General features: G+C 37.5%; 2 long non-coding RNA genes across 2 annotated transcripts; one reads left to right on the top strand and one right to left on the bottom strand.

Moving 5' to 3' along the window:
* Positions 1–11,998: 11,998 nt before the first annotated feature.
* LOC129630430 (uncharacterized) lies at positions 11,999–13,380 on the bottom strand. The gene is made up of 2 exons (XR_008703704.1): positions 13,256–13,380; positions 11,999–12,293 (listed from the first exon to the last, which is right to left on the bottom strand). It is a non-coding gene; the product is annotated as an uncharacterized LOC129630430 (long non-coding RNA).
* Positions 13,381–13,536: 156 nt separating this feature from the next.
* On the top strand, positions 13,537–63,586 carry LOC129630429 (uncharacterized). Its single transcript, XR_008703703.1, has 3 exons — positions 13,537–13,973; positions 48,544–48,758; positions 63,249–63,586. It is a non-coding gene; the product is annotated as an uncharacterized LOC129630429 (long non-coding RNA).
* The last annotated feature ends 8,503 nt before the right edge of the window (positions 63,587–72,089 follow it).

Below are 72,089 nucleotides of genomic sequence, written 5' to 3'. Positions count from 1 at the left end.
TTTCTGATGTTCCAGTCTTAGGGAGATCATTTGTTTAATGCTTAGCAGCTACAAACACACATTTAGAGCTTTTGAGATAATACAATGCACCAGAGAGATTATTATAATTATAATGAGCAAATTAATTCCCAGTGTTTGGAGGGCACTGCAGAGCCATGGTCCCCAAGACCCAAACCAATTAAAATCAACTATGTCAAAGAAAATCATAGGTTGATGTACCATCCAACTACATTATCTTCAATTTACTTTGGAGAGATAGCTTAAAAAATATTTCTATCAGGCTCTAAATATCAGCTTTTGATCTCTTACCAACTCCAACCATAGAGCTACCTAATAAAAAAAATCCCATGAAATATCTTGCCAGTTTTTTAGCTGTTGTTGTTGTTCAGTCACAGTCATATCTGACTCTGTGGCCCCATGGACTGCAGCATGCCAGGCTTCCCTGTCCTTCACTATCTCCCAGAGTTTGCTCAGATTCATGTCCATTGAGTCGGTAAGGCCATCCAACCATCTTATCCTCTGTCACCCCCTTCTCCTTCTGCCCTCAATCTTTCCCAGCATCAGGGTCTTTTCCAATGAGTTGGCTCTTCCCATCAGACAGCCCAAAGTATTGGAGCTTCAGCTTCAGCATCAGCCCTTCCAATGAATATTCAGGGTTGATTTTGTTTAGGATTGACTGGTTTGATCTCCTTGTAGTCCTGGGAGGTATCAAGAGTCTTCTCCAGCACCATAGTTTGAAGGCATCAATTCTTCAGCACTTAGCCTTTTTTTACTGTCCAGCTCTCACATCCATACATGACTACTGGAAAAATCATAGCTTTGCCTATACAACTTTGTCAGCAAAGTGATATCTCTGCTTTTTAATATGCTGTCTAGCTTGTCATATTTCTGGCAATATTGGTTGATTTCTTGGACTCAAGAGATGTCCTCAAAGACAGTGCAAGTGATATTTTATTTTCCTATCTCTTCTGGGTACTAGTGACAGAGATCTGGGAGAGCTGACTCTGGTAGGAATTTTAATTTTTGTTTTCCCTTGGCTATTAAATGGAATAGCATATCAATTCACCAGAGGAAAAAACCCTCAGAGTCTCATCAGCTTTGGGAGAGGGCCATATGGGTATCCTCCTGTGAAGAGAGATATGGAAGTGTCTGTAAGGCCATTAATTGGTGACTTTTGCTTATGATCGTGTGGTCTTTTTAGAGTGAGAAAAACAATTCAGACAGGATTATTAGAATGAGTGCTAAAGTAAAGGAAGTGGGGGAACAATAGGATTAGGTTTGTCTTATAGTCTTTTGTTTTATTTTTTTTTCCTTAAAATTTTTTTTTCTTTTTAATTGAAGGATAATTGCTTTTCAATTTTGTATTGTTTTCTCCATACATCAACATGAATCAGCCATAAGCCTTTTGTTTTAGATGTCTTGTATATTTAATTTTTGCATTAGCATTTTACAGCAAATCTCGCAGTGAAGCTATTTTGAGATTCTTTTGGAGGTTTCTGCACACCAATTACAATAGGTATCCCATTCTGTTTGCTTGATTTGGAAGCCATTGTTTTTAAGTGTGCTTTTAAAAACATTTTTTAAATCTTTTATTAAAAAATTAAATTACTTTCAGTGTTGTAAAGAATTTTACATATAATTTCTTTACAGTGTTGTGTTAGTTTCTGTTGTACAACAAAGTGGATCAGCATAGGTGTGTGTGTGTGTATATATATATATACACATCCTTTCCATCTTTGTCCTCCTTTCCACCCCATCCTCCATCCTACTTCTCCAAGTCATCCCAGAGGACCAAGCTCTTTTTCAATAAACTTATCTTATTCAAATGTTCCTTCTAATGGCCATTGTAATTCCCCTGAGAGCTGGCAGCAGTTTGGTAAGACCCTAGCTGCAAATGGAGTTCAACCCACATTTCTGGTTGGCCATATTTTGAGGCCCCCAACCTGACAGTTGGGCTAAGCATGGGGCTCAGCGGTAAAGAATCCACCTGCAATGTAGGAGACCTGGAGATGGAGGCACAGGTTCCATCCCTGGGTTGGGAAGATCCCCTGGAGGAAGAAATGGCAACCCACTGCAGTAATCTTGCCTTGAAAACCCCATAGACAGAGGAGCCTGGCAAGCTAAAGTCCATGGGTGTCATAAAAGAGTCAGACATGACTGAGGGACTTAACAACAATGGCAACAACCTGACAGTTACCAGGTTAAGTCCTCAGGACACAGTAGTATTTTGCCATTTTCATACATATCTACTACTTCTCAAGGAACTTCCCCAATGACTCAGTGGGTAAAGAATCTGCCTCAATGCAGGAGTCACAGGAGATGTGGGAAGATATGGGTGGGGAAGATCCCCTGGAGAAGGGAATGGCAACCCACCCCAGTATTCTTGCCTGGAGAATTCCATGAACAGAGGAGCCTGGAGGGCTACAATCCATGGGGTCACAAAGCCAGATGTGACTGAGCTACTAAAGACGCACTGCTTCTCTAATTATAGCTCCTAGACATAAAGTAAGTAGATGTTCTGGAAGGTGGCACACTTGACTAGAAATTAGAGATCTCAATTCTTTTAGTTGACCTTTATCTACACAAAGCAAAAAAGACAAAATTACCAACTTTAGGGACTGCTGTTAGCTTCAGTTGTTTCTGATTTGTTAAACAATTGATTTCAAACATACAAACAAAACTTTGAAATGTTTGAAAGCTAAATTGTGAAAAACACTACTAGTAACAGAAGAGTAGCTGGCAGAAGAAATTCTAATAGTATGCCACTCACCACATGTCACTTTATGTGAAAGAGAGTGAATGAGAGAAGAAGAAAAAAGACAAAAGAAGCCCTTCATTATCACAACACTAGTGCACGAGATAAAAAACTTTTATAGAGATGCTCTACAACTGTATTTCTCATCCCATAGTTAGGCAACAAATATTTACTGGATGTATTAATAGTTATTGCCCAGAAAATTTAAAAAAAGGTAGAGATAGGTCATTACTGGATAATTTAAAAAATATTAGCCAGGAAATTTGAGCAGAAAAGAGAATTTTAAAGATATCTCCCAATGAGAAATAGCAAAAGGACATTTCTTTAATTCTAATGATTTTTATTATTTATTAGAACTTCCGTGTAAATAACTTATGGTAAATTGATAATCAAGCAGTAGCATATTCTAGTCCACAAAATACTTGTATAATTAAAAATTAGATCAGTCTTCAGCAGCCATAAAACTCAGTTTTAGCAGAGAATAGAAGATATTTCCAGTCCTGCTCTGACTTAAGTATGTGAAAAAAAATTCAAAACTAAACTGTGAACTAAAATCACATTTTCCCCTTTTATTCAGAAAAAAAATTATTTGAGGAAACATCAAACATAACTTTAAAAATAAAGATAAAAGGCACAAAAGTGAGTGACATTGATGGGGAATTGCATATAGTTGCCAAACTGGAATTCAAAACCATGCCTGCATTTTTAGGAGTTAAGGAATAAAACAACAATGAAGATAATTGGTATTTCCTGAGCTCAAGGACTGGTCTCAACAGGACATGTGGTTTCATTTTGGGGTCTTTTGTTTCTTATGAAAATGTACTATTTCTGTAGGCATCTTCATTTATGGGAACAAGAGAAATAACTAATTAAACCGAGTTAGTTCAGCTGATTTTGGTTTTATCCTTTGGTTTTCACCTTTTAGCATAGTAAATAATTGGATTCTTTGTCGGGGGCGGGGGAGGTCTGTTAAGTAGGGAAAAAGTAACGCATTTAAAAATCATATTCTCAAATACATCCCAAATGGTATGTGTTAAAAAAAATTGCAAATCTCCTTTACTGTATTTCATTGTTGCTAAGAAGTTTTATCCATTTTCAGTTTTACTTTTTCCTGAACTAGAATGTGCTATTTCTTGAATATCAATTTACCACACCGTACTTCCAATAAATAAAAATTATTTCCCAGAAGTTATGGTATCATATAATCAAGACAGTATTTGTCCTATGACACATTCAAAAACAACTAAGAAAAGTAAGACTTCAAAGTTTATCAAGAGAAGTGGTATTTTTTAGGGATAGTAGTTTAGTTTTCTCTTTATTAGAAGGTCTGTACCCAACCCTGACAAGATTTTCTAAAGCCAACTCATCTCAGTTCTTAAATATGTTAACATCAGAGGGCATTATGCTACACTGAATATGAAAAATGTATATGGCATTATATCTTACTACTCAGTGGTTTGTTTATATAAAATATACAGGAACAGTTCTTAAAACAGATCATGTTTAATTCTAAATAATAGAATCATATACAGAATACAAGAGGAAATCATTAGCTATGCTATCTCAATACATAGCTTCAAAAGATTAAACTATTAATATATTTAAAAAACAGGAAGAGTTGTTTTGGTTCATTAAAAAGCAGATTTTCCCAGAGTAATATGACATTTTGCTCTTTATTACCACTGAATATTATATATATAGTATGTATATATATATAATATTATGTAAAATTTGTATATGTTAAAAATATATATGTTGGCCAAGAAACTACCAGCCAATGTCTGTTTTAATTTAAATATATTGACCCTGTTTATACAGTCAAAGAAGATCCTACATTTCTCCCTTCTACTTCCCAACCTTAATTATTAGGAATTACACACTCCAAAATATCCTTTTTGCCATCATATACCCTTGGGTTAACACAATGCACAATTTAAGAGTTTTCCAAACCTGCCTCTTTCAAAGATATTCTAGTTTTAAACTCATTTCAGTTGGACTTTGAGATTAAAAAATAAAACTTTCCCATTAGTAAAATGATTTTCCCATTATAGAAAATAGCAGAAAAGGTACTAGAAAAACTTTAATGAAATATATTTCAAGATTATGGCAAAAAGAGTGGGAAAGATGAAAATCTTTACAGTGGCTCCCATTATCCCAGATTCTTTCTCTGTTTTCCTAAGACTCAGCAAATAAGGTCAAATTCATTGAATAGACTGTTTATTCAAATGAAGTCACACTAGAGCAAGCTTTCTTGAATGGTAACTGGGATAAAGCTATGTAGATAATTTGTCTCATGAAATTGATTTTGACTCTTTCTCTGTATTAGAGAGGAAAGACCAAAATCTACCCAAAGATGAACATTGACAAGAAGAACTTTGGACTTCCACTAGTGAAAGGAAGCTGCTCATCTTATATCTTATAACTCAATAAGAAAAAAGCACATGTCAGAAAGAAAAAAAAAAATAGATTTTTGCATATTCACATGTGTGAGTAATTTTGAGGCTTTTTTTTTGGTAAAATTTCCAAAAACGAACTCTGTGTTATTGCCAATTCATTATTATTTTCTATTTGTGAAATATTCAGTAATTACCTAGTACTAGTAGAAAATAACAAAATTTGGAACACTTCCTAAGAAAATAATGATTTCCAGCTGACTTATAAACAAGCTTTGTGTTAATATAGCTTCCCTTTTTGTGGTTCTGTCTCATTAAGACATCTTTGGTTGGGCACAAAAGGTTTCCAATTGAAAAACTCAGCTCTGAACCAGTGTGGTTACTTGGGTCTGGTCTACATAAACAACATTTGCTGTGGCTATATGGGTTTTTATTTACCTTAGCAGCATTTGTTCCTGTGATCCTGAGATCCTCAGGAAAGAGAAAGGAATGTTCTGGGATTTTACGGTAGAATGACATTTGCTTTTTAGGTTGGCAGTCACCATTAATTCCAGGTTTGTTTCCTCTAGGCTGTTTTTTTACTAATTAGCTTGCCTTTGTGTGATTTTTTTCTCTACATATGGCACTCACAGATCTTTGAAAACTGAAATGCACATACATACAAATGGTTGTGAATTCAACATGCATTCAACTTGCCTATAGAGAGTGTGGAAATTAAAAAATAATGGAGCTATTTTGATGAAGCCTAAAGCATTTACAAACAGTAATGTCTCCTACCCAAGTTTATTGAGGTTTATACCTTTGTGTTATAAAAGTTAGAAAATTAAAAATGGATTTAGAATGATAAATCAGCAGAAGCTGCTGGAAGGGAAGGAGCCATAGATGAAAAGAAGCTATTGCAAGGAAGTGGGAATGAGGTGAAACGTGGATTTATTCAAGGGGCAGAGAGTTGTAGTGGATTGACAATTATATTTAATTAAATAAGAGCAATTTAGTCAGGAAAAGCCCCAAAATTATAGTTTTTTTTTTTTTTTTTTTTCCTAGGGAGGATGTATGGGACTAGGTGAGGGAGACATGTGAAGAGATAAGGGTTTTGTTCCAAGGGACATGAGAATTATTAGAATGATTTCACAGATGACATTTCTATTATAAAAAAAAAAGGGAAATACAAGAGCCCAACAAGAGAGAATGTCCACTGTCACTTGGAGAAATAACAATTTGATCGATTTGATAGACACATAGTTGGAAGAGTATTCTTATCTTAATAATCATCACCCTCCCTGTATTCACTGTACTCCCATGGAAGCTTAATGCTTTCTCTTTCCTAATTCCATAGCATACTAAGTCTTATATAAACTTTTATTGTGACACAACATATTGTCTTGATTTTTGGTTTTATTTACTTTTTTTTTTTCCATTTCTTTCTAGAGATTAGCATAGAACCTGATGCAATAGTAGATCTTCTAAAATGTTTCTTAAACTAGAGAATCAAGTTCATCTGTGTTGTTTGCTATAGTACATCTACCTGTTTATGAATTTTATGCCATAAATTACTTCTCTTATAGAAGGTCCACTGGAGAATAAAATTTTTAATCCAATTATGATCAGAAGAATGAGAAAACAAACTACAAACTGGGAGAAAATATTTGCAAAAGACACATCTAATCAGGGATTGTTATCCAAAATATACAAAGAACTCTCATAACTCAAGAATAAAAAAACAAACAACCTAATTAAAAAATGGACCAAAGACCTTAACAGACATCTCATCAAAGGAGATACACAGATGGCAAATCAGCATATGAAAAGATGTTCTTTATCATATGTCATCAGGGAAATGCAAATTAAGACAACACTGAGATACCACTACACACCTGTTAGAATGACCAGAACCTGGGACACTGGCAACACCAAAGGTTAGTGAAGATGTGGAGCAACAGGGACTCTCATTCATTTCTAGTGGGAATCAAAAATGGTACCAACTCTGGAAGACGTTTTGATGATTTCTTAGAAGGCCAAGCAGATTCTTATCCTACAATCCAGCAGTTGCACTCCTTGGTATTTATCCAAAGGAGTTCACAACTTGTAACCACACAAATCTGTACATGATGTATATAGTGGCTTTGTTCATAATTCTCAAAACTTGAAAGCAACCATGATGTCTTTCAGGAGATCCATGGAAAAATAAACTGGTAAGTACTGAATTTTCATATTTAGTATTATTTTAGGAATATTATTTACTGTTTAAAAACATGTACCATGAAGTCATAAAAAGTCATAAAGGAAACGTGTATTACTACTGAGTGAAAGAAATCAATATCAAAAGGCTATGTATAGTATGCTCCAATTATATGACATTCTGGAAAAGGCAAATCTATGAAGACAGTAAAAAAAAAAAAAGAAATCAGTGTTTGTGAGGCATGGAGGGACGAATAGGTGGAGCATAAAGGATTTTAAAGGCAGTGAAAAATACTCTGTATGATACCATAATGATGGATACAAGTCATTATCTATGTGTCCAAACCCATAGAATATACAATGGCAAGAGTGAACCGTAATGTACACTGATGACTTTGGTTGACTATGATGTGTCAGTGTAGGCTCATCAGTTGTACAAAGGTACTTCTCTAGAGGGGCATATTGATAATAGAGAAGCTGTCCATGTGTGGGGTAAGGGACTATATGGGAAATCTCTATATCTTCCCCTCAATTTTTCTGTGAATATAAAATTGCTCTAAAAGTAATCTTAATAAAAATAAATTTAAAATGCTATTATGATTTATAAAAATAACTGAGAGAAATGGGGAGATGTAACGAATATGAATTTAAGGCTAGACTCATGGTTTGCCTCTCTTACGATGGAGCAATAAAGTACTAGAGCTGTGAATCTTAAGAAGCTTGTGTGCTGGGCTGCATGAAGGATAAGACTAGAATTTTATAACAGGAACTAAAAGACTGGGCCAGGCTGGAGGCAGTGCTTCCCTCCCCAACACTTTGGATTGATTCTTGATGCTAATGGTTCATAGCTGGGAGAATTTAGTGAATAGAGACCACGTAGATGAGATTTAACTGAACTATCTGTACAGCTGAATGTCCATGACACACTTGAGTGGGACCTGGGACCTGATGGATGCGTTTTGCTACCACATAATCACAAGAACCAGTATATTTAGATCTCTGCCACTCAGCATAGCTTTCAGGTTAATTTAATTGGATTGATAAATTTTATTCAACAGCCTAAATGAGTCCGTTTACCCATATGTGTACAACCAATATAAATTTGTATGGCTGTTTTGTAAGATAAGTAGTATGAACTAAATGCAAATAATTACATGTCTGTAAATAAGGAAAAATATATGTGCACTCCAGTTGAATTGACATGGTGATCTTGATAATTGGTTCCGTAGGTGCAAGATGGGAATTTTGGCTTGGCACGTGTTCATAAAACAACAAAGAATCTTTTTATGTTCCTCTCTTGCTGCCACAAAGGTTGATGGTGTTGCCCTGGGATGAACTGAGGAGTAGCTAAAAGTTTTGATGAAATACTCTTAAACCAACCTAGTTGGTAATTTGATCAGCAATGCTGATCTTTCAAATGCCAAATTCAGTAATATGTTCCATATGAAATAAATAAGGAAAATAGTGTGCAAACACAAATACATTCAGAGAAAAGTTTGGTCACTGCAGGATCTTTATCTTCTCATTTGGCTCCTTTCTCTACTGTTTCTCATATTCTCTAGGTCCAAGGATACAACAGTCAGTCTGTGAGCCCTTTAGTCAAAGTCAAGAGGAGGAAGTACACTTCTATTAGATTTGCTGAAATGTTTTAATTTAGAATATACAGGCTTCTCATTTAGAATATATACAACTTAACCCTCAATTTGCCGGGAAAATAAGTAAGTCATAATTTACTCACTCTGGGCATAATGAACACTTTAAATTTAATTTTCAAAATATGCTAAATCATTTACAAGTAATCCGTAGAATTTTAAAAGTTTACTTAATTTTAAAAGCTTAATTTTTACTAAAATTTTAATAATTTTGTTATAGTAAACTATCAAATATTAACAGTAGTATCAAGACATTTACTATTTTTATCAAGTTTGACAAGATGCTTCATAAAATACATATATAATACAATACAGATATATATATCCTTCTAGCAAAATGTGATGGTTTAGGTTTTTGTCAAAAATTTTATGTTATGAAGTCCCTCTTCCTGTTGATTGGCTATTTAGGTGAGAAAATCATATTACCTTTTGTCTTTAGAATTATGTTGCTTCCTTATCAAATTTGAGTTTGAAAACTTCTTGTAAGTTTTCATCAATCTAAACACCTATAGTCTGCGATTTTGCTTATATGATCACTTTTACCACCAAAGTGTAAAGTGCAATTTTCTTTGCCTTTGCATTCACCTTCTGATTTGTCTAATGATTTTGAAATGTCTTTCACTGACAGTTTTCTCCTCTTTGCTCAGATAGGCAGAAAGAAAAAAAAAAAAAAAACAAACACAGATTTTACTGTTTTCAATGAACGCTAAAAGCAGATTACAAAAAATAATGACAGGCAGGTTTCCTTTATGCCTTCTTGAAAGATGATGCATTACTTTGTACAACACAGTAAGAAAGCTAAAGAATAACAATTTATTTCACTTTTGTATTATTCTTCTAAATGTTTCATCATTCTTCTATATTCTTATTATTTTATGATTTTTTGGATAGTTGAGAAAAATTGATGCACAACAGATGATGCAAAAACTGATACATAATGTATCTTTTACAAAAATAAAAGTGTTTAATGAACCCATATGGTAATTACAAAATAGAATGAGTTAACAGTTTTCTGTTTGAACTTTGGAGATTTTTAAGAATAAGACCCATGAAATATCAATCCTTACCAAATGCTCAAAAAAGAAACTCAAAAACTAGAATTGAGTCTAATGACCTCTGAGTCTGATAATTCTGAGTGTTGCTGAGACTTAAAGGAATGAAGCCAAAAGGTCACAGACATACACAAATCAGTAGACAAGGAAACACAATCACAGTCACTGATTGTGTACAGAATGCATCTGCTAGAATGTTAAGAAATTTTGTAGGAGAAATCAAGTTCTACATGAAATAAGGAAACTAATGATGTAATAATAAGCTTGTATATATCCAAACAAATGGTGATTTCTATATGTTTTAAAAGGTCTAGGTGCTGAAAAATCAGAAATCCAACCCTTTGGTGTTAAGAAAAAGCTTATGTAAAGAATCTTACTATATATCATTATTCTGGCTTCACATAAATCTGATTTTGAATTACTTTACCCACCTTTAATTATCAGAGTAACCTTCTATGAGATTATGTATGGTGATCTGAGTAATACCAAGAATTTCATGTTCAGACTCTTAATCTGATAGTTCTTGGAAGGTTGTCTGCTATTTCATCATTATCAAACAGTTTAATTCTTTAGTTATTAATATAAAAACATTCTCAAAATTCATATGTTTAAAGAGGAATAATTCAATTTTGCATTAGTTTTGTTAGTTTTGTATGTTTGCTTTCAGATGGCATGTTCCAAGAAAAGATTTGAGATGTTTGCTTTGCGGACATAGATTTTTCATTGGCTGGTAAATAGAAACACACCCTTTTGAAGGAAGGGGTGATTTTGTATCCAGTCAGAGGCTGCAGGAGGTTGGTGAGAGACCATGTCCCAGAGAAAACTGGTGTTTTGCCAAGGGAGTATTATACAGACAGGAGTGCAGTATCAATACCCCAGGACACTTCCACACTCATGGTGATTTGGTTTTCTCAGCACCTGACAGTCCTGACTTAGAAACAGTTCTCCAAAAACATGTGTATATTTGTGTCAAGAGAGAGTTCTGAAACCACTGCAGTGACAGGTACTTTAACTGTGACAGGAGCCTCGATCTCTTCAACCAAGTACAGAGAGAAAGAGAGAATATTAATGCCTTAATGCTTGCTTCACTTCTTTTCTACGTTTAAGAATAAGGAGAAGGAAGTGAGGAGAAAAAGGAGAGCAGGAAGTCAAGGAGGAAAAAAAGGAGGAAGGAAGGGTAGAGAGGAAAGGAGAAAGGAAGGAAGGGTAGAGAGGAAAGGAGAAAGGAAGGAAGAGGCCTTTAAAAAGTATTTGCAACAAATATGGAGAACTTAAAAGTGAAAATATAGATGTCATTTTGCACTGTCAGTCAGATATGCAAACTGCTATGGTTGCCAGCATCTTTTAGAAATCATGGAGGGATCACTCAGACAGACTGGGGATAAAGCCAACTGCAGGACTAAATATTCTGGTTTAGCTCACATGATATATTCATCTTGAACAGCAGGGGGTACATTTTCTAAATAGGTCACTGGGGATCCCCACAAATCCCATTAGCTGGTAATAGGATTTGTGTGCATAAATTCTCTTGCCCCGAAAATTCAAATTTTGGTGTTTAATTTTCCATATGACCTGCATATCTATTAGTGTAAATTAGAAGGAGAGTCTCTGGGAAATTTCACATAGGTTTTTTTTTTTTTTTCCCCCTTTGTCTTTTCTAAAAAGACAACTTTTTCCAAAGGTTAATCTTTGAAAATTTCTTCAGTGTCTGAAAACTTCTGAGGGAGGATTATGGAGCAGAGAAAATCCTGAAATACAGCTATTCATGTTTGTTAGCTTATTAGGAAAGGCTCTAAAGGAAAAAAGTAACCCATTTCTTCTGCTATACTTTTAACCTGTGAGAACAAGCAACATTATGTTTTTTAAAAGTAGGCTCATGTTTATCAATGTTTGTACAGTCAAGTTAACATAATTTTTGTTTGTGTACAGTGGGTATCCAAGAAAGTGTTACCAATTTTGATTTTGTGGGAATAAAGTCTGTCTTTGGATCCAATGGAGACCTGGGTTCGACCCCTGGGTCGGGAAGATCCCCTGGAGAAGGAAGTGGCAACCCCACTCCAGTATTCTTGCCTGGAGAATCCCATGGACGGAGGAGCCTGGTGGGCTACAGTCCACAGGGTCGCGAAGAGTCGGACACGACTGAGTAACTTCACTTTCACTTTGGACCCAAAGGTTAATTCCGGATCATGAACTTTTCAGGTGACGATGAACTTCTCAGCCAGTTAAGAAAAGCAGTATCAGCTTCTCAGCCAGTCCCTATGAACTTAAGGAAGGAATACAGGAGATAAAGTCACAACTAGAAAAAAAAAAAAGAAAGAACTTGATTGAGTTCTCTGAGTGTTGTTTGAACCCCAAATCAAAGTAAAAGCACAAGGGTTTATTCTCTGAGCATGGACTTGTAGAATGAGGGCAAAAACAAAGCAAAACTGTATGTGCCCTGGGCTTCTTTGGCTGAGTTTCACACAGTTCATTTGACATAATAATATGTGTCTTGCTGTGTAGCAGCAGCAATGACCATGACATGCAATGTCACTTGTTTAAACAAAAATGGAGAGAGTATGGTAAGGATACTATGGGATATATATCTTAGTCTGGTTAGAAAAGAGAATGGAGGCTGCCTGTAACTCCAGTAAATGCCTCCAATATGTCTTTCTCATTTGTCCCTTTTAATAAACTGAGAAAATAGTTTAAGAGAAAACTGTCAAAATATCCTTATTTTGACAAAGGAAGACGGAGATGCTTGGAAAATTTACTTTTGCTTCCCAGGCATACACCGTTAGTTTGTGCTTCAGTAACCTGGTTCTGCCTGGTTCTAAAGATAGCTCTGTGATCATCCAAGAGCACAACTGAGTGACTCTTAACCCCTCCTATTTCATATCATCCCAAGAGATGTGAATGCTAGCACAATGGCAGATTTTAAGTTTCTGTTCTGTTTTGTTTTAGTGGCTCTGCATTCAGATAATCTTAAGTGCTGGATTTAAATCTTTGGCTGTAGAGAATGGTTCAAGAAGAGATGCATATTCCCATGCATGGATTCTCCATTCTTTTTCTTTAAAAGGACCTTGCATTTTCTCCACTATTATTTCAAAAGAAATTTCTTTTAACTATGGCTTAAAAACAGGAATGAAGTTTGGTTAGGGGAGTGACCATGTTGTTGCCATGCAGAGATAATAGACAAATGAAAAAGAGTCCAAGTGGAAAGGGCCCGAAGGGTTTGGTGCTGACCTCACTCTCATGGTGCCAGAAGAAATGATTAACTTTGGAGGGTCAGTGTCTGGATTAACAGTTGCTTCAATAAACCTGGGTAATGCACAACCAAAGTTCTCAGCAGCTCATAAAAGAAGAAATGGTTTATCTCATGCACCTGTGGGGCCTAGAAGGGCTGGTTAACCTAAATTGGGCTTAGCTGGGGCAGCTCTTCCCCACACATCCCTCATCTCCCTCTGATGAACTAAATACTTAAGGCAAGTCTTCCTCATGGTAACAGCAGAGGATTAAGCAAGAGACTTGAAAGTTGCAAGGTGTCTTGAGGAGCCACAGACCCAGAGCGGATACACTATCATTTCTGCTATATTCTGTTTGCCCAAACAAGTCTCGTGATGGTGGTGGTGGTTTAGTCGCTCAGTCATGTCCAACTCTTGTGACCCCATGGACTGTAGCCTGCCAGGCTCCTCTGTCCGTGGGGTTCTCCAGGCAAGAATACTGGAGTGGGTTGCCACCTCATGGCCAATCCCAAAGTCAGAAGAAAGAAAACATACTGTATCCTTTTAGTAAAGGAGGAGCTACAAAGTCACATGGCAAAAGGCACCTATAAAAGGAAAGGTGAAGCACGGTGGGCCCAGATGCGAGTTGTTGCAGCATCGCAGAGTAATCTCTGCTTGAGGAGAGAAGACTGAAGACTTGTTTGACTCCAAACCAGGAAGCTGAAGGATTTATGAACCAGGTAAGTCTGTTGAGTCTTATAACCCCCATGGCAAAAGTTTCAGTTCCCAGTGGTTTGAGGAATATTCAGGCAACTGTGGTAATATGGTTTGTAAGACTTAAAGTGTCACCGACACAGATGCTGTGTTAATTAAAAGATTAAGAGGTGTGTAATATCTTGGGCAAATGGATATTTTAGCATCTACACTACCCTCTCTCTCTTTTTTTTTAATGAGTAAAGAATTTTCTGAACTACAGAAATTACTGAACTACAGAATAATTAATATCTTATTAATTCAAACCTCTCCCATGCCCTCAGGCCTTTCGTTTGGTAAAATAGCTGTAATCACTTATGACTAAAACTTCACATTTGTATTGTGCTTGAATTTTTATGAAATTATTTCACATCTATTATCTCAATGGATTCCAAATAACCCCATTACATGAAAAAGACTAAGATTAATCATGCGGAATTACACATGAACCCACCCACCTAATTGTGGGCACTTGGCTGGTTCCAGAATTGTTCAAACCCTGAAAGTCTCTCCCCTTTACTTCTCATTTCCCTCTCCTCTGAAGCCTTCCTACTCCTCCACCTCTGTTCTTCAAATCTCTCACTGCTTCTAACAACTACCCTAATTGGTTTTCAGCTTCCAAATGTTGTTGCCCAGGGCCCTCTTCCCTCTTGCATGTGTTTCTATTTGGTGGGGGAGAGAGCAAACAAGTGTTAGAGCAGAAGCGAGGATACAAGCGTAAGCAACCATGCTTTCCTCGCCCAGGGCTTTGGGCTTCCAAGTGGATTTGCCCAGGCCCCATTTGCAAAAATTAGTTGGCTCAGCATCCTTTCTGGAATCAGAAGAAAAAAGGGAAAAAAAAAAAAAAAATTACTGGTGGGGTGTGTGTGTTGGAAGTGGAGTGCTGGCTATTTTTTCAAACAGTAAAAATATAGAATGAAGGTGAGTGTTTTTGCATTTTTTAAATAACATCTTATATGATACATAACTATTTTTTATACTCTGGTCCTAGATAGTACTTACCCCTCAAAATGGGCGGGAAAGAGGCTGACTGGATCTTTCTTTAGCAGGGAATATTCATATCACCTTTAAAAAAAAAAGCAACAAAAAAACAGTGGCCATGAAAATTCCACACGGGCTTATTTTGTATAGCCACTATGGATGTAAGCTCTTTGCAAACACTGTTGTAGTTGTTGGAAAAATCTTAGAAACTATGCTATCACTCTGTATCAAAGGTCACCGAGGTCTAGCCTGCCAGAATTGGTGGGCAGTAACAGTTACTTTATTATGTAGTGTGAGAGTTCCTTGAAAAAGGTGTGTTTTTTTTGTTTGTTTGTTTTTTACATTATTGGAGAACAAAGAGAATCATTATCTTTACAGTTGTATTCCTGTGTTTCATTCTTCATGGGTACAATTTGAGTTCCGTTGGGGAGCTAGACGGAGGAATTGCTTTCTTATTGTTTGAATTTGTTAGTCTTATGAATAAGAGCCCTTAAGTACAACATATATCCGTGTGTGCCTGGGTAAATGCTGAAATAGTTCTCTCTGAACACTATGTCACTAAATAATTTGCTTCATGAACAACTTTTTTTTAAAGTACTGGTTATTATGGGATTTTGAGAGAATTTCTGGAAATAGTAGCAGCAGATTGTTTTTTAGCACAATTTTGTCATTTAATCCTGAACATTCTTGAATCGTGAAATAGCCTACTGTTTACACAACACATTCAACACCTGACTCCAGCACTCGTGGACTCCAGCTCAGGGACTGTGGTATCAGCAGAAATTTTAAGAATAGATTTGCTAGAACTAAAATATTTTTATTAATGTGAAACTCTACATCTTTTTGCATGTGTGTTTTTCTGGTATTTAATTTTTTGAAACTGTACAGTTTTACCATAGAACATATGTATTATATTTATTAAAGGTGTGGATTATCTTAATTTTCTAGATATATAAAAATCTATTTAGCTACTTTAAAAATATCTTTTAATGACAATAATGATAACCAGCAGTTATGTGACAATATACTGCTAATACATACTGGCATTATTTCCTCAACTTTCCCAAACATGTTAAGAAGTAGATATTTATCATTGTGTATACTTTAAAGAGGACTTCCCTGGTGGCTCAGATGGTAAAGCATCTGCCTACAATACGGGAGACCTGGGTTCGATCCCTGGGTTGGGAAGATCCCCTGTAGAAGGGAATGGCAACCCATTACAGTATTCTTGCCTGGAAAATCCCATGGACAGAGGAACCTGGTAGGCTACAGTCCATGGGGTTGCAAAGAGTAAACTCCTATTTGGAGGCTTCCCTGGTGGCTTAGACAGTAAAGAATCTCCCTCCAATGCAGGAGACCTGGGTTCAATCCCTGGGTTGGAAAGATCCCCTGGAGAAGGGAATGGCAGCCCACTCCAGAATTCTGAGTGACTAACACACATCAAACTCCTATACAGAGTTTGAGTCACTTTCCAAAAGTCACATAGTAATGTGAGAAAAATCCAGGTTTCAAAAGCAGGGCCAGCTAGTGACATAGGTCACTTTTTTAACCACTATGCTTTATTAATACCCAGAATTGGATGTGAAACTTTAGAGCAATATGAGTGCAGCTTGTACATTTTTTTTCTTTATTCTATCCTAGCCTAAGAAATAGAAAAGCCAGTTGATACTGGAGACAGTTCCTTTGACAGAGTTTGAGATAAATAAAACAATACCTTAAGTAAAAACATATGGAGAAAGGGTTTTCTTTTCTCCAACTTTGTGAGCATTCTCCAGTGTGTTCTAGGCTTCTATGTGGTAGAAAGATAGCACCAACTGTTGGACAAAAAGGAACTATGTTGAGAGGACAAAAAGGAACTGTGTCAAGAGGATAATGTCATCTCATCAGTGAAATGGAAATCCATTACTCAAAGCAGTGGAGCCCGGGATGTATGGCTCCACCAAGAGCACGCTGTGTCTTTGGTCAGGGGATTATAATAGCTTCTAATGTGATTAAGGAGTCTACCTCAAAACAAAATAAAAAACATTATACCAGAGCCAAGGCTGGGCTGTCAGCTTGTGGAGATGGAGCCAACAGTGGGGCTCTTCATTCAGCAGCACACATGACAAAATTCAGCTCAAACCAAAGGGGGCTACATTTTAAAATGAGGCCTCATGGATCTCATTATTTAGTAAGGGGATTTCTGGGTATCGAGTCTCGCACATGAAAAATCTAGGTGACCAGTTTTCCATGTGACAATTTATTCAATTAAAAAACCTGAGCAAAACAGTGCAAATGTTCTGGTAACTTTCACAGTTTTCTTTCTCTTATATCTCTTCTTTGTAAAAAATGATACATTCATTGACTAATAAACAAGCTTAATGGTAAACTTAGTCTAAAATGATGGTGTGATATGAAGTAAATTTTTAAAATTACATGCTGTCTATATTTGGTTAAATTTCTCTGATGGAAATAATAAAGTGAATTGAACCAGCACAGTCACTGGAACCAGGAAAGACCCCTTGCATGTGTCTTGACTCTGATGGAACAAGCTTCTCTGAAAAGGACTAGGTTTTAATTATTTAGCTGCTTCTATCACACAGATGCTCTCTGGGTAGAATTGTATAATTTTGCTTTCCTTAGTGATGCTGGAAGCAGGTTATAAAATATGCATGTTTTATTTATTTATTTTGTCTTGGAATTAGTGGCTGAAGACTGCTTAATTTCATAACCATGAGCTTGTTCATTTCCTTTCCTGCCTTTCAGAGTGTGGAGGGAGATTTTTATACAGGAGCTTAAATTCTGTGATGCCGTCTTGCTCACATTCAGTTGAATTTTTGCCAGGTGTTATGTTCAGTGCAGTCACTGCTGGGGATTGGGTGGGTGTTACTGAAAATTACTTGGACAGAAAAACAATATGTTGGCTCAGGACAGGCTGAGAAAGTGATGATGCAGAGGCACCAGGGAGTGCTTTGCAGTGTGTGGTGGTGGCTGGAATTCTTTCTGCATCATTTCCAACCCAAACGTCTCCACTCAGAGCTTTGTCACTTGTCATTTTACAGTGACAGTATTATTTAGGCCAAACCTTCTTCAGTTAATAGCTTTGGACATTTCTCCTTGCTTCGCACCTACCTAATCCATTAATTTTTAACACTATTTAAAGACAGTATGTCTTGGTTTAAACATGTGAAAATCAATAAAGAAATTAGCAAGGAATGTAGGATCTTGATGAGAACTTTTAAACAAAATATAAGAGCTGTAGCCAATAATAAAAATAGAAGCTTCTCTTCCTGTTTTGTCTCTCTCTCTCTTTTTTTTCCCCTCTACTACTTAGTATATGTCTCTGCTTCTCTCAGCAGGGTACATAAAGGGACCATCTGTTCTTTAGCTGTTTCTCCACATCAGTGACTTTCAAATCCTTTCCTTGAGTACTCTCTCACTCTTAGTTCTGGTTCCTTAATCCAACTAGTCAAACAGAATTACCCTTTCAGACTGAGTGCCTGCAACTTAGTTTACTTTTTTATAAACTTTAGAGATTTATAAACATATAAGTAAATTTTATGTATAAATAAATGCAGTTTTTATAAATTTATGATTTTTAAAGTTTCAAAGACAAGCATGTATTTTATAATCAAAGCCTTCCTGGTTAGCCTGGAACTGTCCAGTTTTGGTACTGAAAGGCTTGTATCCTGAGACACCCAGCAATCCCAGGTACACAAGGGAAGGTAGGTGGTCATCCTAAGAAGATAACAATAGTTCTAAACATCCTGGCAGCCAAGGCAAAGATGAAAGGTTGCGATTTATCATGTAACTCATTATTCGGAGGAATAACACATATCAGTTTTTTTGTGTAACCTAGTGTGTGTGTGTGTGTGTGTGTGTTTGCTTGTTTTATTGCTAAATTACTAATTTTTAATAAAAGTTTGGTTAAGCATTATGGAGGAAGTACTGAATGACATTTAGCATTCTTGTCAGTTTCTCAAAAACAATAAAAGCAATGACAAAATCCCCCCAAACCCTAAAACAAATATGAAACCTATAGGGCTAGTTCTTAGGTTGATTTTTTTGGAAAAGGAAAGATCCAAGTCTGGATCTCACTAAAAAAAAGTAATTCTGTGGGTATCTAAACAGCTGATGCCACTTTCTGGTAAGTTACATATATAAAATACTAAAGCAGTAAGTAGCTAGTTTGTCTCCTTAAGATACTATCCTATGTGTGTTGAAAGTCACTCTGTCATGTCCAACTATTGGCAGTGCTCAGGCCAGAATACTGGAGTGGGTAGCCGTTCCCTCTTCCAGGGGATATTCCCAACCCAGGGATCGAACCCAGGTCTCCTACATTGCAAGCAGATTCTTTACCGTCTGAGCCACCAGGGAAGCCCATACTATTCTGTAACAATGATTTATCTCTGATAGATATTTTGCAGGACCTTGTAGCTCAGTCAGTAAAGAATCTGCCTACAGTGCAGGAGACCCAGGTTCGATCCCTGGGTTGGGAAGATCCCCTAGAGAAGGAAATGGTCAACCGACTCCAGTATACCTTGCCTGGAAAGTCTCATGGACAGAGGAGCGTGGCGGACTGCAGTCCATGGGCTCGCAAAGAGTCGGGCACGACTGAGCCACTAACACTCACACACTAAGTAGCAGAGGTGGAGATTACTGTTTGGTATTTTAAACTGCTCATGGCAGATCAACTGGTGTGATAGCTCAATGTTATCTAAAGCAGTGAGTCCAAAGTCCTAGGCCACTCAAATGTTATTAACACTTAAATTGAATTCCAGTATTTTTATAATAAATGCTTCTCAGATTTACTCAGAGCTTCCCAGTTAGCTCAAATGGTAAAGAATCTGCCTGCAATGCAGGAGACCTGGATTTGATCCCTGGGTTGGAACGATTCCCTGGAGAAAGGCATGGCAACCCACTCCAGTATTCTTGCCTATAGAACCTCATAGACAGAAGAACCTGGAAGTCTACATTCCATGGGGTTGCAAAGAATTGGACATGACTGAGCAACTGAACGCACACAAATTTACTCAGGTGGCTATCCATATTTTCCATCATTTTCTTGGCCTGTTTGATTCTCAAGATGAGCCTGATCTCTTAAAACTAAAAATTAATTCAGTCTTTTTTTTTTCATTCCACATGTTTGCTGAGCACTTAACTCTGTGCCAACTACTGTTTTAGGTGCCAAAGATACAGTGGGATACAGCAGACAGACGTCCCTGCCGTCACGCAGCCTCCAGTCACTGGGCTGATACAGACAATCAGCTAACAAGGCCGTGGTCTCCTTTCAAAGAAAGTCCCATTGGCAAGAGGCCTAAAGGAGATGAGAGAGCAGGCCACGGAGATATAAGTGGAAGATCTGGAAACTAGTGCAGCTCTTTTGTGATGCTGGTTTTCTTTGTACCACTATTCTCTATTACCCATTGGTTGGATATAGCACAAATAGAACAGTCTCAAGGCTTCAGTAAAATTTATTTTACAGTTAAAACAATAAACTAGGCACAAGATTGGAGGCTTATATCTTCCCTGTATCAAAATTGGAAAACAGTTGTAGTTCTAGTAACTAAATTTTTCTGTTATAATCTTGTGGCTTCAATAGGGTGGTTTTATGAAAAATACTACTGGATTAGAGAGTCAGGAAACCAGGGTTCTGATTATGGCTATCCTTCTAATAGACATGACAGAGTGCAACCCATATTCTGATATTCTGGTTCTGTTTATTTTTTTACATGTTAAGGAATATCAAGGTGTATCATACTGAAAATTCTAGTTCTTGAGTAAATAAGATTCTGGAATTAGACCAATTCAAATCATTACTCCACTATAGAGAATAATAATGCATCTCATGACCACTCCCTTCCCACCTCATAAATGTACTATCCTAATACGTTGATGCTTAATCACTCAGTCATGTCTGACTCTTTGCCACCTTTGGACTATAGTGTTCCAGGCTCCTCTGTCCATGGAATTTTCCAGGCAAGAATACTGGTGTGGGTTGCCATTTCCTTCTCCAGGGAATCCTCCCAACCCAGGGATTGAACTTGAGTCTCCTGCATTGCAGGTAGATTCTTTACCCACTGAGCCATCAGGGAAGCCCATGAAACAGTTAAAGAACACCCTAGAAAGCAGTGTGCCATGTAGTGTGAAGCAGAAGATTCCCAATACGTCTCTCTTTTTTATCATTCATTTTTAATTGAAGGATAATTGCTTTACAATATTCTGTTGGTCTCTGCCAATCAACATGAGTCAGCTGTAGGAATACCCATGTCCCTTCCCTCTTGAACCTTCCTTCCTCCTCCCTTCCCATCCCACCCCTTTAGGTTGTTACAAAGCCCTGGTTTGAGTTCCCTGAGTCATACAGCCAATTCCCATTGGCTATTTCTATTTTACATATAGTAATGTGTGTTTTCGGAGAAGGCAATGGCACCCCACTCCAGTACTCTTGCCTGGAGAATCCCAGGGACGGGGGAGCCTGGTAGGCTGCAGTCCATGGGGTTGCTGAGTGTCGGACACGACTGAAGCAACTTCACTTTCACTTTTCACTTTCATGCATTGGAGCAGGAAATGGCAGCCCACTCCAGTGTTCTTGCCTGGAGAATCCCAGGGACGGGGGAGCCTGGTAGGCTGCCGTCTATGGGGTCGCGCAGAGTCGGACACGACTGAAATGACTTAGTAGTAGTAGTAATGTGTGTTTTTCCATGTTCCTCTCTCCATACATCCCACCCTCTACTTCCTCCTGTCCTCCTCGTGTCCATGAGATTGTTCTCTATGTCTGTGTCTCCATTGCTGCCCTGCATATACTCATCAGTACCATCTTTCTAAATCCCATATATATGCATTAATATAAAATATGTTTTTCTCTATTTATTTCTCTCTATATATAGGCTCCAGGTTCATCCACCTCATTAGAACTGACTCAAAGGTGTTCCTTTTTATGGCTGAGTAATATTCCATTGTACCACAGATTTTTAATCCATTCATCTGTCAATGGACATCTAGGTTGCTTCCATGCCCTAGCTATTGTAAATTGTGATGCAATGAACACTGGGTACATGTTTTTTTTCAATGTTGGTTTCCTCAGGGTATATGTCCAGTAGTGGGCTTGCTTGGTCATATGGTGATTTTATTCCTAGTTTTTTTTAATGAATCTCCATACTGTCTTCCATAGTAGCTGTATCAATTTTCATCCCCACCAACAGTGCAGGAAGATTCCCTTTTCTCCACACCCTCTCCAGCATTTATTGTTTGTAGAGTTTTTGATGATGGTCATTCTGACTGGTGTGAGGTGATATCTCATTTTAGTTTTGTTTTGCATTTCTCTAATAATGAGTGATGTTGAGGATCTTTTCATGTGTTTATTAGCTGTCTGTATGTCTTCTTTGGAGAAAGGTCTGTTTAGGTCTTTTGCCCACTTTTTGATTGGGTTGTTACTAGGGGCTTGCCAATATGTCTCTCTTTTAACAGTTATAGTAGGCAGAATTCTAAATTAACTTACAATCACCTAAACCCTTGTGTGATTTCCTGTCCTTGAGTTTGGGCAGGGCCTCTCAATATGATGGGATATCACTCCCAAGATGATATTACTTTCACCATACTGGCAAGAACTACAGGAGGCAATTAAGGACTCTAATCAGTTGACTTCAGGGTTAATAAAAGATAAATTATCCTGGGTGGGCCTGACATAATCAGGTAAGACATTTAAAATCAGGATTAGAATTTCTGAGAGTTCAGAGAAGCCTTGAAGAAGCAAGCCTCCATGAGTTTTATAACTGCAAAGAATTTGATTCGGCTAACAATCTTATGAGCTTAGAATTTTTTTTTAAAGCCTAGTCAAGCCTTCAGATGAGAACTAAATCTTGGATGACACCTGGATTGCCATCTTGTAAGACTCTTAGTAGAGGACCCAACTAAGCTATACCCAGATTTTTGACTCAGAAAACTCTAGGATAAAAAATGGGTTGTTGTAAACCATTCAATGTGTAGTGATTTATTATGCAGTAATAAGAAATTAATGTATCAGTAGAAATGGAGTTGCTACAATAATCCCATCTAACTTTTAAAAGATGAACATACACTGAAGACCAAAATCTCATTTACTATCATAACATAGGTAATTTCAGTGAATTTTCTTCTAATGAATTTCTAGACACAGATTTTTATTTTCCCAATACAAAGCATAAAATACCAACCAATGTGTCACCTGTGGCATTTGTTCTACCTGCAGAGGACTGTGGGCCCATAGACTTTAGCAGATGGAAAGTTTTGTGTGGTCAGCTAGACTACACTTCCCTGTCAATATGCAGCTTTGAGGCTGCTGGTCAGTTATGTCATTGACACCTGTTTCCTATAGTTCTATAACTCAAAGTGGAAAATTTTTTAACTTTTAGGACCAAAACTGAGGCACCAAACTAAAACTTAATGACATCCTACCTACATCTCAATTGTAACTCTTTTAAGCCTTTCAGTGATTTGTTGAAACTCTCAAATCCTTGTATTATTTATTTTGCTTTACTGCTTTATTTTTAATTGAAGTATAGTTTATACACAATATTGTGTTAGTTTCATGTGTAGAGCATTGTAATTCAGTGTTTTTGCAGACTGTACTCCATTATAGATTTTCCTAAGATAATGGTGTAATTCCCCATGCCATACAGTATATTTGTTGCTTATCTGTTTTATATACAGTAGTTGGATTTGTTAATCCCATATTCCCAATTTGTCCCCCCAGTCCCACTTATCTCTCCCCTTTGGTAACAGATGTGTTTTCTATATCTGTAAGTCTTTCTGTTTTGCATAGCATTCATCTGTATTATTTCTTTTTTTGGATTCCACATGTGATATCATACAGTATTTATCTTTCTCTGTCTGACTTATCTCACTAAGCATATTAATCTCTAGGTCCATCCATGTTGCTGCAAATGGCAATATTTCATTCTTTTATATGAATAATATTCCTTTGTGTGTAAGTGCATATGTGTGTGTATATATATATACACACACATATACACACACAAATGTGTGTGTGTGCATATACAATATGTATATACACATACCAAATCTTCTTAATCCAGTTTTCTGTTGATGAGCAAATGGGCTGCTTCCATGTCTTAACTATTGTAAATAATGTTTTTGTGAACACTGAAATGCATGTATCTTTCCAAATTACTGTTTTCATTTTTTCTGGATATATACCCAGAAGTGGAATTGTTGGAGTATGGCAGAAAGTGAAGAGGAACTAAAAAGCCTCTTGATGAAAGTGAAAGTGGAGAGTGAAAAAGTTGGCTTAAAGCTCAACATTCAGAAAACGAAGATCATGGCATCTGGTCCCATCACTTCATGGGAAATAGATAGGGAAACAGTGGAAACAGTGTCAGACTTTATTTTTGGGGGCTCCAAAATCACTGCAGATGGTGATTGCAGCCATGAAGTTAAAAGACGTTTACTCCTTGGAAGGAAAGTTATGTCTAACCTAGATAGCATATTCAAAAGCAGAGACATTATTTTGCCAACAAAGGTCTGTCTAGTCAAGGCTATGGTTTTTCCTATGGTCATGTATGGATGTGAGAGTTGGACTGTGAAGAAGGCTGAGAGCCGAAGAATTGATGCTTTTGAACTGTGGTGTTGGAGAAGACTCTTGAGAGTCCCTTGGACTGCAAGGAGATCCAACCAGTCCATTCTGAAGGAGATCAGTCCTGGGATTTCTTTGGAAGGAATGATGCTAAAGCTGAAACTCCAGTACTTTGGCCACCTCATGCAAAGAGTTGACTCATTGGAAAAGGTTCTGATGCTGGAAGGGATTGGGGGCAAGAGGAGAAGGGGACGACAGAGGATGAGATGGCTGGATGGCATCACTGACTCGATGGATCTGAGTCTGAGTGAACTCTGGGAGTTGGTGGTGGACAGGGAGGCCTGGTGTGCTGCAGTTCATGGGGTCGCAAAGAGTAGGACACGACTGAGCAACTGAAATGAACTGATGGTAGTTCTATTTTAATTTTTGAGGAAGTTCCATCCTGTTTTCCATAGTAGCTATACCAACTTACATTTCAACCAACAGTGTATGAGGGTTCCCTTTTCTCTACATCCTCTTCAAAATCAGTTATTTGTAGACTTTTTGGTGATAGACTTTCTCACAGATGTGAGGTGATATTTTATTGTGGTTTTGACCTACATTTCTTTTAGTTAGTGATGTTGAGGATCTTTTCATGTGCCAATTTGCCATCTGTATGTCTTCTTTTTTTTTATTATTTGATTTTTTTTATATTATACATGTTTTAATGCCATTCTCCCAAATCATCCCCCCCTCCCTCTCCCACAAGTCCAAAAGACTGTTCTATACATCTGTGCCTCTTTTCCTGTCTCGCATACAGGGTTGTCATTACCATCTTTCTAAATTCCATATATATGAGTTAGTATACTGCATTGGTGTTTTTCTTTCTGGCTTACTTCACTCTGTATAATAGGCTCCAGTTTCATCCACCTCATTAGAACTGATTCAAATGTATTCTTTTTAATGGCTGAGTAATACTCCATTGTGTATATGTACCACTGCTTTCTTATCTATTCATCTGCTGATGGACATCTAGGTTGCTTCCATGTCCTGGCTATTATAAACAGTGCTGCGATGAACATTGGGGTACACGTGTCTCTTTCCCTTCTGGTTTCCTCAGTGTGTATGCCCAGCAGTGGGATTGCTGGATCATAAGGCAGTTCTATTTCCAGTTTTTTAAGGAATCTCCACACTGTTCTCCATAGTGGCTGTACTAGTTTGCATTCCCCCCAACAATGTAAGAGGGTTCCCTTTTCTCCACACCCTCTCCAGCATTTATTGCTTGTAGACTTTTGGATCGCAGCCATTCTGACTGGCGTGAAATGGTACCTCATTGTGGTTTTGATTTGCATTTCTCTGATAATGAGTGATGCTGAGCATCTTTTCATGTGTGTGTTAGCCATCTGTATGTCTTCTTTGGAGAAATGTCTATTTAGTTCTTTGGCCCATTTTTTGATTGGGTCATTTATTTTTCTGGAATTGAGCTGCAGGAGTTGCTTGTATATTTTTGAGATTAGTTGTTTGTCAGTTGCTTCGTTTGCTATTATTTTCTCCCATTCTGAAGGCTGTCTTTTCACCTTGCTTATAGTTTCTTTTGTTGTGCAGAAGCTTTTAATTTTAATAGATCCCATTTGTTTATTTTTGCTTTTATTTCCAATATTCTGGGAGGTGGGTCATAGAGGATCCTGCTGTGATGTATGTCAGAGTGTTTTGCCTATGTTCTCCTCTAGGTATTCACAATTTTTGATTGGGTTGTTTGTTTATATGAGCTATATGAGCTTTACCTACCAGTTTCATCATTTGCAAATACTTTTACCATTATATAGCTTGTCTTATTGTTGATGTTTCTATTTGCTGTGCAAAAACTTTCAGGTTTAAAAGCTTTTGGTTTTATTTATTTTGCCTTAGGGGACTGATACAAGAAAATATTTCTGTGATTGATACTGAGTGTTCTGCAAATGTACTCTTCTAGGAGTTTTATAATTTCAAGTGTTAAATTTGTCTTTAAGCCATTTTGAGTTTGTTTTTTTATATGGTGTGAGGGAATGTTCTTATCTCATTCTTTTACATGTAGCTGTCCAGTTTTCCTAGTGCTACTTGAAGAGATAATCTTTTCCTCATTGTATATTCTTGCTTCATTTGTCATAGATTAAGTGACTCTGGTGCATGGGCTTATTTCTGGGTTCTCCATTCTATTCCATTGATCTGTGTGTCTGTTTCTGTGCCAAAATCACACTGCTGTTTTGGTTACTATAGCTTTGTAAGATAGTTTGACATATAGGAAGGTTATGCCTCCAGCTTTGTTCTTTTTTCTCAGGGTTGCTTTGGCAATTCAAGGTCTTTTGTGGTTCCTTATAAATTTTAGGATTTTTTGTTCTAGTTTTGTGAAAAATGTCATGTGCTTTTGAAGGATCACATTATGTTCTGTAGATTTTAGAGTATAGGTTTCACCTTCTTAAATTTATTCCTAAGTAATTTTATGTGATTTTTAAATGGGAGTTCTTACAATTTTCTTTCTAAAATTTCATTATTAGTGTACAGAAACAAAATAGATTTCTGCAAATTAATCTTTTATCCTGGAATCTTACTGAATTCATTCATTTCTTATGGTTATTAGATGGAGACTTAGGGTTCTCAGGCAATAGCACCCCACTCCAGTACTCCTGCCTGGGAAATCCCATGGATGGAGGAGCCTGGTAGGCTACAGTCCATGGGGTCATGAAGAGTCGGACATGACTGAGCAACTTCACTTTCACTTTTACGCATTGGAGGAGATGACAACCAACTCCAGTGTTCTTGCCTGGAGAATCCCAGGGATGGGGGAACCTGGTGGGCTGCCATCTATGGGGTCCCACAGAGTTGGACACGACTGATGCAACTTAGCAGCAGCAGCATATACATAGACTATCTTGTCACCTGAAAATAGTGCCAATATTACGTCTTCACTTCCAGATTTGGATTCCTTATATTTCTTATCTGACTGCTGTGGCTAGGGCTCTGTTAATAGAAGTTGTGAAAAATGGGCATCCTTGTTTTGTTACTGAGCATAGCAGGAAGGCTTTTAACTTTAGTGTTGAGTATTATGTTAACTTGGGTTTGTCATAAATGGTCTTTAATATGTTGAGATATGTTCCCTCCATATCTATTTTTGAGAGCTTTTAATCATGAATAGATGATGGATTTTGTTAATTGCTTTTTCTGTCTATTGAGATGATCATGTAATTTTTCTCCTTCCTTTTTTTTTCTTCTTTTTGTTAATGTACTTTATCACATTGATTTGCAAATGTTGAACCATGTTTTTGACCTGGGAATAAATGCAACTTGATCATGTTATATTATCCTTCTCATGTATTTTTGGAGAAGGCAATGGCAACCCACCCCAGTACTCTTGCCTGGAAAATCCCATGGATGGAGGAGCCTGGTAGGCTGCAGTCCATGGAGTCACTAAGAGTCGGACACAACAGAGCAACTTCACTTTCACTTTCATGTATTGGAGGAGGAGATGGCAACCCACTCCAGTGTTCTTGCCTGGAGAATCCCAGGGAAGGGGGAGCCTGGTGGGCTGCCATCTATGGGGTCGCAAGAGTCAGACACAACTGAAGCGACTTAGCAGCAGCAGCATGTATTATTGGATTCAGTTCAGTCACTCAGTTGTGTCTGACTCTCTGCGACCTCATGAACTGCAGCTCGTCAGGCCTCCCTGTCCATCACCAACTCCTGGAGTCCACCCAAACCCATGTCCATTGAGTCGGTGATGCCATTCAACCATCTCATCCTCTGTCATCCCCTTCTCCTGCCCTCAATCTTTCCTGGCATCAAAGTCTTTCCCAATGAGTCAGCTCTTTGCATCAGGTGGCCAAAGTATTGGAGTTTCAGCTTCAACATCAGTCCTACCAAAGAACACTCAGGACTGATCTCCTTTAGAATGGACTGGTTGGATCTCCTTACAGTCCAAGGGACTCTCGAGAATTTTCTCCAACACCACAGTTCAAAAACATCATTTCTTTGGCGCTCAGCTTTCTTTATAGTCCAACTCTCACATCCATACATGACCACTGGAAAAACCATAGCCTTGACTAGATGGACCTTTGTTGACAAAGTAATGTCTCTGCTTTTTAATATGCTGTCTAGGTTGGTCATAACTTTCCGTCCAAGGAGTAAGCGTCTTTTAATTTCATGGCTGCAGTCACCATCTGCAGTGATTTTGGTTGGTTGGTTAATATTTTGTTGAGAGTTTTTGCATCTATATTCATGAAAGATATCAGCTTGTAATTGTCTTTTATTGTGGTATCTTTGGTTTTGGTATCAGGGTAATAATGGTGGCCTTGTGGAATGACTTTGGGATTGTTCCCTCTTCTCCAAATTTTTGGAATAGTTTGAGAAGGAAAGGTATAAGTTCTCTATATGCTTGACAGAATTCTCCTGTGAAGTCCTGTGGTCAGAAGCCTTGTTTGCTGGGAGGTTTTCTGTTTTAATGATAAATTCTAGTGATCTACCTGTTCTAGTGATCTATCACTTCCAGTGATCCATCTGTTCAAATTGCCTGTTTTGTCTTGACTCAGTCTTGCCATGCTGTATAATTTCTGGAAATTTTTTCCATTTCTCTAGATCATCCAATATGATGGCATATAACTGTTTGTAGTATTCTCATGACCTTTTGTATCTCGGTGATATCAATGGTTATTTCTCCCCTCTCATTTATTTTTTTTATTTGGGTCTTTTCTCTTTTCTTCTAGATGAGCTTGGCTAGAGGTTTACCAATTGTTTATCTTTTTAAACAGAAACAGTCCTTGATTTCATTGATCTTTTTAATTTTTTTCTTAAAACCCTGTTCTAAATATCTTTTTGCTTGAATTACTTAGTGTGGTTTCTATTTTCCTTAATGATCCTGATGCATAACAGTATATACTTGTGTGTACTTAGTCATATCTTGTGTGCACTTAGTCACTGAGTCATGTTGACTCTTTGTGATCCCGTGGACTGCAGCCTACCAGGCCCTTCTGTCCATGGGATTTTTCAGGCAAGAATACTGGAGTGGATTTCTATTTCCTTCTCCAGGGTAATCTTCCCAATCCAGGGAGTGGGTTGCCATTTCCTTCTCCAGGGGAATCTTCTAGACCCAGGAATCGAACCCACTTCTCCTGCGTCTCCTGCATTGCAGGCAGACCCTTTACCATTGAGCCATCTAGGATGCCCCAATACATACTTACTGACACAGAAAAATAAGATCTAATTAGCACTAATCAGTTAGGTAGCTAATTACTGTTATTTTATTAAAATCATAAATGAAAATATAAACAATTAAGATTTTTTATTTTTGAAGATGTGTTGATACTTTCCCTGGTTTATCATTAGACTCATGGAGTCTCAAATGTTATTACATGCTGTTTATACATTTCTCATCTGCAAGAAATCTTTGGCAGAAATAAGGCAGTTTCATAGATTATGGGATGTGTTTACATACAGTTAGAGTAGCTTAATCTAGAATTCTCCTCACATCTTCTTACTTCCTACATTGTTCTTCACTTCCAAGAGAATCACCTTGGAGTGATGATTCACAACTAAAATGAACTCTTTAATATCTTCTTAGCCAGATAGTTAATTTAATGATCAGTACATATATATTTTTAGTTATTCTTTTTGTTAATGGGTTTTACAGTTTTACAAGTAAAAATGTATAGGTAAATGTGGCATATGGAACACTGAAAAAAAAAAAGAACATTGAGAAGTAAATAGATGTATTTATTTATATTGAGATATAGTTGACATATAATATTGTATTAGTTACAGTATTATAATGTTGTACACTTAGTTTTAAGTGTACAACATAATGACTAGATATGGGTGTATTGAAAAATGATCATCACAGTAAGTCTAGTCAGCATCCATCACTTTACATTATTTTATTTCTTGTGATGAGAATTTTTAAGATTTATTCTAACAACTTCCAAATATGAAATACAATATTACTAACTATATTCACCATGTCATTTCATTATGTCCTCAGGACTTATTTTATAAGTGGAAGTTTGTACCTTTTTGTCACCAGAAGTAATTTCTATAGTGTGATAGAGGGAGACCCTTATCTCTTCTGAGACCCCTCAAATGCATATGTAGATTTCTAAATTTTCCCCTACTCTTTAGGACTCCCATGTTTGTCACACAGCTTTTGTGTAACTAATTCTATAAAGGCAATATTTAAACATTCATCTCCAATTAGACTTTAATATATCTACCCTTGCAGACTGAGAAGTATCGCTATGTATATTAAAAATGTTACAGTTTAACCAGCCTGCACTGAGATAGACTATTTTACCCCAACAAACACAAGAAATGGTTTTTCTCTGAATAGCCTCCATCTTGTGGTAGTGAATATGAAATCTGCTGTTTGACAGGGTGAAGCATAACTGCTTAGCTATTTCTTTCAAGCTCCGTATCCCCCTACAAAGGCCGATTCTTTGGGACTGTAGTTCAGTTCACATCAGAAGAATGCAAATCTTGGATGTCTAAAGCTGGTTTAAGTACAGCACAGAACATGAAGCTTGTATCATTCTATGTGTACGCTGCAGTAGTCAAACAATGAATTCATGTCTTGAATAGGGATCAAAAAATTTAATGGAGACATCTTATTTAACACATCTGAAGTATAATTCATAAGAAAATCTGAAAGTTTTTTTTTTTTTAATTTTATTTTATTTTTAAACTTTTGCCAAACATCGAAATGAATCCGCCACGGGTATACCCGTGCTCCCCATCCTGAACCCTCCTCCCTCCTCCCTCCCCATACCCTCCCTCTGGGTCGTAAACCTTCTAGAAGAAAAAATCTTAAATGAAGAGTTTGTAATAAGAAAAGTTTTATGTTTATGTGGCGTTACATTACATTTAACTAAATATCACCCTTGTTAACAAGGATACAGAGTGAAGTAAGCCAGAAAGAAAAACACCAATACAGTATACTAACGCATATATATGGAATTTAGAAAGATGGTAACGATAACCCTGTATGCGAGACAGCAAAAGAGACACAGATGTATAGAATAGTCTTTTGGACTCTGTGGGAGAGGGAGAGGGTGGGATGATTTGGGAGAATGGCATTGAAACATGTATAATATCATATAAGAAACAAATCATCAGTCCAGGTTTGATGCAGGATACAGGATGCTTGGGGCTGGTGCACTGGGATGACCCAGAGGGATGGTAGGGGAGGGAGGTGGGAGGGGGGTTTAGGGTGGGGAACACATGTATACCCATGGTGGATTCATGTTGATGTATGGCAAAACCAATACAATATTGTAATTAGCATCCAATTAAAATAAATAAATTTATATTAAAAAATAATAAAAAAAACGCACAATCAACTTTCACCAGCATGCTTAAATTATTATTAAGGATGTACCATATTTTAGTATCTCATAGCTAATACTTGTTCTTGAAAAATTCAATGCAGCACAGGAAAGCATTGAGGTGAATAGTTTGTATTTCACTGTCTCATACAGAAAGATCTTAGACCTCATATAAGAAATAGAAACATGGATTTCTTTTTGGAGGTAAAAGGAGTTAAAGTTAGATTTAGGGGCTATTGACAAGACATTAAACAGAGATTGTATGTTGGATTCTTACAAGTCTTATCTTTTTTTTTTTCTCATCATCACCTGTTCCACAAAGTAGTTCTAATTGGTTATCTCAAAAAATATGAGATACAGGTTTACCAGGAGAACCAGCCAAGAAAAAGGCCATGAAGTTGGGCAATTTTGTTACCTCTCCTAGAGAAGAAATTACACAGTTATAACTGATGGCAAAAAAACAGAATGCTTATTGTTAAACCTAAACAGAAATTTAAAAGTAATCCAGTTAAGTTCATCCATGTTTCTTTGGCCTTCCCAGGTGGCACTATAGAAATGGAAAATTAATCCAGTTAAGTTCATTCATTTTGCTGTATATTATTACAAAAAGAACATAAAATACATGGTAAAAATATCAAAACAAAGATACACACACACATATCTATATATATATACATATAATATTTATATGCATACAGAGAGAGGCTCTTTTAGGTCTAAAAGCCTAATTCTTTAGGCTTCTTCAGGTGAAATAAGTGCTAAGGACTTATTGCTCATTTTCGGAAGGGCAAAAACTAGAAACCAGGCCTCCTAATTCCTACACTCAGGATAGTACATGTAAGAACAGAATGAAAAAATGTGTTCATTATGACAAAAAGTAAAATTAAGAATTTATTTTTGCTTAAGAACAGAGTTTTATACTATGCAGAGACTGTATTAAAAATTGAAATTCAACTTTTGCAGGCATACATACAACCTACCAAGCCATTGTAGGATACAAACATATCAGAGTTTTCCAATATGTGGTTGGCAAACCATTAGTGGTACTGAGATCAGCATGGTAGATCATAAAGACATTTTTAAAATAAAATTAAATAGAACAGACTAAAAAAATAGCAAGGTGTATTATTCATGGTAAGGGTAAGTAAAATTTTACAAAAGTTTATACCTTTTAAGTTATAACGATATATTTATAACTATATATTTAAGTCTCAATGTATACATGTAGTTGCAATAAAATATATTTTTTTCTTACTAGTCACAGGGAAAAAAAAAATTTTCAGACTACTGGTTATAGAAATTCCCTCAGAAATGTATCCTATGTGAGACACAAAGAAGACAAGGAAATGAGATGTGAAGTCTTACTGCAGGAAATATGGTGATGCCAAAATGCAATATGCTTTTATAAAAAATTTCTTTGGAAACAGGCAGGCTATTTTGTTAATTAAATGCATCCCAGCAAGCCATCTCAAAGAGCTTTACTTTATGGGGATAATTTGTGCTATAGAGACAAGATCTATGACTCTTCATTATTTTGTCTCCACCTCTGTCTGCCTTTTTGGAGTTCACAATTCACAACTCACCTCCATCATCCACAAACTGAGCCAAAAAGAAGTTTATATTAAAAATAAACTATATGAAAAACAAAAACCACCATCACTATGAGTTCTTGTTGGTTCCTAAAGATAGTGTCAACAATGAAGTTTTTCTGGCATTCCCTCACTGTAGTGTTGAAGAGTGAGGAAGATTTTATTTCATATGAACCAACTGAGCTTCCCTTGGTGGCTCAGTCAATAAAGAATCTGTCTGCAATGCAGGAGACCCAAGTTCGATCCCTGGTGGGGAAGATCTCCTGGAGAAGGAAATGGCAACACACTCCACGGACAGAGGAGCCTGACGGGCTATAGTCCGTGAGGTAGCAAGAGTCGGAGACAACTTAGTGACTAAACCATCATCACCACGGTTCCAAGCATTGAATTACAAACTCATTAACAGTCACTTTTCAAATAGGTGATATGGATGTATATTGGAATACAATTGAACACTGGCTTCTTTCTTCCTTGATACAAATGTCAGCCCTTAGCCTAGTGATAGCCCTCTCTTCCTTTGTTACACTGAGGAGTGTGTGATTAAAAGAGGACTTAGGTGCATTAATACAGCCCCTCCAGGAATGCTGTAGCTGGTACACACTAATGATTGACTGTCTTCAGTCAAGCAATAGCGTACAAAGTGTTAAAATCAAAATTTGGTTTAAAACTTCTGATAATCAATAACACAGTCATAGTAAAAGTAACCTGCATAATAATGTTTCAAGCATAAATAGACTATATGATGGACTATATCTTTTATGTACAGAGAGTGATGGCATTTCCACAAGTTCTGATTAAGCTATTTTCAGCTAAGTCATATTTAAGCGTAAGTAGCAAGCAGCCTAGGGTTGCATTTATAGGCAGTCTATGGATCTCAATAATAAATCCTGGATTCATTTAAGCGCTGAAGTTGCAAACTGCAAATCCTGATCACCAGTTCTCAGAAGCAGAAGTTAAACTCAAATTTCAAGTTCTTAGCATACATTCTCTTTTGAATTAGTAAAATATCATAGGTCAAGCTACCTCCCAAATGTAGCTTTCTAATTCCAGGCATTAGAAGGCTGGTAGAAGATTTATAGAATTTGTAACGTGGTTTGGACTGTGATCACATATAAAAAATGAGTTAATTTCAGAGACATACTTTTAGTGTACAAGACATAGAAAATGAAACCTCTTTCTGAAAATAGTTTTGAGATTTATCTGTGATCACTTTTCTGAGTGCCATTTCTATATTGAAATTGAACCTCCTAATTTTCTCCCCTGTAGGGAAAAAAAATGGTGTGTCAAATTTTATGATGCCATTAAGAGACTCTGATTGCTAGAGTTGCAACAACATAAATTGTCATGTCTGCGACAATAAAGACTGACCCTTGGAGATTATATATTTTTAAGTGTGACCTTATCTACACATACAGAGTGAAAATAGAATTGAGACAATATAACTTGATAAATCAGTCTAAGAACATGTTCACTAATTGAATCAAAGGAAGCTTCAATTTTTCTAGATAATATCTAAATTTTCCAGTTTCTTTTTATATTTATAACTGGAGCATTAGCCAAAATGATTATTTCTTGAATGTGATATTATTCCTTATGTCTCAACAGAAAATAAAGTCTGAGTCAGAATCATTTAATAATTTATAGTTGCCACACATGCAATGATTTCCATAAATCAGGAGCTTCTCATCAGCCTCTACTATAAACTCTTAATTATCTAAACAACACATAAGGTCCATATGTGAAATAATATTGATATCCCAAAAAACGGTAATTCTAAAAGTTCTAAGTGAAAGAAGCCAGACCCTAAAGAGAATGTGATGTATGGTTGCTTTTATTCATGAAATCTTAAAAGACAAAGCTGTAGTGATCAGATACAAGAGCAAGATCTGAGTTTGTCAGGGGCTGGGCTTCCAGGAGGGAATGGCTGCAGAGTGACCCAATAGAACTTTGTGTGTGTGTATGGTTGCTGCTGCTGCTGCTGCTGCTGCTAAGTCACTTCAGTCGTGTCCGACTCTGTGCGACCCCATAGACGGCAGCCCACCAGGCTCCCCGATCCCTGGGATTCTCCAGGCAAGAACACTGGAGTGGGCTGCCATTTCCTTCTCCAATGCATGAAAGTGAAAAGTGAAAGTGAAGTTGCTTCAGTCGTGTCCGACCCTTAGCGACCCCATGGGCTGCAGCCTACCAGGCTCCTCCGTCCATGGGATTTTCCAGGCAAGAGTACTGGAGTGGGGTGCCATTGCCTTCCAACTCTTTGTGACCCCATGGACTATAGTCCACCAGGATCCTCTGTCCATGGAAGTTTTTAAGCAAGAATACTGGAGTGAGTTGCCATTTCCTATTCCAGGGGATCCTCCCAAACCAGGGATTGAACCTGAGTCTCCTGCATTGGCAAGTAGATTCTTTACCACTATGCAAATGTTCTAAATCACACTGATGCTGGTGGTTATGGTACTGTATCCATTTGTGAAAGGTCCTCACAAAAAAATCCTCAATTTTATTGGGTGAGAAGTACATCCTAATAGAGTTGATATTTGAAAACTGAAAAAAGATAAACATTACCTGAGGTAAAGGTTGTATATTTGTTTTGGTGTTATTTTTAGTGGGAGAAACAGGCTGAAGTTGAGTAAGTTGAAACTGCACAAGATCACACAGTCTGTGAACTGGACCCACTCATGTTCAGCCCTGAGATGAAGAACTCCACGGAGGCAGGTGTGATATCACCAACTTCTGTCAGTGGGTCTTGTCTGGAGTAGGCACTCAACATACACATGCAGCACATACATGAATGAGTACCTGGAAGCCCCAGTGTGGCCCGCTCTACTGCACAACCTTGCCTCATAATACATTTTCTTCTTCATAGTCTTCTATTTCTTCAGGAGAATCTGAACTGGGAAATCAGAAGCTCCTCAAATGGCAAAGATGGTATAGAAACATACTAAATCTCTTTGTACTACAAAGCCATAAATTATAGTCCTTACCTTTCAAATCAAAAGCTATTTATTCTGGAGGATTAGAAGTATGAATTTTTCATGTTGGTGTTGAAATTCTAGGGCACATTACTTGCATAAAACTCCTTTACTGTCTTACTGAAATCCTGAATAAAAATATTGGAAATGTGTATATTACTTTTTGTTTGTTTTTGGCTGTGCCGAATTTTCCTTGCATCATGAGGTCCGGTTACTTGGGGCATGGAGGCTCATTAGTTTAGACACATGGGATCTAGTTTGGTGACCAGGACTCATACCTGGGCACCCTGCATTAGGAGTTCAGAGTCTTAACTATTTGACTGCCAGGTAAGTCCCTACCGTTTTCTTTTTGAGTTGCTCTATTTGGGCCTTTTCTCTATGGAGTTCCTTCTAATTAGTTTAAAATAGGAGTTCCACATCTTGAAAGTGATACGGAGACTCAGTGCTCGGTCAAGAGGCCCAGCCTTGACTTGTCTGATGGTCAGTCTGTTTATAAATGGTTTTGTATCCTACCACACACTCTCCAAGCATACCCAGATTTTTGATTTTTGTTTTTCTCTGAGATTTCAGACACCACAGTCTCTGCTTGCATCTGGAATACCCCTGGCTTACTGGAGAGTGTTTCTTATAAACAATTTAAATGTGGTTGTCAAAATCCATGCCAGCTGCTTCAGCTTCCTCCTCCATGTTCAGGATAATTACATTTGCAAATTACAAGGAAACAAGGTCTCTCTCTCATTTCCTTCCTCTCTGTATCTCTCTTTTCAAAGACGTCCAGACTCTCTGCCTATTTCGGACTGATGAAAAGTATAATTTAAAGAATGGTCTTTCTTCTTTCCTTCCAAAAAAAAAAGCCCTTTAAAAAGCTTCAATGGAAGTATAGACTGCCTCTACATAAAGTTCATCCAAGATGCCATTAAAAAATAGCAAACAGATTGAGACAAAAAAGCAGATGTAGATTTGGATTGGAAATATTTCTTTATAAGGATCATAAGTCTCTTGCTATCCATTAACTAGAAATACCACCAAATGATGCATTGTATTAACATTTAATGGGAGGAAGCAAAATAGTCAAAGCAATACCAAGGGCAGTAGCAGGACAAGCATGTGTACACAAGTGAGGAAAACTCACTTCATCCCAATTATTTACAGATATGTGTCTAGTCACTTCATGCCTTGCAAGAGGTGTATGATATGTACATAGAATCCAAGGACAAAGAGAATGGATTATTGCATTTACAAGCTTGGTCAAACTATTGAAGGTAATAAATTCCCTTTGGAAAAAAAAAGAATTAATGATGCTTTTCCTTTAAGCACTTTACTTCAAACGAGTCAATACATATATATACACATCAATATCATAAGCATTGCACCTTTCACTGACAGTTATTAGAAGTTATGGTGTTTCTATTTTAGCACATAAGCTGCATTTTTTATAACTAAAAATCCTTATAAGGAAACTGAGATTAGTATAGGAACTAAAAAATGCTTGTTTATAAGTCTGAAAATTACTATGTACCAATGATATTCTTGGTGACAATATACATACATTTTAATAGGTACTTCAGTGTAAAATACAAAGGAAAATGTACATAGGAACTTCCGGAAGGAATTTGGATCAGGGTTGAAAGATTTGGCAAATGAAAATGTTAGAAAGTTTAGTCGTTCAGCCTTGTCTGACTCTCTGCGATCCCATGGACTGTAGCCCACCAGGCTCCTCCGTCCACGGGATTTTCCAGGCAAGAGTACTGGAGTGGGTTGCCATTTTCTTCTCCAGAGGATCTTCCCAACCCAGGGATCGAACCTGGGTCTCCCACATTGTAAGCAGATGCTTTACTGACTGAGCCACCAGGGAAGTCATGAACATTTACTTCAATTTCAATTTCAAGTTAATTACAAATTTTTTTTTTTTTTACTATAAGTATGTCCTATGAAATGTTTGAAGCACATTATACTGAAAAATTATTTGTCTGGAATTGAAATTTAATAGACGTATTTTATCTGGCAACCCTAATTTTGGTATCAAAATGGTATAAAAACAAAACTGAGTTACACTGCACGTACTAAACTCACTTCAAAATTAATATTATACTATGTAATCTTGAAATCTGTTGTCAGTCTTTAGAAGATGTGATAGTGTTGGCAACCTATTCATGAAACTTTCATTTTTCAATGAAATTTTGTCATTGAATGTCAATGAATAGCAAGAAGGAGTTAATCAAGTTTGTAATAAAGGTAAAATGTGATTAAATGAACATTAGAAGAGATGATATTTTTGCTATTTTATTTTTTGTTACTTTTAATTATTTTTTATTGGAGTATAGTTGATTTACAATATTGTGTTTCTGCTATATAGCGAAGTGAATCAGTTATACATATGCATATATCCCCCTTTTTTTAGATTCTGTTCCCATATAGGTCATTAAAGAGTACTAGGTGGAGTTCCCTGTGCTGTATAATTCCTTTTTATTTATTTTATCTATAGTAGTCTGTATATGTCAATTCCAATCTCCCAGTTTATTCCACTCTCCCTTGATAACCATGTCTGTTTTCTACATCTGTGACTCTGTCTCTGTTTTGTAAATAGGTTCATTTGTACCATTTTTTAAGATTCCACATATAAGTAATATATATTTGTCTTTCTCTGACTTACTTCATTCTATTTGTCATTCTCTGACTTAGTCCATCCATGTCACTTCAAATGGCATTATTGCATTCTTTTTATGACTGAATAACATTCTACTGTGTATAAGTACCACTTCTTTATCCATTCCTCCATCAATGGACATTTTGGTTGTTTCCATGTCCTGGCTATTGTAAAAAATGCTGCAGTAGACAGAGATGTATGTATATTTTTGAATTATGGTTTTCTCTTGAGATATATATATGCCCAGCAGTAGGACTGCTAGATCATATGGTAGCTCTATGTTTTTTTTAAGGAACCTCCATATACTGTTCTCCATAGTTGCTGTATCAATTTACGTTCCCACCAACAGTGTAAGAGGCTCTTTTCTCCACACCCTCTCCAGCATTTATTGTTTGTAGTTTTTTTGATGATAGTCCTTCTGACCGGTGTGAAGTGATCCAACATTGTAGTTTTGATTTGCATTTCTCTGATAATTAGCAATGTTAAACATGTTAAACATTGCTTAACATTAAGCAATGTTAAGCATGTTAGATAGCATATTCAAAAGCAGAGACATTACTTTGCCAACAAAGATTCGTCTAGTCAAGGCTATGGTTTTTCCTGTGGTCATGTATGGATGTGAGAGTTGGACTGTGAAGAAGGCTGAGCACCGAAGACTTGATGCTTTTGAACTGTGGTGTTGGAGAAGACTCTTGAGAGTCCTTTGGACTGCAAGGAGATCCAACCAGTCCATTCTGAAGGAGATCAGCCCTGGGATTTCTTTGGAAGGAATGATGCTAAAGCTGAAACTCCAGTCCTTTGGCCACCTCATGCGAAGAGTTGACTCATTGGAAAAGACTCTGATGCTGGGAGGGATTGGGGGCAGGAGGAGAAGGGGACAACAGAGAATGAGATGGCTGTATGTCCATCACTGACTCGATGGACGTGAGTCTGAGTGAACTCCGGGAGTTGGTGATGGACAGGGAGGCCTGGCGTGCTGTGATTCATGGGGTCACAAAGAGTCAGACACGACTGAGCGACTGATCTGATCTGATCTGAAGTATGTTTTCATGTGCCTTTGTATTTCTTCTTTAGAAAAATGTCTATTTAGATCTGCTCATTTTTTGATTGGGTTGTTGGTTTTTTTGATATTGAGTTGCATGAGCTGTTTGTATATTTTAGAGATTAATCGCTTGACAGTCATTTCATTTGCAAATATTTTCTCCCATTCTGTGGGTTGTATTTTCATTTTGTTTATTCAGCTATTGTTTTTAAAATATGTTTAGTTGATGAATAAAAGAGGAAATGACAATATTAGTCCTTTATTTAAGGTTTGCAAAATCCAAAAGTTCTGGTACTACTGTTTTTTTTTTTTTTCATCATTTGAATTCCTGTGATGTTTATCTGATTAGTATCAAAGTAAGGAAACTGTTTTACCTTTTTTAATAACTGGTTTTCTTTCTGTTGACTGATGCTCACATGATTATGGATCTTTTAAAAATTTTTTTTATTCTAGCTCTTTTTTTTTTTGCTTTGGTTCAATCACCACCACACTGAAGTAAAAACTGTTCTCTTATTTGTAATAAAATCTGTTCAAAAAAAAAAAAAAGGCTTGCACTTTCAACTTTCTACTGATTATATTGTGCAGCTTGACTTGGACCACTTATGTCCTTTTTTTTTTTTTTTTTAATTTTATTTTTAAATTTTACATAATTGTATTAGTTTTGCCAAATATCAAAATGAATCTGCCACAGGTATACATGTGTTCCCCATCCTGAACCCTCCTCCCTCCTCCCTCCCCATACCCTCCCTCTGGGTCGTCCCAGTGCACCAGCCCCAAGCATCCAGTATCGTGCATCGAACCTGGACTGGCAACTCGTTTCATACATGATATTTTACATGTTTCAATGCCATTCTCCCAAATCTTCCCACCCTCTCCCTCTCCCACAGAGTCCATAAGACTGTTCTATACATCAGTGTCTCTTTTGCTGTCTCGTACACAGGGTTATTGTTACCATCTTTCTAAATTCCATATATATGTGTTAGTATACTGTATTGGTGTTTTTCTTTCTGGCTTACTTCACTCTGTATAATAGGCTCCAGTTTCATCCACCTCATTAGAACTGATTCAAATGTATTCTTTTTAATGGCTGAGTAATACTCCATTGTGTATATGTACCACTGCTTTCTTATCCATTCATTTGCTGATGGACATCTAGGTTGCTTCCATGTCCTGGCTATTATAAACAGTGCTGCGATGAACATTGGGGTACACGTGTCTCTTTCCCTTCTGGTTTCCTCAGTGTGTATGCCCAGCAGTGGGATTGCTGGGTCATAAGGCAGGTCTATTTCCAGTTTTTTAAGAAATCTCCACACTGTTCTCCATAGTGGCTGTACTAGTTTGCATTCCCACCAACAGTGTAACAGGGATCCCTTTTCTCCACACCCTCTCCAGCATTTATTACTTGTAGACTTTTGGATCGCAGCCATTCTGACTGGTGTGAAATGGTACCTCATAGTGGTTTTGATTTGCATTTCTCTGATAATGAGAGATGTTGAGCATCTTTTCATGTGTGTGTTAGCCATCTGTATGTCTTCTTTGGAGAAATGTCTATTTAGTTCTTTGGCCCATTTTTTGATTGGGTCATTTATTTTTCTGGAGTTGAGCTGTAGGAGTTGCTTGTATATTTTTGAGATTAGTTGTTTGTCAGTTGCTTCATTTGCTATTATCTTCTCCCATTCTGAAGGCTGTCTTTTCACCTTGCTAATAGTTTCCTTTGATGTGCAGAAGCTTTTAAGGTTAAATAGGTCCCATTTGTTTATTTTTGCTTTTATTTCCAATATTCTGGGAGGTGGGTCATAGAGGATCCTGCTGTGATGTATGTCAGAGAGTGTTTTGCCTATGTTCTCCTCTAGGAGTTTTATAGTTTCTGGTCTTACGTTTAGATCTTTAATCCATTTTGAGTTTGTTTTTGTGTATGGTGTTAGAAAGTGTTCTAGTTTCATTCTTTTACAAGTGGTTGACCAGATTTCCCAGCACCACTTGTTAAAGAGATTGTCTTTAATCCATTGTATATTCTTGCCTCCTTTGTCAAAGATAAGGTGTCCATATGTGCGTGGATTTATCTCTGGGCTTTCTGTTTTGTTCCATTGATCTATATTTCCGTCTTTGTACCAGTACCATACTGTCTTGATAACTGTGGCTTTGTAGTAGAGCCTGAAGTCAGGTAGGTTGATTCCTCCAGTTCCATTCTTCTTTCTCAAGATCGCTTTGGCTATTCGAGGTTTTTTGTATTTCTATACACATTGTGAAATTATTTGTTCTAGCTCTGTGAAGAATACTGTTGGTAGCTTGATAGGGATTGCATTGAATCTATAAATTGCTTTGGGTAGTATACTCATTTTCACTATATTGATTCTTCCAATCCATGAACATGGTATATTTCTCCATCTGTTAGTGTCCTCTTTGATTTCTTTCACCAGTGTTTTATAGTTTTCTATATATAGGTCTTTAGTTTCTTTAGGTAGATATATTCCTAAGTATTTTATTCTTTCCGTTGCAATGGTGAATGGAATTGTTTCCTTAATTTCTCTTTCTGTTTTCTCATTATTAGTGTATAGGAATGCAAGGGATTTCTGTGTGTTGATTTTATATCCTGCAACTTTACTATAGTCATTGATTAGTTCTAGTAATTTTCTGGTGGAGTCTTTAGGGTTTTCTATGTAGAGGGTCATGTCATCAGCAAATAGTGAGAGTTTTACTTCTTTTCCAATTTGGATTCCTTTTATTTCTTTTTCTGCTCTGATTGCTGTGGCCAAAACTTCCAAAACTATGTTGAATAGTAATGGTGAAAGTGGGCACACTTGTCTTTTATAAACTACCATCTTGGTCCAGTTTACTCTCTCCTGTACATCTGTAGCAGCCTCTTTAATGGATTCTTCTCCTTTCCCTCCTGTCCTGCTTCACTTCACTTTACACAAGGTAGCTGTCTGACTTTTAAGAGATAAAATCAGATAGTATCACTTCCTTGTGTAAAACCCTAGGGTGTTTTTCCATCTCCCTTAGAATAAAAGCCCAATTAATGACCAACCCCTAATGATCTGATAATTTAAAAATGGTACCTCTCTAGCTATATTTATCCCTATCTCTTGTTTCTCAGCCATGCTCCTAGTTCATCCTCTTTCTGGGCAGTGCTTTTGTATTTCTTCCCTATGGAACGTCTTTCCTATAGGTAGTTGCATTACTTACTTTCTTACGTGAGGTCCACCTCTGATATCCATTTCCATGTATATAATGTCATCACCTAGCTCCATCCCTCATATGCATACTTCTTCACTTTTTTCCTCCTTATCTTTATTTTTCTTTACAGCATGTCAGAATACCCAACATTAATTACTCATTTATTATGTTACAGTTGTTGTTTCTTCTCTTAGTCATGTCTGACTCTTTTGCCACCCTATGGACTGTAACCCACCAAGCTCATCTGTCTATGGGATTTTCCAGGCAAGATTACTTGAGTGGGTTGACATTTCCTCCTCCAGGGTATCTTACTGACCAGGGATCGAACTTGTGTCCCTGCATCTCCTACATTGCAGGTAGATTCTGTACCAATGAGCTACCAGTTCAGTTCAGTCACTCAGTCATGTCCAACTCTTTGCGACCCCATGAATTGCAGCACGCCAGGCCTCCCTGTCCATCACCAACTCCTAGAGTTCACTCAGACTCACGTCCATCGAGTCAGTGATGCCATCCAGCCATCTCATCCTCTGTCATCCCCTTCTCCTCCTGCCCCCAATCCCTCCCAGCATCAGAGTCTTTTCCAATGAGTCAACTCTTCGCATGAGGTGGCCGAAGGACTGGAGTTTCAGCTTTAGCATCATTCCTTCCAAAGAAATCCCAGGGCTGATCTCCTTCAGAATGGACTGGTTGGATCTCCTTGCAGTCCAAGGGACTCTCAAGAGTCTTCTCCAACACCACAGTTCAAAAGAATCAATTCTTCGGCACTCAGCTTTCTTCACAGTCCAACTCTTACATCCATACATGACCACTGGAAAAACCATAGCCTTGACTAGATGGACCTTTGTTGGCAAAGTAATGTCTCTGCTTTTGAATATGCTATCTAGGTTGGTCATAACTTTCCTTCCAAGGAGTAAGCGTCTTTTAATTTCATGGCTGCAGTCACCATCTGCAGTGATTTTGGAGCCCCCCAAAAATAAAGTCTACCAGGGAAGCCCTTATATAACTATATATATTAGAAAATAAGACAAACACACACTAACCTTGTCTTTTTTGGTTTTTGCTTTAGCTCCATCACCTAGCACCTAGATTTTTTTTGTGTGTTTGTGGTTGTTGTTCAGTGGCTAAGTCCTGTCGAACTCTTTGCAACCCCATGGATTTCAGAACGCCAGGCTCCCCTGTCCTTCACTATCTGCTGGAGTTTGCTCAGATTCGTGTTCATTGAGTAGGTGATGCTATCCAACAATCTCATCCTCTGCCACCCCCTTCTCCTTTTGCCTTCAGTCTTTCCCAGCATCAGGATCTTTTCCAGTGAGTAGGCTCTTTCATTAGGTGGCCAAAGTATTGGAGCTTCAGCTTTAGCATCAGTCCTTCCAATGAATATTCAGGGTTGATTTCCCTTAGGACTGCCCAGTTTGATCTCTTTGCAGTCCAAGTGACTGTCAAGAGTCTTCTCTAGCACCAGAATTCAAAAGCATCAATTCAGCATCCAGCCTTCTTTATGGTCCAACTCTCATATCCTTACATGACTACTGGAAAAACCATAGCTTTGACTAAATGGACCTTTGTCAGCAAAGTGATAAATCTGCTTTTTAGTATGCAGTCTGTGTTTGCTTCCAAGGAGCAAGCATCTTTTAATTTCATGGCTGCAGTCACTGTCTGCAGTGATTTTGGAGCCCAGGAAAATACAGTCCCTGCTTCCATTTTTTCTGCTTCTATTTGCAACAAGTTGATGGGACTGGATACCATGATTTTAGTTCTTTGAATGTTGAGTTTTAAGCCAGCTTTTTCACTCTCCTCTTTCACCTCATCAAGAGTCTCTTTAGTTCCTCTTTACTTTCTGCCATTGCTTAATAACTATTTGTGGAATAAATAAATGAAGTGAACATCCCTAAGCATAGAAACCTGGCCTAAGTCTAATGAAGTCTGGATTGGAAGACAGTTTTAGTAAAATAATTTTAGTTATATTAAAATTCTCCTTTCTGTATGATCTCAAACCTTGTTCTTATCCTTTCCTTTCTGAAAGAATTTTAGTGTCTCTTGAAAACAATGACCTAGACATTAAGAAGCGTCCATTGCATAGAGGTATTTGCTCCAGGGGTTAAAGGGATATTCTTGGTACTTATCCTACTAGCCTGTCATATCTTACCAAACTGAATATGAAATTACAGGAGACAGACAGAAAAGGTTCTTATTCTGAAATTATTACTATAAATATAAAATGAAATAAAATATGAAATAAAATGAAAAACCTTCTCATTTGAAGCCACAGTGATTGTTCTTCCAAGTAATTAACAGGAGTTTCATAAAGAGCTTTAAGTATGTTTTTCCAACTGGAGCCAAAATATAGTCCTATAGATAAAAATCTTATATGAACATTTTGTCAAAGGCTTTTCTACACCAAATAATCCAAAGAGATCACAGTATTACTGAATAATTTGAATACGAGTATTTATACTTACTAGAGATAAACATGCCATTAAAAGTTAAGGCTGAATGAGTGTTCCAAGGTGTTAGTCATAAGTAATATGCAGAGTACATCATGAGAAATGCTGGGCTAGAAGAAGCACAAGCTGGAATCAAGATTGCTGGGAGAAATATCAATAACCTCAGATATGCAGATGATACCACCCTTATGGCAGAACGTGAAGAGGGACTAAAGAGCCTCTTGATGAAAGTGAAAGAGGAGAGTGAAAAAGTTGGCTTAAAGCTCAACATTCAGAAAATGAAGATCATGGCATCCGGTCCCATCACTTCATGGGAAATAGATGGGGAAACAGTGTCAGACTTTATTTTTCTGGGCTCCAAAATCACTGCAGATGGTGATTGCAGCCATGAAATTAAAAGATGCTTACTCCTTGGAAGGAAAGTTATGACCAACCTAGATAGCATATTGAAAAGCAGAGACATTACTTTGACAATAAAGGTCCATCTAGTTAAGGCTATGGTTTTTCCAGTGGTCATGTATGGATGTGAGAGTTGGACTGTGAAGAAGGCTGAGTGCCGAAGAATTGATGGTTTTGAGCTGTGGTGTTGGAGAAGACTCGTGAGAGTCCCTTGGACTGCAAGGAGATGCAACCAGTCCATTCTAAAGGAGATCAGCCCTGGGATTTCTTTGGAAGGAATGATGCTAAAACTGAAACTCCAGTACTTTGACCACCTCATGCAAAGAGTTGACTCATTGGAAAAGACTCTGATGCTGGGAGGGATTGGGGGCAGGAGGAGAAGGGGATGACAGAGGATGATATGGCTGGATGGCATCACCGACTCGATGGACGTGAGTTTGAGTGAACTCTGGGAGATGGTGATGGACAGGGAGGCCTGGCACGCTGCAATTCATGGGGTTGCAAAGAGTCAGACATGACTGAGCGACTGAACTGAACTGAATATGAAAAGCATCAATGGAATATGCCTAGCACATTGTAGTTGCTCCATAACTGTTAAATTATTAATTTATTCTTTTCTTTATTGAAGTCTTTAAAGTGAATGGAAAACTGTTTACTGAAAATAGAGTCTGGAAACTCAGACTTTTCTTTTTATAATAATCAAATATCTATTTTAATTCTTCTTATTTTCTACTTAATAGATAACTTCCTCCCTGAAGTTGCCTTTTTATGCGTTACTCTGATACTTCATGAAACTGAATCCCTTTCCAACATTTTTTTCCTAATCTATCTCTTTTGATTTCTTCTCTTTCTCTTACTGGCCCATATGTCTAAATTTCTCCAAGACTCTGTATTTACCAATGACCTTTTAAGTTCATGCCCTTGGAGAGTTCATAAATTTTCATAGCTCTAATATTTCCTCTATGCTGATGACCCAAATAGCATTTCCAGTCTTCACTGTTCAATGAAGCTCCAGCCTCCAGACTTAGAATGCCTGCTGCCACATTACTGATTCCAGAGAAAAAACGTTTTTCAAGAATTCACAGTGACTCCAGCTTATTTCCTAAATTATATTTAGGGAATGATCCTTATGTTTAAATTCTATTTCTCCAGGTGCTTCTCCCAGGGTGCCCCAGTATGAACCCTCTCCCACTGAAGTCACTATAAATTATAATTACCTTCTCCGTATCTATATATTTAACATCATACTATTCTTTTCTCAGAGTGCCTCCTACTATTCTTAAATACCCAAAACCAATACAAAACCATAAAAGAGATGATTTGGTGGCTAAAAGATGGGAGAAGGTGAAAAAATAGGAATCTAATCTAATTTGCAGCTAACTGGATGACCCAGCAAAGTAATTTCTCCTTAAGTCTCAGTTTCAACATGGTGTGTTTTGGGGTTAAAACTTTAACTCAGTAATTCTGTTCAATCTCATTAGCTCTTTTTCATATGATTATAATAATTCACCATTTTTTCATATTTCTCAATGAGGAAGTACTAACTGCCAAGCTTCTTGTGAAGTTTTTTCTTCATTGAGAAAAGGTACCTGAAGCCAGATCAGACCACTTAAGTACTATAGTCAAGTGACATGATGCCAAGTGTGTCTTCCCCTCATTGCAATATAAAGACCATATCAGTATGAAATAGAGCTAGAATTAAACCTGTGTACATGTGTGAGATGAGAGTGTGTGTTTGTGCATGCACGTGCATACCCGAGCGTACATGTACCAGGCAACTGTTCATGGAAACTGAAGGTAAGTTACGTGTGGTAGAGTTAGAGGTCATAACTGTCAATAAACCCAAAGCCTTGGGAGGTTTTGAACATTTTACCAGTAAGAAAGGCAACAGGTTTTCTTTAAAAAATAATATCCCATTTTTTTTCCTCAAAGATTCAGGAAATATCAAGACCTAGAAATGCACTACCTACCTGTGAATAAAGAGCTCACTATTTTCAGTGTCAATAAGTAGGAACTGTGAAAATGAGATTCCATAATCGCTTAAGTCAAATAGATTCACTCCAAAACTGAACTATCATATATAATGGGTTTGTTGAGCAATCTTAAATGACCAAGTTGTAAACATGAAACCAGTTTATTTTGTTCAGTGACTGCCCACATCTTTGTAAAATTGAGGCTCATATTCTTGCTGGCTAAAAGCCACATTTGTTAACAATTCTTTGGCCCAATTTCACTGTTTTTCAGCTGCTTTCAGTTACTTAGTCTCCTCTTGGTCTATATGACTCATCCTTATTTAAAACTTTATTTCATTTTCTAAAAAATTTTTTCCTTACCCCCAGGTGAGTATAAACTGAAGTTCTAATGGCTACCACACAAGGGGGTTTCATGCGGCTCTTCTACTACTTCTTACTCACTTTTCATGATGTTGGCTTTTCAGGTACTGGTGGGTGGAAGAGGAGAATGCAAACACAGATCCCTACTCACGTGACAGCTGCCACCCTCCTGACTGCCTCCCAGGGCACTGCGCAGGCCCACTGTTCCAGCACTTTATCCACAGCGTCAATGCGGATGGATGGAACCTCACTTAAGAGCGGTGCCCTGAGGCACTAGTAATTCCCTGAGAGTCTACGCTCTCCAGTTGAACCCCAGAAGGTAGGTGGTTTCCAACGGCGAACCTCTCGGCAGCAATCTCAGCAAAACCACCAAGCCCAACTGCATCTGTTTGAGGATTAATCCTAGGGCCTGTGGGCACCTTTAGGCTCCATCTCCCATATTCTTTGGGAAATGGGAACTGCTGGGGGAGGAGTGTGGTGGTCCTCGACAATGACTCCCTCTGCAAGGCCTTTCTCAGTTCATTTCTCTACTGTACCATTAGCATAAAGCATTACAGACAGCAGATTTCCAAGAACGTCATACCAGATTTGCCTTCTTGCCATTTTCCCTAATTGCTCAGGGAAAAGAAAGCAGCCCCTAGTTTCCAGAAGAATTGGGTTACATCTTTAGATTAGATAGCATGGCAAGAATCAGGAAATCTTTTACTCATGCAGACAGACTTTCTAAGACAGACAATAATGCCTCCTTTTTTTTTTTTTTTTTTTCCCTTCTTCTCCATCTATTTTATTCTATAAAGTTTCCATGGCTTTATATAAGACAATTTGTAGCCCTTGGCATCTTAGCATTTTTACAGCCAAGAAAGGCAGAGCTATGCACTTCTGGCAAGACAATAGTATTTGAAGCTCAGCAGGCATGTGATTTTATAATCATGTCAAAGGACCAAGCAACTATAACTTTTAACCCTTCATGTTTGGGGTGATAATTCCAGGCAGTTGTATTATTTGACTTTTTGCTTCTCTCTTTCCAAAGTTCAATGTTGAAGCTTGATTCCCAAGGGAGAAAAAAGTACTTCCTGCATCTTGAAGCAGGATGGCATTAAGTTTCTTACTTCCTTCCCATTGTTTGGTTTAGCTGGTTGACACTCTGAGCTTACTGTGAACAGCTTTTGGAGTTTTAGGGAGGTTAACTATTGGGTTTCATCTCTAGCTTCAAGAAGCATCTGCAAATAATCAAGATACAGAAAGAAGCTCAGAGTGGGAGCAGCCTCCGGGATTTGATTTAACTAAACCTTCCTGTGAGCCACATTTCTTTGTTTACATACATTCTTGCTCTGGAGGCCAACTTCCTGTCATAAAGCTGCATACCAAATTTGAGCATTTAGAAAACAGCGTTGCTCAAACCATTATAAACTATGGAAGCAGACTTCAAGTAATTATTATTTTTAAAGGATATGTAAAAAAAAGAAAAAAAAGTAGCACCTAACCCTCACTTTCTTTTTCTTATCATCATATACATTCACACACTTATATATAGAAAGGAAAATTAGCGCTATTTTCTGCACAAAAATATCTGTCAGTACAGACCTAGTGTGGAGACATCAAAGTGCCAGAGTACAAAGACTGAAAGGAAAGGAACTTACTTTTCAAAAGTGATGAATCTCCAGGAGAAGAGACACAGTGTGACCAATCCCATACGGTATAAATTCGAGCAATACAAGTCTCAAATAATTCTGGTGTCATGGTTCCTTCAGCTCCTTCAGTGTATCATCCTTTACCAGCAGTTATTTTCTACTTTTTTGATCTATTTCTGCCTTCTTTTTCAAAACCTCATTTACTATACCCTTTCCTTCTTTCTCTTGATTCTTCCTTCTCTCTTTCTCCCAATAAATCTCTTAGTTTTCTTTCTTAGGTGATATCTATTTTTAGCATAAATGTGAGTATATGTGTACTTTCCTAGCCTACTGCTCTCCAAGATACACATCATAAGGTTCAGTGTCCAGTCTATGATTGTTGTTCAGTCGCTCCGTTGCATCCAACTCTTTGTGACCCCATGGACTGCAGCATTCCAGAATTCCCTGTCCTTCACCATCTCCTAGAGTTTGCTCAAACTCATGTCCATTGAATCAATGATGCCATACAACCATCGTATCCTTTTATTCCCCTTTCTCCTCCTGCCCTCAATCTTTCCCAGCATCAGGGTCTTTTCCAATGAGTTGGCTCTTTGCATCAGGTGGCCAAAATGTTGAAGCTTCAGCTTCAGCATCAGTCCTTCCAATGAATATTCATGGTTGACTTCTTTTAGGATTGACTGGTTTGGTCTCCTAGCTGTCCAGAGTACTCTTAAGAGCCTTTTGAACTGTGATGTTGGAGAAGGCTCTTGAGAGTACCAGCGTGTGCTTCATTCAGCTCAGCATTTCTATGCTAGGTCTGCTACTACTGCTGCTGCTGCTAAGTCGCTTCAGTTGTGTCTGACTCTGTGCGACCCCATAGAGGGCAGCCTACCAGGCTCCCCAGTCCCTGGGATTCTCCAGGCAAGAACACTGGAGTGGGTTGCCATTTCCTTCTCCAGTGGATGAAAGTGAAAAGTGAAAGTGAAGTCGCTCAGTCGTGTCCGACTCTTAGCGTCCCCATGGACTGCAGCCCATCAGGCTCCCCCATCCCTGGGATTCTCCAGACAAGAATACTGGAGTGGGTTGCCATTTCCTTCTCCAATGCATGAAAGTGAAAAGTGAAAGGGAAGTCGCTCAGTCGTGTCCGACTCTTAGCATCCCCATGGACTGCAGCCCACCAGGCTCCTCCGTGCATGGGATTTTCCAGGCAAGAGTACTGGAGTGGGGTGCCATTTCCTTCTCCATGGTTCTCTTGATAGTACCCTATTTAAAATCTATTCCCACCTTTGTATCTATGACAATACTAATTTCTGCATTAATCACCATTATAGGCTCCTTTTCTTTCCACATACTTTAAATCTAGGGGCTTCCTAGTATACCCACTTTTAGATGTAGTCTTTTTCTAATCTACACATGTTCTCACTTCCTTTCCCATACCATTAGTTACACAGTATATGCTGATGATTCCCACATCTATATATCTAGCTTCTGGTTTTCCCTCACTTACTGCATCCTTTTAGTGACCAGTTTCTCTCAGTCCTGTCTACAAATCTCTCTTGAATCTACCATTTATTACTCTCTCCAATTTTGCCTGTGTTCTGTGCTCAGTCGTGTCCATTTTTTTGAGACCTCATGGACTGTAGCCCTCCAGGCTTCTCTCTCCATGGGATTTTCCAGCCTTCAAAATAGTATAATATAAAAGGACCCAGACTCAAGATTCCCTGTGTGTAAATCTTGGGTCTGTCTCCTGCTAGCTTTGTATGTCTGGGTAAGTAACTTAACTCCACAGTACCTCAGCTTCCACATCAGTAAAATGAAGATAGAGCAACATTCACAGTGCATGTCAATGTTATTATTATCATTATTTTAATTCATCATTTTTAAGAATCTCAATAGTTGTAATGACCACTGAACAGAATTCCCCCACTGTTGGCTCTCTTCACCTGAAACTACCAAAACATTGTTAATCAGCTAGCTATACCCCAATATAAAATGTTTTGGGTGTTAAGAAAAAAAAAAAGTAATATGTTGGCAAACAGCTCTATCTTCCTAAAGTGTTAGAATATCTTTTCAGTTCATTTAGTCCTGGGATGGCGCCCCTTAATTTTTATAATCTAATTGTGATGAGCCATGTTTTATGTAGTGATTCCTGCCAGCCTTTTGAACCTGAGAGTCCCTTGGACTGCAAGGAGATCCAACCAGTCCATTCTGAAGGAGATCAGCTGTAGGTGTTCTTTGGAGGGAATTATGCTAAAGCTGAAGCTCCAGTACTTTGGCCACCTCATGCGAAGAGTTGACTCATTGGAAAAGGCCCTGATGCTGGGAGAGATTGGGGGCAGGAGGAGAAGGGGACGACAGAGGATGAGATGGCTGGATGGCATCACTGACTCTATGGACGTGAGTCTGGGTGAACTCCAGGAGTTGGTGATGGACAGGGAGGCCTGGCGTGCTGCGATTCACGGGGTCGCAAAGAGTCGGATGCGACTGAACGACTGAACTGAACCTGTTAGCGCAGAGCAGAACAAAGAATACCAGATCTCCCCTCCAACTTTGAAGCAGCAATTATGATGCCATATATGCAGCCTCTCAGTAAGAGAATTATTTTCCCTTTGGCAAAAATTTCTATTTGTCTGTTTCTTAAACTGCATTCTAAACAGACAAGTTGAAAATGAGAGTTAGTAATTTTTATGGGTACAGCCAAGTCATGTATTGAGCCAGCAGTACTCAAATACAAATATCATTACACAACTTCTAACCATGCCCACCTGTCATTTATATTCTTTATTTGTCTTACCTCCTTTACATTTTGTTCCTAGCATTGCATTCTACTGTCATGCTTTACTGTACTGAAAGCAATAACCATGGACATGAAATAAATTGATTGCATTCAAGAGAGATAGCGTAGATGGTAGAAGTAATTAAGTATAGAGGTAAATCTTCCTACAAAACAAAAACTGACATTTTTTTTTTGTAGTCCTGAAACTTTAGTTACTCCACTTTGAAACTGGTATTTACTTAAGTGAAAGAAAAGAACAACCCAGTATGCATAGCAATAATGTGAGTTCTAGAAAGTGGACGATGAGGATAGTCATGAGCTAGCATCCCGAGAATCACTAAAATTGTAGAGAGAAAAATAATTAAAGAGTTGGTTGGAACATTGCAATATACATGTGTACCATACTATCCAGTTTCTCAGTATTTGAAAGGACATATAAATGATATTTGTTGCAGTTTGTTATGGACAACTTCTATAGTGTTTTTTTTTTTTTCCTTAAAGTAACTTGATTAGATTTTAAAAGTGTTGTGTGGTTACCCATCATTTTATTTGTGATAGCAAACACAGAAAGACACAGTGACTTAATAGACAGAAATCGCAAAATTGGGGGAAAAAACACATCTATGCCAATTTCTGGGCTTTCCTGGTGGCTCAGACAGCAAAGAATCCATCTGCAATGCGGGAGACCTGGGTTTGATCCCTGGATTGAAAAGATTCCCTGGAGGAGGGCATGGCAACCCACTCCAGTATTCTTGCCTGAGAATCCCAGTGGACAGAGGAGCCTGGCAGGCTGTAGTTCATGGGGTCGCAAAGAGTTGCACACCACTGAGCGACTAAGCACACATATCAATTTCTATATTAATTTTTTAAAAAGTGTTGATTTCCTTCATGTTTGTGCAACTGACATGACATACTTGAGGCAACTTTATCAAATAATATAATTTTTAATTTGTAACGAGAATTCTCTGTTGAGTTTTTCGGATTCATTAGAACAGAATTTGGTTAGTGTCAGTATTTTTAGGTATTTAAAAATGTAGAGTTATCTCCTCATTAGAGTTACTTACACTACTTAAATCAGTTTTTTTTCGATGTTACTCAAAGCATCTTGTTATCATGATTTCTGAGATGACAGCATTACACATTTATCTTCTAGAACTGGTATGAATTGATCATTGGCATATTTCTGTAGTACTTTGTTTTGAGGGATTTTTTGGGGGGAAGAATAACTATTTAATTTAAAGCTTCTCAAATTATTTAGACAATATATTTTAATAAATAATATTGCATATACTTACTATATCTCAGTGCCCAGAGACAAGAGAGATGACCTCTATTAAAGATAAAACTGAATGAAAATTTCTTTCTTTGTTTACAGGTGTATGGCTCCAGAGCCATAATGTAGAATAGTTGAAAATGCAGCAAAGGAAGGACTTCTTTGTTTAGCTATGTCTTCTTACGTTTGTGAATATGGGTTGGGTCGTAATGGCAGTAATAACAGGAGCGCCGGTGTTCAAGCGATTTGCTAGGAATGGTGCTGCCTTATCAGCCCCTCATACCGCAGAAGGCAACTGCCAGCAGAACTGTTCCAAAGTTTGCTTTGTGGAAGGTAGATAAGTGGTCCCTCAGGTAGGAAAGACTCAGACAGTAAAGCCTTACAGATTCCAAGTGACACTGTAGCGGTGTTTGGATGTGAACAGGAAGTTCATGCAGTTCTCTGCTGTGTAATGTGAAGTTTAGATTCCTCAGTAAGCATGTGCTTTGTTCTGTTCCCTTAGAAACTTCAGAATAGATGCCAACACGATATTAATATTTGATCATCTTTAATTTTTCAAAAGCTTTAATTTGAAACAATCAAGAGGCACATGGAATATATCATCTTCCTGCGTGTTCGTAATACTGTTATGCTGTAACTGGGTTTGTGCTTATCCAGATTTAATGAAACTTATGTAAAGAGGAAGACTGCATATCAAAATATTCTATCTTTATCACATAACCATCCAAGTCCTTCCTTTGCTGTATTTTAAACTATTCTACACTATGACTCTATTTATAGGTTTTATTTTATTTAAATATCTTATCAATTAGCCTCTAAGGTCTTTGAAGACAAAAATCTATGCCTGCCTATGCTTATTGCAAATAATCAGAAACCAGTTAAAACTCTGAAATTGGAGGGATAACTATCAGTTGAATGAATTAAAGCTTTTTTAAGTGTTGTTTTCAAAGGTGTGAGGAAGACAGTACTGTTTGATTTAATCCTAGAGCATACAGTACAGTGAAGAAACACACCCAACGCATGTTTACTTTTAATATATGAATAATATTAAGCCAAGAATTCCTTTATAACATTTCTTATATTCTTACTATGAAAAGCTACAACAAAAACCAAAGCTATTTGTGCAAAATAAAATGGGAGAACAAATACAATATTTGTAAAAGTGAAAAAAAAATGTGTATGTAGAATTTCAATTATCAGCAATATTTTTCCAGAGTCTATCCTGATATTCTTTGTAAACAGAAGGAAACATATAATAGAAAAATAATATGGCTATGTCCTTTGTGCAAAATAATATTGTTACTGATCTATCAGTATTATTCTAGGTTTATAGAATTTTCCTTGTCTGGTTCCCATTGTGACCAATAGCAGAGGTTTATAAAATGACTGGCTGGAGAAAAGGGAGACAATTTATGTCCATGGAGTGTAGAAAAATTAACAGACCTCCACAGGCATTAAACTCACGGTTTCATTGTGTTAGCTCAAGGCTTATCCCAAAGGAGCAAAGCTGCCAGGGTTTAGGGTCTGTTTCTTTTCTCATACAATGCCCTTTATAGCTCATCATTGCACTCAGCTTTTTCATAGCTTTGCAGCTTGAAAATTCCACCACTTTCTGGTTGTACAACTAATGTAAACTCCAAACTATAATCGACTTCTTAGTATAAGCAAATGTTCAAGACCATTTCCTAATATAGAAAGATATGCTATTTTGATCACGTTCTGCAGCTTTTGGCTATTTTGTTTTGTTTTGTTTTTGGCCCACCCTGAAACCTCATTTTAATGTGGAAAGCTCTCAAATATTTAGATAGGAATATAAATAAAAATGACTCCTGTCTTCTTTTATAAATCTATTGCTACTGTTACTCCTCTGCCATCATTTTAAATTTTTTGTATTTAACTACAATGAAAATTCTTAATTTTAGAGTGTTTTTTTCCCCTCACATATAGCACTTAAGGTTTGTAAGTGTTTCATTAAAGATCAATTCACTTAACGCATCCACATGCTTCTTTGTTGGCATTCAGTATGTCAAACAATACTTACATGTAGTGGCTGCTTAATAGTTACACTGTAACTATCTCTTGAAAAAAAATCATCACAAAAGTTAAATTCACTTAATTTCTGAGAAAAATATATGTATATTTATATACATACATAAGTATGCATACATCTGTTGATCTGTAGTGGTGGTGGTGGTTTAGTTACTAAGTCGTGGCCGACTCTTGTGCCCTGGCCAGGTTTCTCTGCCCATGGAATTTTCCAGGCAAGAATACTGGAGAGGGTTGCCATTTCCTTCTCCAGGGGATCTTCCCCATCTTCCCAACCCAGAAATCAAACCTGGGTCTCCTGCATTGCAGACGGATTCTTTGCCAACTGAGCCATATGTGCATATACATGTATAGATATAGAGAGGATGCTACAGAAAATAAATATATCAAAATCAAAATCACCATAGTAGTTATGCTATGGAAGGCATATTTGTGGCAGGTTTTGTTTAAATATGGTACTTTTGAGAACAAAGATATTCCCTCATTTCAAGAAGGTCATGTTGGATCTGCTGCTAAGTCGCTTCAGTCGTGTCCGACTCTGAGCGACCCCATAGACGGCAGCCCACCAGGCTCCCCTGTCCCTGGGATTTTCCAGGCAAGAGTACTGGAGTGGGGTGCCATTGCCTTCTCCCATGTTGGATCTAGAAGACCTAAATAAAATGGACTGCATTGAGTAGTACACTTATATACATTTATATATTATTCCAAGAATAATACATGTTATAAGTCAAGAATTGCCACAGTGTTTTGCAAAATGGTCAAAAAATAACATTAAACTCCAGTGCAAGGAATACTGCAGATTATTTTGTTGAAAGTCATTTACCCTGTACTTTGACAGAAACTGTTGATAAATTATAATCAAACCAGATCTCAACCTACACTTTGGTGTATAGGAATATATTTGACATAATACTTTGTTATCAAAGAGAAATGAGGATGGTGAGAGTATAAACAGAGAAATGTTTTTCAGAAAAATTTTATTTTTTGTGTTTATCTTTAGTAAGATGGTTATAAGCATACTGTCTTTATTTTGGGGAAAAAAATCCCCCAAAAGGAAAATAAATACAATTTTAAAATTTGAGCATTTAGTGTGAATCCAGAGTCTTCTCTAAACTCTTCTTTGTTCTTTTTATTTATTCTCAGACAGGGAAACATTTCTTATTTTATTCGATATTTTAAATGTAAATTTGAATATCAATATTTAAGTGACGTAAGAGGACATGAAACGAAAGTACTGTGTCAATGTTAGGAGGTTTCTAGATATAAACATCAGAAGGTGCCATGTGGTCTAATTCTATGAGGGAAATTCAACAATACACTTCTGTTTACAAAGCTGGAATGTAAAACCCACATCAGATAATCGTCTGATGTTAGGAATCCTCATGGTATAGGGAGTTTATTGTAATTCAGTGTTTCCATATTGTTTAGAATGTCACACATTTTGTTTTCACCGGTGTCCATTTCTCCATCCAAGTTTGGGGCAAGCTCACTGCTTTTCGTCTTCCCTGGGCTTGTGATTGCTTGCCCCCAGTTCTCTGAGGAGTTACTTCACATCCCAGAGGAAAAACCACTTCGGGCTCTTATGACAGAAGTGTGACAGTGACCACACTCCTGTTTCTTTCTAACACTTACTCAAGACAGTAAATTCTGGCAGTTGAATTAGAGTTCATCCAATTTCTCAATCAACATCAACAAATAACTTTATTCTGGGAAGGCAAAACCTCAGGATCTATCTTTTTGTCCAAAGTTGGCACTGACTGGAGAAGGCATTATTAAACCTGAATTACCTTTAATCTCAAGAATCAAAACTGTAGGTTTTATTCTCAGTGATCCAAATCAACCTCATTGATTTCTCAATGGGGGTACACAGTACTGCCTTCTTATAGAATTTTAATAGGTGCAATGTAGAAAAAAGAAATTCCCATTTAAAAAAAAAAACAAACAAACTTGGAGTGGGGAATGATAAAGATAGGTTTAAAAAGTTAAAGAAGTGTCTTTAATGCAAGGATCTTGGAGTAATCAATGTTAATGTGCAGCATCTACAAGGACTTCCCTGATAGTTCAGTTGGTAAAGAATCCGTTTGCAATGCAGGAGACCCCAGTTCAATTCCTGCATCGAGAAGATTCCCCTGGAGAAGGGATAGGCTACCCGCTTCAGTATTCTTGGGCTTCCATTGTGGCTCAGCTGCTAAAGAATCCACCTGCAATGCGAGAGACCTGAGTTCGATCCCTGGGTTGGGAAGATCCCCTGGAGAAGGGAAAGGCTACCCACTCCAGTATTCTGGCCTGGAGAATTCCATGGACTGTATGGGGTTGCAAAAGAGTTGGACATGATGAGCAACTTTCACTCAACCTACAAAGTGTCCTTTATAAAAGGGAATTTCAAGTTTCACCCAAACCCCATTGCTGAGTCAGCATTATAAACAGCTGCCTCCACCCTGAAGGAGCACCACGTGACTCAACCACATTATATAAGAGTACAGTTTTCAAAGAAAATGAAAGAGTGCACATGGGCATAATCTCTAGTCTCTCTTTTCCTCCTGTGAATTCTAGCAAGGCTCCTACAATGTGTTTACTCTAACAGTCATAGCGTAGGCAACTCTAAGAAGTGGAACCAGGAAATGGCTTTGGCTTACTCTCTGTCTCCAGGCAGAAGAGTGTGATTAACTTTGATACTTGGTTACAAACTGTACTGCCCAATCGTGCTTTTTCAAGTCTTTCATTAGGATTTCAGAAAACACTTCAGTGAACAACAACTTATTCTGTCTCTCTCTTACAAATATTCCTCTTAAGGGCATTATGAGTGAAATAGTTTTGACTGAGGCCAGAACTGAAGTATTATGGATACTACTAGCCAAAGTCACCTTAATATTTTTTGAAACCACACCTTAGATGCATCCTTTAATATTTCTTTCATATATAGCTCCCATACTTGCTTAACCTCATAGTTTTAAAATTTGAATCTGTGGAATAGCTGCTAATTAAGTAGCATTGAAATGTTGGCTTCACTACTTACTAGCTAGGTGGGCTTCATTTTATACTGTCTTTGAGCTTCAATTTCCTAGAATATAAATGGAATTACTAATACCCATCTCCTTGTGTTACTTCAAGTACTTATTGAAAAAAATATATGTAAAGTCATTAAGATAGTACATGGCATGTCATAAGAGCTAGATAAATTGGGATAGCTACAAATTTCTCCTCTTATAATTTCCTCACTGTGCAGCACCAGATCAAATTGGATCATCCCTCTGTTTAATTCCATCTGCTGAGGTTCAATCAACTTCATTGTTGAATAGATTCTAGACTTCCTGAAATTGACAGGCAAAATCACCCCCTTCCTATTTAGCACCCCCGACTGTGTCACTTTTCACTTCTACATCTATCCAGTCCCACCAGCATTAAATCTGTTCGTTTAATCCATCAAGCTTGGTCTACTTACTTCTACTTGCTCTACTTATTCCTTAGAATTCTCATCTGTAATATTTTTATTGGGTTGAATCCCTCTTGTCACTTAGGTTCCAGTCCAAATGTTGCCTTTCCTGAACATATAAACATGTACTATTGTTTTAATGATATTTCCCACTCACTGAAATTCTCTCGTTTATTTACTTGTTTTTGCCTAGCTTCAGCATTAGAATGGTGTCAGGTGTAGGGACCTTCTCTGTTGTGTTCAGTGCTGTATTCAAAGTGCTTAGAATAGTATTTGGAACAAGGTAAATACTCAGTTTTTAGTCAATAGAATTAATGGAGTAGACTGTGGCCTCATAAGTGATCCTGCATTGGTTTTGGCCAGGACTAGAAATTGTGGCTATTCTGGTATCTGGCACCAGAGGGAGGTGTCTGGGGGAATAGCTGAATGAGATATTTAGTCAGTATTCTTAGCTCTTCATTTTAATTATTTTTACCTTTCCTATTCAGTGTTATGGGCTTCCCTGGTGGCTCAGACAGTAAAGAATCCATCTGCAATGTGGGAGACCTGGGTTCGATCCCTGGGTTAAGAAGATCCCCTGAAGAAGGGAATGGCAACCTACTCCAGTATTCTGGCCTGGAAAATCCCATGGGCAGAGGACTGTGTCAGGCTTGCAGTCCATGGGGTCGCAAAGAGATGGACACAGTTGAGCGACTTCACTTCACTTTGCCTCCTCAGCTCTCTCAGGGAGAATACCTTCTTTGTCCTGTGTGTCCTGGTTCTCCTGGCCGATCCCCTCTACAGGATTCTTCTCGTTTCTGGGATATGACCAGACTAGGATGGTGGAGTGTAGAAGGCCTGCGAAGTCAACCAAAGAAGGGAAGGCAGAGGGGAAATGGGACAACCTATACTGCTTCTTCTCTCCTGTCACTAGGATTGCTCAGTCAAAATGGCCCATGATTGACTCTGTAGAAATGAGTGATGAGTATACCAATAGTGACAGTTTAAATATAATTCAAAAATGTTTATTTAATACTTTATAGTTGTTAATCTATTTGTGTTTATACATTAAATGTATATATGTATGAATACATGCATGAATGAATTAATGAACAGGCAGTATTTTTATTTTTGCCTATGTTATTAACAAAGTTATTCTTTAGATATTTTATGATTTTTGACAGAAATAAAGCAAGTAGAAAAGAAGTTAGTTTTATTATGCGTAAATCAAGCAGATGAAAAAGAAATCCTTAGGTAATTTTATGTTAGCTAAATTTAAAACAAAATAATAGCATCCTTTTATGTAATTATTTCCATCATATAAATCAAAGGCTTTTTAGAGACATTATCTCATTCCTTCCAACATCATTATGTAGATTATGGTTTGGAAAGAAAAAATATCTTTTTATATATAAAGAATAATTTAAAAATTCAGGCTATGACAGACATTGTTTAATTTAGTCATTTCTAAGAAGCCTGAATTGACCAACTGCCTTTGGGTTGTGTAACTATTTTTAGCTTAGGGCAGTTATTTATATATAATTCCCCAAGGAAACTATTTATTCTTAGCTCTATTCTCAGAATCCTGATTTTGAGAGAGAGAGAGAGAGAGAAGATACATGAAAGCAAGATTAAAGAGTGGAAACTTTTATGAGGTTTCACATATTTAAACGAAGATGCTTTTTGTTTTTAAGATTGGCAACTTCACAAAAATGTTATATTGGTATGATACAGTGAAATTGATGATTCTCCTACGTGGTTGGTGATAATATTGATTGATCTCTTTTTGAGAAACAACTAGAAAGTCTCTTGAATTCCACTTGGAACTACTAATCTCGTATCTTCAAACTTAGCATCGGCAAAGAATACAAAATATTAAGAAGGGGGAAAAAACTCAATTCTAGAAAATGAAATTTAATATAATCTCCACTTGGAAATAAAAAAAGAAACAATTTAAAATGGACACAAATAAAGGACTGGATAAGAAAGTAATATAATATCATTGGAGGGATTTACATGGTCATTAAAATATTTGCAAACAATACTGAACAATTTAATGACTTAGTAAAAAGCCAGTATGAAATAATGGATGCTCTCAAAAACATTAGCTTAATACTGATTAAATGTTGATTATTCTGAAGTTTACATATCAACTTTTAACAACTATTTACCAAAGTTCAGTTGATCTCAAACTTATAAAGAGCAGATTATCAGTCATATTGTAGCTAATTCAGTTTGATGGGAGTGTGGAAAGCCATGTTTCTCAAAGTGACTATTTTAAAAAGCATCATTAGTGCTTTCTTAGGGTTATTGTGGTTGACTAATAACATGACATTAAAAAATTTCCAAGCTAAACTCGTATTAGTCATGTTCCACTGAGTAAAATTTAAGGAACTCAAGTGATGAGTCACATGTTGCTTTAGACCAAAAAAAAAAAGGGGGGGGGGGGAGAAAGAAAGGAAAAAAAGAGGAAGAAAGATAAAGTCTTAAAAGAGAAATTTTGGCTTTGCTTTTTGCTATTCTGTTTGTCACAGACTTTTGAAGGAGACCAGCTTAAATTTTTCAGTTTTCCATGAAAGTTTACAAGCTCATCTTCTACACACCTGATTCCTAGAGCATAAGCTCTATCATTAAGCCAAGTATATAAGATTAGTGTGGTAGGCAGAATTTTGGTCCCTGTGGTCTTCATCCCCTTGTGCAATACCTGTGAATGTTTCCTTATGTGATCAAGGGGACTTTGCATATGGAATTAAAGTTGCTAACCAGCTGGCTTTAAGAAGATTATCCTGGGCAATCAGTTGTGGCCGATGTAGTCGCATGTGCCTTTATAAGCAGACAAGACAGAGAATAGAGGCAGAGAAGGACCATTCTTAAAAACGAAAAAGGCCTGAGTCAAGGAACAGGCAGTGGCTTCCAGAAGTAGAGAACAAACCATAGTGACAGGTAATCCCACAGCTGCATGAAACTGAATTGTGCTGCTTCCCTGAAAAAACCAGGAAATGGATTCTCACCCAGAGCCCCCAGGAGGGGCCATAGCCCTGCTGACCCCTAGATCTCTACCTTGTAAGACTAAGCAGAGGTCTTAGCCTAGCCCACCTGACTTCTGAAACAATGAGATACCCACACCCACTACAACCTACCACCTAAAAAATTTGTTAAATAATAAATCTGAATTTGTGGTACTTTGTTACAGCAGCAGAAAGAAGCTAATACACTAGTAGACCTTACTGCCTTCATTGGAGAGTACTAGTGTCTCAAGACAATACCTTCCAAAGGCCAAAAAGATAAGAAGCCTGTTTATGAAGGAGTTGGAAAGATACAAAGTCACATTCTCCTCTAGATGATTCAATCAAATTGGATTAAGCCTGACAACATTACCTTAGTTCTGTTTAGAGTCACTTTCTTCTCTTAATTGGATTTTAACACTGCCCCTTTGCCTTTATAAACGTAGGTTGGAAACGCCTGGCATGTTATTACTATAACTGTTTTCACTTTTAGATTTTTGAAAAATTCACCAGAGCAAGGCAGTGGGACAGAGGCTGGCCTCTCCTGGTGAATCAGGGCCTCATGGAACTGTCACTGAGAGGAGTATGTTCTGAACCTTCCTGGTTCATTCCTAAAGATCCCCATCAGATCATTAGTTTTACAGTATTGGTGACCGGTTTGCTGTTATCTCTTTTGACTGATTTCAGTTCTGGCCCTACTCAAGCCTCTCTTTGGACCACAGTTGAACAATGAAACTATCTGGTACCACAAGCATCGTTGGCCTTCAGACACAAGATATTCTCTCCAGTGCCCAGTGATTGAGGTGATAAAGAAAATTCCTCTAGGTGCAAAATTGTCTCCATAGCCAGACCACCTTCTTTGACTCACCTTTTTGGCTACCAGCTGCCTTAAATGATTACGCCACCTTTGAACATTATTCTACAATGTGGTATTTTTTTTCCTGCCACTTTTTTATACTTTTGAGTTATGTGCCTATTCAGCCTAAACTGTTCTGACTCCATGAAATGTTTATGTACTCCTCTGAGATTAAAAAAAAAAAAAAAAAAAAAAAAGAAGTGCGGTTCTGAGAAATACATCACTTTCTCCCTGGAACCTGTGGATGTGAAGATGGCTCCTGTCTCCTTACAACTTGGGAATCAGAGAAGTGTTTGAGAACTGTTATAAGACAATGAGACTCTGGAAGGAGGGGACAGTCAATATGAGGGCAAGTTCATAGGGAAGATCCATCCCAACAGATTATACCAAAATGCATTTCCAGGATGAATTTCTTATTTCTGCCATCTTTTGTAATAAATTATTTTTCTTTTTCTATGGAAAAAAAGTCTGAAAAATTTATTCTGTGCCTCTCTATATTCTACTTAATCACATAAAACTATATGATAGGAGAGAATAGTATTTTCTTCTCTATATTGAGAAGTTTGATAATCAATTATGCTGCTTCTCTCTTTTCACTGATAGAAACCCGAGTGCTAATTCAGTATTCAAATCTAAGCATATGGTATTTATGGTCATAAATAAGACCAAACACATGTATCATCAGCACACTATTTTTCCCCTTTATTGATTTTCTAATTATATTCAAACATCCCATGTTCTGATTTTTATTTTAATTTTCTTCCCCTGAGCTTATTGTGTGACTTTATTTTTGTAAGATCTTTCAAATTCTTTGCAGATTAATGTGGGAATATATAAAGTATAAATATCCATCAATCAGTGTTTATTTCTGAAAATGTACCCATGTATATTTGATTTCTGAGATTGCTAAGAATGTATCAGTGTATATTTTCTGTATCAATGGATAAGAAGAACATCTAAGCTTTGGGGGTTTTGTTTCTCTGCTCTGTCCATATTTTTTCCTCCTTGAACCTGCCAGTGAAGTGTATACAAAGTGCTTTTCTCGAGCAGGTTCTGTTTAATGTAGCTACTGATGTTTGAGATATGAGAACTCTCACAGGGAGAAATAAAAACTAGCAATATAGCATATAGCATTTAGAAAAGCTTTATCTTTTAGTATTTTGTTGTTACTCTGTTTTGTGTTGAATTGTGTGTCTCCCCACTGACATGGGAAAGAAAATATGTCCAAGTCCTAACACCCCAGTATCTGTGAACGTGACCTTATTTGGAAATAGGATCTTTGCAGATCCCATTTAAGTTAAGGATTTCAAGATGACATCATCCTGGATTTAGGATGAGTACTTATTGTTACCCTTGTAAGACAAATAGCAGAATAACACACAGTGGGCATAAGAACATGATGGTAAAGATTAGAGTTAAGCTGCCATTAGCCAAGGAACGCTTGGGACCACAGAAACGAGAAATGATGATTGTTGTTGTTCAGTCGCTCAGTCATGTCTGACTCTTTGAGACTGCAGCATGCCAACTTTCCCTGTCCTTCACCATCTCCCAGAGCTTGCTCAAACTTGTGTCCATTGAATCAGAGATGTCATCCAACCATCTTGTCCTCTGTTGCCCCCTTTTCCTCCTGCCTTCAATCTTTCCCACATCAGGGTCTTTTCTAATGAGTCAGCTCTTTGCATCACGTGGCCAAAATATTGGAGTTTCAGCTTCAGCAGCAGTCCTTCCAGTGAATATTCCAGGTTGATCTCCTTTAGGGTGGACTGGTTGGATCTCCTTGCAGTCCAAGGGATTCTCATGAGTGTTCTGCAACACTACAGTGCAAAAGCATCAATGCTTTGACCTTTTTTTATTGTCCAACTCTCCATCCATACATGACTACTGGAAATGATGCTATTGTCTAATTTCCCTCAGATCTATTTCTCCTTTGACATCCTTGGAGGGACAGGGGAAGGGAGGGGCAAGGGGTAACCACAGCAGTGCAGGAAGAAGAAGGAGGACTAAGAGGAGGAAGAAGGAAAAAAAAATAGGAATATATTTTAAAAGGAGAAAGCAAAGATCACAGATATTTATTTTAAGCCATTGCTTAGTTACTGAATCAAGCTTTTTGACTCTGGCTACTGAGTCCAGGTGAAAGGAAATATCTCTATTTATAAAATCAACAGTTCTTAAGCACAGATGTTGAACAGATTGCATTTGCACTTTCCCATCTCAATACTGTTTCACTGGAATGAACAGAAAAGAACAGTCTCTTCAAATGAACAGGTGTACCTGTAATCTACTTGTCTAACCCATTTTAAGAGACTGGGTCGCAGATTTGTCTTTGGAGGAAAACTCTTGTATCAAGTTTGCTGTGGCTTATGTCAGCTAAAGTGCTTTTAATTCTGCTGTTACTCTCAATAGAAACTTAATTATCACTTCTCTTCTTTTTCCTCAGAAGTATCTTAATTACCGAGATAACCCCAGGCCTGCAGGGCCTTGGTTAAGAAGAGATCCTGCCAACCCTCAAATTCCTAGGTCGAGTTAAAGCACGTTTTTATATACTGAAAAGTAACAGTTTATCCTGGGATTGACTCAGGGCAAATTAATTTCTATTAATGAATTTTTTCTTCTGAGGAAAAATTCCTTTGAAAGTTATGCTGCTGTGGATATTTTTTGCAGGGAATTGACCTGAGGAAAGAAACTTCCTAGAATGATAAAGGTTTTTGTTTTTTTTTTTTGCAGTAGGGAAAATTTTAAATGTAGTTATTGATTCTGCTCCCAAATACTTAATAGAGCTCAGAGTTGCAGAAAACCAACTGTTGTAGAAGCCTAATAATATCACAGTCAACTTTTGTATACTGGGGATTGTTAATACTAAATATTAGTATGAGAATCTATTCTAATTTCTTCCTCTGTACTTTCAAACCTCCGTATTTCCTCTCTATATACATAATCATTTTAGGTACACCCCAAAGGCCTCTTTCCTCCAATAAGCAGTCTGCAGAGAATGTGTATTTCCCAATGTGAAAAGGAAAACAGGACTGTGAATACAGCACAAAATAGACTCAGATACATACTTTTGGAGGTAGACTGGGAAAAAAAATTCCCTGTGGAAGTTCAGGCACCAGACTGTCCTTCCTCTTGCTTTCTAAGAAAGCTCACAGACTGCCAGTAATAACTCTGAGAATCTCACTGTGAAGCCTGACTAGCTATATTTCTTCCACCATCCCAAATCATCTCGTCTTGAATAAATAATTTATTGACCTAAATTCTGGTCCATTTCGTTAGTGTGCACCCAGATACTAAGTTGTATCTGACTGTGACCCCATGGATGGCAGCTCACCAGGCTTCCCTATACTTCACTATCTCCCAGTGTTTGCTCAAACTCATGTTTATTGAGTGGGTGATGCCATCCAACCATCTCATTCTCTGCCACCCCCTTCTCCTTTTGCTTTCAATCTTTCCCAGCATCAAAGTGAAAGTGAAGTTGCTCAGTCGTGTCCGACTCTTTGCGACCCCATGGACTGTAGCCTTCCAGGCTCCTCCCTCCATGGGATTCTCCAGGCAAGAGTACTGGAGTGGGTTGCCATTTCCTCCTCCAGGGGATCTTCCCAACCCAGGGATCAAACCCAGGTCTCCCACATTCCAGGCATCAAGGTCTTTTCCAATAAGCTGGTTGTTTTCATTAGGTGGCCAAAGTATTGTAGCTTCAGCTTTAGCATCAGTCCTTCCAATGAATACTTAAAGTTGGAAGATCTCAACTGGTTTGATCTCCTTGCAGTCCAAGGGGCTCTCAAGAGTCTTCTCCAGCATCACAGTTCAAAAGCATCAATTCTTTGGCCTTCAGCCTTCTTTATGGTCCAACTCTCAAATCTGCACGTGACTACTGGAAAAATCATTGCTTTGACTATATGGACTTTTATCAGCAAAGTGATATCTCTGCCTTATAATATGATGCTAGTTTTGTCATAGCTTTTCTTCCAAGGAGCAAGTGTCTTTTATTTTCATGGCTGCACTCACCATCTGCAGTGATTTTGGAGCCCAAGAAAATAAAATCTCGGTTTGCACTTTTTCTACATCTATTTGCCATGAAGTGATGGGACTGGATGTCATGATCTTAGTTTTTTGAATGCTGAGTTTTAAGCCAGCTTTTTCACTCTCCTCTTTCACCTTCATTAGGTGTCTCTTTACTTCCTCTTCACTTTCTGTCATAAGGGTGGTATTATCTGCATATCTGAGATTGTTAATATTTCTCCTGGCCATCTTGATTTCAGCTTGTGATTCATCTAGCCCAGCATTTCACGTGATGTAGTCTGTATAAAAGTTAAATAAGAAGGATGAGAATATACAGCCTTGACTTACTCCTTTCCCAATTTTGAACCGGTCTATTGTTCCATGTCCGGTTTAATGATTGCTTCTTGTCCTGCATACAGGTTTCTCAGGAGATAGGTAAGGCGGTCTGGTATTCCAATCACTTTAAGAATGTTCCAGGCTTTGCTGTGAGAGAGTCAATACCTAGGCAGGTTTTCCTAGTGGTCTGGAGTTCTCCAGGAGGAGAAAAGAAGGAACGTTTTTTTCTTTCAGCCCAGATTGCACAAGGAAACTACTCATCTTGCTCAAGGATATGTTTTCCCTTAAACCCTGTAGCAATGATTATATAACAACAATGTATCCAGCTTGAGGACCTATTTCTCCTTGAGAACTTTCTGACTAATCCTGTCATTTTAAAATGAATATAATGGGAGAGGGTCAGGTAAGATCCTTCTATTGTTAGTTCTAATCCCATTATTTTAAAAGGCAAATAGTGGGAGTGGTAAGACCTGGTAAGACCTTAACAACTTGAGACATTCTTTTGATTTACTATAGTAACCAATTGAAAAAGTTATGTATATAGCTTCCTTATAAGACTAGTGACAGGGCTCTCTTCGTCCCCCTTCTGAAGTCTATGTCAGAAGATTTCTCTGTCCCCTTTCGTACTTTAATAAAACTCTGCTAGACAAAAACTCTTGAGTGATCAAGCCTGGTCCCTAGTCCCGAAGCTAATTCTTCCTCTTCAGAGATCATGAATCTGACACTTTTCACTGTAAGCTGTCATCTGGTAGCTCAGACAGTAAAGAATCTGCTTGCAATGCAGGAGACCTGGGCTTGATCCCTGGGTTGGGAAGATCCCCTGGAAAAGGGAATGGTGACCCATTCCAGTATTCTTCCCTGGAGAATTCCAAAGACAGAGGAGCCGTGCAGGTCCATGGGTTTGCAAAGAGTCAGACATGACTGAACAACTAACACTTTCACCGAGAATTTCCCACAATTTGCTGTGATCCATGCAGCCATGAAATTAAAAGACGCTTACTCCTTGGAAGGAAAGTTATGACCAACCTAGATAGCATATTCAAAAGCAGAGACATTACTTTGCCAACAAAAGTCTGTCTAGTCAAGGCTATGGTTTTTCCTGTGGTCATGTATGGATGTGAGAGTTGGACTGTGAAGAAGGCTGAGCGCCGAAGAATTGGTGCTTTTGAACTGTGGTGTTGGAGAAGACTCTTGAGAGTCCCTTGGACTGGAAGGAGATCCAACCAGTCCATTCTGAAGGAGATCAGCCCTGGGATTTCTTTGGAAGGAATGATGCAAAAGCTGAAACTCCAGTCCTTTGGCCACCTCATGCGAAGAGTTGACTCAGTGGAAAAGACTCTGATGCTGGGAGGGATTGGGGGCAGGAGGAGAAGGGGATGACAGAGGATGAGATGGCTGGATGGCATCACTGACTCGATGGACATGAGTCTGAGTGAACTCCGGGAGTTGGTGATGGACAGGGAGGCCTGGCGTGCTGCGATTCATGGGGGTTGCAAAGAGACACGACTGAGCGACTGAACTGAACAAAACTGAAATGCAGTGATAGTACAGAGTTGTGGAGCAACTGAAAATGTTCTAGTCAATTTAAATGGGGCCTTGCCTTAATGATCAGGGGAATGGACAAAGTGCAGGCAATGCCATTCTCCCATGCACCCCAAACTTAAAACAGCTATTCCAGCCAGTTTTTCTTTTCTCTTTTTAGGATGTAAGTAGCTTAACTTTCTATTTGAAGCATACCACAAATGAGAAATAGAAAACTTTATCCCAAGGAATGTAGAAGAAAGTAGTGATGGTAAAAAAGAAAAATAGTATTTTTCCTGAAGATCTTGGCTACCCTATTAAGATGCTTATTGATCACATTGAGAGACTTCTAAGCATGAACAGATTCGAAAACAGCAATAACAAATGTGCAAGTCTCTCCATCTATCAGTATTTGACATCTGTATAATAAGCCATTCATTGGTATTTGGCAATTATTTATGATTTTCAAGTGAAGCACTGTTGTTTATTTGGATCTTGATTTATAATTTGAAATAATCTTCCCAGAAGAATATTAAATATTGTGGTTGACACATGAGTTGAAGTTTAGTCATCATCTATTACTGAAATATACCAAAATGAAATACTGGGTGTTTTTCTGTCAGCCTGAAATATTTCTGACAAAGAATTTTAAATAGATCATTAATGTTCACACTTCTATTACATGATGAAAGATTCAGTTGATGATTGAAGAGACTTTTCAGTTTTCAGAGTTATGTTGAGTTTTACAGATCATAGAATCACATAGTTGGAGGAATCGTAGTTACTGTTTATTTTTTATTTTTATTTATTTTTATTTTTTTTTAATTTTATTTTATTTTTAAACTTTACAATATTGTATTAGTTTTGCCAAATTTCAAAATGAATCCGCCACAGGTATACATGTGTTCCCCATCCTGAACCCTCCTCCCTCCTCCCTCCCCATTCCATCCCTCTGGGTCATCCCAGTGCACCAGTCCCAAGCATCCAGTATCGTGCATCGAATCTGGACTGGCGACTTGTTTCATACATGATATTATACATGTTTCAATGCCATTCTCCCAAATCTCCCCAGCCTCTCCCTCTCCCGCAGAGTCCATGAGACTGATCTATACATCAGTGTCTCTTTTGCTGTCTCGTACACAGGGTTATTGTTACCATCGTAGTTACTGTTTAGACTTAGAACAGCTTAAAGTTCAAAGAGATTAAGTGACAGTTAATAACCTACAATGTGAAATTTATTTTAAGTAACATTGTCCTTTAGTTGTGAAAATTAAACAAAAAATTATATGTATCATAGAAATATGGAGAAAACATTTCCAGCCTTGTGAATAGCATTATCTAATACTTCAAAATGAGTTAGTACTCTAAATATTATATAATTTGGAGAAGTATGTTCCGTCTGAATTCTACAACATATTGCAACTAGATGGTTGAAATGCTTTAGAATTCCTAGAATAAGTTAGTGCCATTTGAACAAATTTTATTTTCTCTCAACAGTGAAAGGTCAGTGAAATGTTCTAAGAAAACGGAGATAGTGGGACTTTTGATAAATAGACTTAATCCAGTTTAACAAAGTTTCATACAAATTAAGCATGTTAATATGTTCTGTTTGCTGATTGAAGCTGTGTAAATGGAAAAAGCCCAAACCATACAAATGGGAATCCATTTGCCTTCCAGTAATTTGTTTTCACTTCTTGGCCTCCAAATTAATAGTAACTAAAATATGTCTGAAAAGAAGGACTGATTATTAACATTTCTCCCTTTTCAGACTGTGCAAACTAATAAATCATAATTAACATTGGGGACACTTTAAACAGTATCCATCTATTACTATTTTATAAAATATAATTGCAGCTACAAACTTATGCCCTCAGATACCTACTTAACATACTTGTTTTAGAAAAACACATTTGTTTAAATGGTAAATACTTATAAAACAGGGGGAGTGTAGGATTCCTAACCAATATAAACATACTCTGTTTTTATTCTCATAGCTTTGTTTTTTAAATTTGGGAGATGTTCTTTTCCCAATGTAGCACATACTTCTCCTCTACTAGTCTGTAATGGCAGTTAATCAGAAAACGCATTTTGTTATCATTTTGTCAACTAACTTAAAGAATTGATGCATATTCTACAACTGAACCAGTTGCTATTTTCCCACTTAAGAAAAATAAGGCATATTTTATTAAGATACCTATTAGATAATAAGTTTCAATGCTAGTGAAGGGCTTTTTTAACAGAGCTAGCTACATTTTACTCATTCCTGCAGGTAATGTAAGTGGAACTTAAGCATATTGATTCAAGTAAAGAGTTAAGAATTTAAATTAACTGAGACAGCTGTAGTATTAAAAACCTGATTGGAATGTCAAGTAAAGAATATGAAAAGGTGTGATTTTCAACCTGAAATCGCTATTAGAAAGGTCAATTCAGCATCTGTCTTTTTTATCTCTAGTTCAATATGATGTATTTAAAAGAAAACCTATGATTTCATAAAGGTCACCGGAGTCAGAAATGCCAAATCACATTAGTCTTACTCAACTGACATAAAAGTTACTTACTGCCTATCTGCTTAAAAAAAAAAAAAAAAAAAAATTACATTTTAAACTCTATTTTTTATCTTTTTACTTTAATTAAAAATTTTATTCAAGTAAAGTTGATTTACATACTGCCTATATGCATAATATAGTGTTGCTTGATTTAGTTGTTAAATGATTATTTTAAGAGGCCATGTTTCTTGAAACATGTTTGCTTTAGGAAATGAACTTTTAAAAAACAATTGCATTGTATTAACAAAGTTAAAGAGTTCTGTTCTGCCAGCT

This window comes from Bubalus kerabau, chromosome 16 (assembly GCF_029407905.1).
Source record: "Bubalus kerabau isolate K-KA32 ecotype Philippines breed swamp buffalo chromosome 16, PCC_UOA_SB_1v2, whole genome shotgun sequence".
In the NCBI taxonomy this organism is placed as follows: Eukaryota; Metazoa; Chordata; class Mammalia; order Artiodactyla; family Bovidae; genus Bubalus; species Bubalus kerabau.
Note: the sequence above shows the minus strand (reverse complement) of the source record. Positions and strands in the feature narration are given on the sequence as shown.